The 72,089-nt window shown below is 36.5% G+C and overlaps 1 protein-coding gene across 3 annotated transcripts; it reads left to right on the top strand.

Moving 5' to 3' along the window:
- The first annotated feature begins 18,636 nt into the window (after positions 1-18,636).
- Positions 18,637-69,886, top strand: Eda2r (ectodysplasin A2 receptor). Of its 3 annotated transcripts, XM_051179164.1 has the most exons (7): positions 18,637-18,770; positions 24,379-24,519; positions 37,814-37,910; positions 59,595-59,773; positions 64,963-65,048; positions 66,562-66,726; positions 69,513-69,886. In XM_051179164.1, the coding sequence occupies exons 3-7, from the start codon at positions 37,824-37,826 to the stop codon at positions 69,884-69,886; spliced, it is 891 nt and encodes a 296-aa protein (XP_051035121.1). In that variant the 5' UTR covers positions 18,637-18,770; positions 24,379-24,519; positions 37,814-37,823. The 3 variants fall into 3 exon arrangements, with proteins under 3 accessions (XP_051035121.1, XP_051035123.1, XP_051035122.1); XM_051179166.1 differs by lacking the exon at positions 24,379-24,519 and having other exon boundaries at positions 18,645-18,770; XM_051179165.1 differs by lacking the exons at positions 18,637-18,770; positions 24,379-24,519 and adding an exon at positions 30,923-31,000.
- Positions 69,887-72,089: the final 2,203 nt, after the last annotated feature.

Raw genomic sequence — 72,089 nt, 5'->3', positions numbered from 1 at the left:
TCGGCCAGCTGAGACTTGGAAATGGCCAGAGAAATAAACAAGAAACCAATGCCAAATACATGTGATTCCAAAGCCACATGCTCTATACATTGTATCCTGTCATTGTGGAAAAAAAAATATCAACAGGACAGGATTCACTAGTTGTTAACCCCCTTCTATAGATGAAAAAAACGATGCTCTTTCACAGTGTATAAACTAGATTAGTAGCAGTGAATTAGCAAAATAATTAAGGCAATATGTAAAAACTCTTAGTACCACATTTTGCCCTAATCACAAACTGTAATATTAGTTCTCTCCCCCACTTCAGTGAATGAATTTAGCAGTAAGTTTAATCATTTTCAGCATATATTTAACTGGTTCTTAAGATGTTTAGTATCATGCTCAGTTTCAAAATGACCCAAGCCTGGATCTCTGTTTAGAAAACTATATTCAGAAGAATCGTGTCCAGCTTGAGGCATGTATTCCTGTGGCTCATCGGCTAAAAATGGTTTAAAGATGTTTAATAGGCTGTAAGAAGGAAGAAATGAATACGAAAGAAAAGTAAAACTAGAGTATATAGCCCATAAGCCAAAAATGTTCCCTGATCCTTTAAATAAACGTTTACCAAATTCTGCAGTGGTAAAACTGTGGTAAAATCATGAGGATTAATTAAGCTGTGATAGTTGTTTCTCTTTCAGATTTGTCTTTCTTATCCCGTTTTCTCTATTAGTAGGTTCTCTTCAAACTGGATGAATGCATAATCCATGAATGGCTAAACATAATATGTTTTTTTTTCTGACAATGGTGATTGCTCTAGTTCAGACAAAGACAATATGAGTCTCTGATATATGTAAATTCTAGAGCACAAATTAGTACTTTTCACTGAAGTAACTAAACCAAGGTTTGTGGCAGCCATGTTCCCTGATGTGGACTGTCTGAAATAAGAAGACAAGAATTCAGAAACCAAGATGAGAGATAAAACAAAAGAGAATTGTGGCATTTTATTATCCCTTGTTTTGATGTTGAAGTGTTTGTTCTTGTGGTTTTTACTTTAATTTCGTGACTCACCTTAAGATTTCTTCCAATGATATCTCAGTACTTTCTTCTTAAAGAAGCCAGTTAATATTTTAGCTTATTTCTATTTTGTCCAATCTAGAATGTTGGTTTTATAGCACAACAAACAAAACAACAACAAAATCCTTCTCCAATAGAGCACTGGTTAGAAATTCATTATAATCAGTATCATACAAACATCCTACTTCCTAATTGTATGAACTTTAGGAACATAAAGTATGCTATTATGCTGTTTCAACATCTTAAAATTAGGATAATAGCCATATAATGAACTTTTCTGAAAAGTAGGCAGGTAAGCTAAATGTAAAAAATAGTCACAATAAAGGTGGTAATATGTGCTCCCAAATATCTGAGTTCTTTTCTCCAATGGCAAGGTCTAACAGACCAGCTGATTTCCAGACAAGGAAAATGTCCATGACTCATAGGCCAGCTGCTTCTTGGTGACTCTTGACTGTAATAAACCTGTCAGATCTCTACCCTATAAATCAAATATTGAACTCAGCAGCTAGTATGACAGGTGTAGTTTAGTAGCGTAGGCTGAAGAAATCACTGAAATTTCTGATACATCTTGAGTCAAGACAATTTCCTCTTTCCACGCGTTATCTAGATTCATAAATTTTATGCTTTGCAGCCCTCTGGATTTTCCAGTCATCGAAATAAGCTGATTCATTTTAAAGCAAGTCCTATAATTATGATGAAAATGTGTTCTGGCTTCTCTGAGTGTGGAAATAAACAAGAATTAGCACATCCTTTCAGGAAGAGTACCTTTATTACTTTTAAGAAACAGATTGAGGACTGAAGATATGTCTCAGTTGGAGAAGTTCTCACCATGCAGTCATGGAGACCTGGCTTAGGATGCTGAGCTCTTATTTAAATAGTTTAGTATAATGGTGTGTGTTTGTGATCAAAACACTGCATGGATTCCGAGGAATTCCTGGTCAGCTTGTCTTTCAGAACCAGTGAGCTTCAAGTTCAGAGGGAGAACCTATCTCAAATAATCACAGGATATGATTTATGACCTACAACACACACACACACACACACACATACACACACACACACACACACACACACACACTTTCTCTCTCTCACACACACACAAACACACACACAACAATGAACACAACATATACATACAGAGATAAATTTCTTAGTTTTAAGGGAAAATTTCTACAGGCAGAGTAAAAAGTGAGCTTTAGGTTTCACACTTGCACCAAGATATGTCATATAGAGTAGAAAATAAGAAACCCTTCTAATTATACACATCAGAATGGGATTTTGGGTGGTATACAGCATTGTAGGCTCATTTTATAACCATACTTAATGGAGCCTTGTCTTAGAGCAGCAAATGCTGGCAAACATCATGAAGCTTTGGGGTACTTAGCTAGAAGTGGAAGCTTAATTTGTAAGATGATTTGGATGTCCTATCAGTAGGGAAGCCCCAGATAACTCATAGATATGCCTCCTAAACTCAAACAGTGTCAGTATCAAGCTACCACTGTCCTAAGAACTTCAGACAGTAACATGGAGGACAAGTATAAGTAAGCAGGATTTTGACCATATTGTCTGTTCTCTTCTTCTCCTAAGACCAATTTACTTGGGTCATGGAAAATGAAGTGGAAAACATGTATCTCTGTAACTTTATACCAACACACAAACACAAAATACAAATTTAAAGTTCTGGAAAGGGAGGCTGAAAGGAATATTTTATTCAATTTTTTTTAATTTTTACTCTTCAAGGTACAAATATTGACTATGGGTCAACTTTTAATAAATAGTTATGGAATCTGATGAAAACAGTTTGTAAGAATCCATCACTCCACAAAAAAAAAAAAAAAAAAAACAGAGGAAGAAGAAAGAAAGAAAAAGGAAACAATATTTATCATAGCACAAAAGCTATCAGTGGAATTAAAAATCTTTCATACTGGGTTACACTCTTGTGCATATCAGTTGCATAGGAATCATAACATGTCCACTTTCTTAAAATTCTCCATGTGATTCTTATCTTACCTCAGTATAAATTAAAACTTCACTAAGGAAAGGAAAAGACCAGGCTCATCTCTCGATTTTGTATCCAAAATGTCATAATCACACTGACTGTTCTTAGCTCATTGAATGCACCTGAATTATTCCCATGTTTGTGAATTTATTTCATTTATCTATAGCTTACTCCCCTAGATCTTATTAAAATACTAGCTTATATGCCATCACCTTTTTATTGGTTTCAATAAGAAAGAACTCCACAGGCTTTGAATGTTTTGAGTAGCATTAGGAGATGCAGTCTTTTGAAGTAGGTGTGGCCTTGTTGGAAGTTTTTCACTGGGATTAGGGATTATAGTTTCAAGTGCTCAAACCAGGCCCACCCAGTGTTACTCTCTTCCCCTGCATGATGATCCATATGTGGTACTCTCAGTTACCTCTCCATCACCATGTCTACCTGCATGCCACCACAAATTGTACTGTGATGGTAATGCACTAAATCTCTGAATGTAAGCAAGGACAGTTAATGTTTACTTTTTTAAGAGTTGTAGAAGTAATGACATCTCTTCACAACAATAGAACATTGACTAAAACAACCATCTTTTCTATTTGAAATTGTCCTCTCAAGACTAGGGTTGTTATTCATTACTACAATATTTGCCTATAAGAATCATTTGGAGTTTTTAAAGAGACTGGACAGATTTTTCTAACATGAATTGGCCCTCTCTTTCCATTCATGTATGGGATCACATTTATAATATTTATTTGCCCACCAGTTTTCCTTCACTAACACATTAGCACTGAGAGAATAAGTATTTTGGATTTTCCTTTTAAAATACTAAATATATTGTATAAGATGACTGATTTCATAACTACATTTTGATTCAAGTATATTATTTAGCTTATCCATATCTACTTTTCACTACCCTAGCCTGTTCTCCCCATTCTCATCACACTAAATATAATTTTCTCCTTAAGATTCTCCTGTCTGCTTTTATCATACAGAGAGAGAGAGAGAGAGAGAGAGAGAGAGAGAGAGAGAGAGAGAGAGAGAGAGAGAGAGAGGGAGGGAGGGAAGGAGGGAGGAAGGGAGGAAACAATAAACACTTCTAGTGAAGGTGAAAATCTGTAAAATTTGGGGGTATGCTCATTTTGCCAATTGTGCAATTTTATAGGATACAAGAACTGCAGCAATGTATTTGGATTCTCATACATTTCAAAGTTTACCTATGAGAGACTTTGGTCTCAGGGAGAGGGATCATTTAATAGTGCAATCCTTGATGGAGTTAAAGAAGTAGAATATTCCAAGATCTCAAGCCATAACAGGAATGCCATTTTTTGTTAGTTCCAAGAAAAATAGTTAAACCAGTTAGATCTGTAATGCGTGTTGCTTTTGGAAACACATTAAATGTTTCCAGGAGTCTTGGGGCCTAGTCTATACTAGAAGACAAAAAACACAAAGGTTATTCTCATTTCTCAAGATTTAATGGTGCTTTTTCTGTTATATTTTGGGATGTTTGTTCCTTTTTTCTTCCTTTTCACTCTGTTTGTGAATGGAAATATCTATTCTGTGTCTGCCCCAATATTTTATTTCGGGGAAATATAACACTTGCTTTTACAGGCTCTCAGGTGTAGAGAAATTTGTTTCTGGAAAAAATCATGCCGCACATCTCATTCAGATTTTGTTTAAGGAAATTCTTGATTTAGACTATTATTTATTGAAAGAAAATTTAAGTCATTGGGGAATAATACAATAGAATTAATGTGGTTTGTATGTGAGGGTATGAAGGTGTTTTTCAAGCTTCTAACAGAGGAAACAATCAATGGTGTTTCTCAGTTTTGGTGCCTATGAACTACAATGATCTTCAGAATAAAATGCCACTAATGTTACAATATTGCATAGTAATAGTCAACAGCTGTTTAATTGAACTTAAGTCCTGCTCAACATGATGGCAATCATGTTTTATACTGTTAACCTAGTGAACTATACATATGGTTAATGGTGTTGTGGAATGGGATGGGGGAGTCACTGGGGAGGCATGGGAGGATGGAGAGGAGAAGGAACTGGGAATTATGTGTAAAATAAGATTGTTTCTAATTTAAATATAATAAAAAAGATTTAAAAAATAAAATGGGGATGAAGTCTAATACGGGTATGGGTAAAGGGGAATTGTAATACATTGTTGATAAAAATAGAAAGCAGGTTGAATATTTCCCAGAATATATATGTAGAAATACTCTATGATCAAGCTATATTATTCCTGAGTTTATAAAGTTCCAAAAGCCTTTATGTCCTATCATAGATAAACTTGGACATCCATCTTAATTGAGGCTCAATTAACAATAACAATCAAATGCAGTGAGTTAAAATGCCCACCAACTGTTCAATGGATGAGAAAAATGTGATACAAATGCATAATTATCTACCACACTACTGTACAGGAAAGGTGAAATTATGAAAATTTCAGGTTAATGAATGGAACTCGTAAAAAAAATAAATATATGGACTGAGGTCACCCAAACCCAGAAAGATAAATGCTGTAAGTTTTTTCTCACATTTGCATTCTATTTTCAAAAGAATTGTTTTGTATGTTTAACCTGGAATATATGTAGAAGCGAGAATACTAGAAACAATTTATTTGGCAGATGGATGTTGTAAAGAAATGATATATGAAAAGAAAGGGAAAATGAAAGTAGAGAAGGGGCTTACTGAGGATAGAAATGTTCAAGCATGGAGAGGACAGAAAATGGGAAATGAAGTATTGAACAAAAACTTATAATTTTTTAAAAGCTGTATTGAAACATGTAATCTCCGAACCCAGGGAAAATAGTTAAATTAAAGAGGGTAAAGGAACAGTGGTGAGAGGAAATAAAGGAGAAAATACTCAGAGTAAAATGTTTAAGTGGTTCTGCTTCAAAGATGTGCCACACTTTGTTGACTCCCTGTAGGAATCCTTACCTTCTCTGAGGTGTGGATTGATAGTGAGATGGAGGTAAGGTGGGGGGATCAGGAGGAGGGGAGGATGTAGGAACTGGGATTGGTATTTAAAATGAAAAAAAAAGATTGTTTTAAAATAAAGATAAATAAAAAAGTTTTAAGTGGGTATAGGATTGCAGAAAGGAAAAGGTAGAGGGAACGTGTGGTGGTTTGAAAGAAAAAGGTGCCCAAATGGAGTGGCAATATTAGAAGGTGTGGCCTTGGTGGAGTAGGTGTGGCCCTGGTGAAGAAAGTGTGGCACTGTGGAGGTAGACTTTGATGTCTCATATATGCTCAAGCCATGCCCAGTAAGACTGTTACCAGAGAGTTAAAATGTAAAAATTCTCAGCACTTATCTAGCACCATGTCAGCCTGCATGCCATCATAGTCACAGCCTCCATGCTCCCCTCAGAACTCCCATCTCAATTAAATGTTTTCCTCATAAGAGTTGACATAGTCATGGTGTCATTTCACAGAAATAGAAATCCTAATTAGGACCACGATTAGTCAAATCTAATGATACATGAAGATGTCTTGACTAAATCTACCAGTTTATAAGACAATTAAGAGAGAGAAAGTGTGTGTGTGTGTGTGTGTGTGTGTGTGTGTGTGTGTGTGTGTGTGTGTGTGTGTTTTATTGGTTTGAATGATGAACTCTCCAATATCCTCATATATTTAAATACTTGTTTGGGAAGGATTCTTAGGTATAGCCTTGCTGAAGGATATTTATCACTTGGGGTTTCAAAAGCCCAGGCCATCCAGAGTAAGCTTTCTCTCTGCTTCTCGATTGTGTCTCAATATATAAGTTCTCAGTTACTGTTCCAAAGTCATGCCTCCCTGCCTGCTTCCTACAATGTTAATCACCTTGATGGGTGTGAGCTTTAACCTTCTGAAACTTTCTAAATTGCCTTGGTCATAGTGTCTTATTACAGCAACAGAAAGTAATTAAGATGTATGTAACAGAAAGAATTATCCTCCAAGGGTGAACAATGCTAGAATATATGGTTTAGCTAATGAAAGTCTCAGTACCAGCCATGTGATATCTCCATGTCAGTTATTCTTCAGGGACACCCTTGAAGCACCACAAACAACACAAGTTATTGCCATTGTTCTTGATTCTCCATAAAAATCAAATAGTGAGACCCTATTTGTGAAGACACTACTCATTTTGGATGTAGGACCTGAAGAAATAATCTTTCAACTGACTAGGAAACTCCCTACTGGCTACCTTACATGAAGTGACAATGTGTTATCTATCCTTCTGGTGGTGGTGGGGGGATTCCCTGGCTTCTCCATGGTACAATACTGACCTGTTGGCAAGATGGACCCATTAGTGTACAAATTTTAAGATTATTATGGGGGTAACTAACTACTTCCTGATTGGATATCGGGCCTGATCCAAGAAGAAACTTTTGTGTTTTGGTACTGTAAATATGATCAAAACCCCATGACTGGGAACACTAATGGCTCTAGAGGAAAGAACTATATAGTTGTTTTGCTAAGTATCATATGTTGTTGAATTGCATTCTGAATACCTGCCTTTGCACATTAGATTAGTGCTGGCCTCAACTACAGGGAAAGAAACTTCTTTGTGAGGTAAGTAATTTTAAAATTACCAAATACAAATAAATGAGTGTTCTGTTTACAACCATCCAAAGCTGAGGAAACTATACAGAAGACCAAGTAGAGGGTGTAATAGAGGGAATTTGGAAGAGAGTTATGGAATACTAACTTCTGGACATGACCTGTCTGTAGCAAACATCAACTCAGAGCTGCTATGATTACTTGCACAAGATCAATCCACTAAAAACCTCATTATGGATGAGGAATGTCTACTTACACACTCCTATCTAAAGAACTATAAGAAGTTAATGGCTGCTGAGGGAGGATGGCTCCTTTGTGGATGTGGCACACTAGTGGATTGTTCATGTATCACTTCATGTAGATGTATGATTATCTTCTCTAATTTAAAAATAAGCATTCAACAGTCATTTATTCCCAGCATTTTGACCAGTTATAATCCTCCACAGTAACCATTGCTCAGTATATAAAATAGATTTATGAGACAAGCCAACAGAAGCAATAATACATAGACATAAATTCAAATATTAAGAAGACAATTTGACAGGTACACCATGCTCACCAATAAAACAATAGCAAATATTTCCCCCAATGAGACCTATGACCATTCTAGCCAAAGGATATTCTTATCTTGACTTAAAATATTAGACACAGATCTCTTCATGCTGTAATTCTTTGCAAAACCTAATGCTCACTTCAATCTCTTTCCTCTACATACAGGATATCTTTTCCCACAACATACTGCCTGCACTTGGTGGAGGGGTATAGCATGAATAACAAAACCCAGAGGCAGATATAGAGGTTCAAGCTGAAAGATTAAAGAGGCAAAACAACCATCCACTAGCCCTTACCTCTACCTCAGACTGAAAGGGCTGTCCTATCCTCAGCATGGTTGGAGAATAAATCTCTGAGACTAAATACTGAATGCCCCACTCTTATCTTATATTTATCCCTGAAGCTGGGATTAAAGTCATAGGAAGCCAAAAGCTGAGATCTCCTTAGTGTGAGCTGTTTGTCTTTTAGACTGATTTACTCTAATGTAACCCTGGCAGGCCTTGAACTCACAAAGATGCATATGCCTTTGTCTCCCGAGTTATGGAATTAAAGGTGTGTGCCACCACTGCCCATTTTCTATAACTAACTAGTGTGGCTGTTGGAATTAAAGGTGTGTATCACCATTGCCTGGCTTTATGGCTATGGCTATGGCTAGCTTTGCATTTTGGTTTTGATCACCAGTAACTTTGTTAAATCATAAACAATATATCAACATAGAAGTGTATTATAGATAATGTAAATCTTCCTTTCCCACAATTCCCAATGAGTTTTACTTTTGTGGTGTGCCATAATCCTTAACATGGACACCTTATTTTTGTGAAGGTATATTTATATATGAGTATTTATTTTAATTGATATTTCTACAAGGGAAAAGTATTGAAATGTCTTATTTATTATGGTCCTGATAGTGTCCCCACATAATATGCACATTCTTTACTGTTTTATGACTTTTAAAATATTTATCTTTACTTAATGATTATATGTTAGTACCTACATGTACACATATGCACCATTTACATGCATAATACCAGAGAAGGCCAGAAGAGGATAAGGTATACATTGGAACTAGAGTTACATGTGGTTGTGAGTTGCCCAATGTAGGTATTGGGAAATATTTGAAAGTCCTCTTAACCACTGGACCATCAATACAGTCCACTATGTTTTTCATTTTTAAAGTGGAGCTAATATTTGTAGTGTTATAAAAGACTGCATCTGCTTTGTTGTTGCTGTTATTGCAGTAATAAAACAATTTGACCAAAAGCAATTTATAGAAGGAAAAGTTATTTGACTCAAGGTTCCATTGGGTTAGCGTTCATAATGATGGTGAAGACATGGTGGCCAAAGAAGGAAGCTCAGAAGTCATATCTCAACAGCATAGAAGAAGCAAACAGCTAACAAGAATTTGATGAAGCTACAAAACCACAAAGCCCTCCCTCAAGGACTTATATTTTCCAACAAAATGGTCCCACTACTAACTGATAATCAAGTAGTAAAACATATTAGCTTATTGGGGGAGGGCATTATTCTTTTAAACTACAGCAAAGAGTTATTAGATAACTTTTATAAATTGCCTAGAACTGGTACCTATATATAGTAAAAATCTCATGGATACCAATTCTGTCCTTTTCAATTAGTAAATTAGCATAATTAAGGCATCTTTCCCATCATATTAAAGCTGAATGACAGAAAAGGGCTATTTGGCCCCAAGGTAATTTAAAATAAAATTATTAATAAGCTTATATGCAGCACATATGCTTCTGGGCTTAGACCTGTTAGTATAGTATAAAGAAAAAACTTGGATTTGGCTACTTGCCTCAGTCAAAATTGTTTTATTTCAGTTAGTGTTTGAGTAATGAAAGACCAAATAAAACCAGGAAGTATTGGCAAGGAAGTAGATTAATAAGTGACGTTTTCAGTGAGAATGTGGAGAGCACAGCCAGTGGGCTATGAGGAACTTGGCAGTTAGTATGTCCACACAAGATTTATTGTTTGGATATGCCAAGTTTATTCATACCAACATTCCTTACAATACCATGCTATAACACAGGCTACCATAATATTATACAAACAGATATCTCACTAACCAGGGAACAGTTGGTCAGGTAGATAACTGATGCAGCATACCATTGAGGAATCCTTCCCTGTTAGAATGCTTATTTCAGGCCTGACCCACTTTGCTGTGAAGCCCTTCACCTGTGGCTGGCCCAGAGAATAACACTGTTGGAAATCCCAAAAGGTCCTTGAGAGCTTAGGCCACTACTTGCACTGACATGTAGGCAAGTGTGAACTCAGTAACAGTAAAAGTAACTCAACAGTTACTAAAGCCAGAGCCACACAGGGCTCATTCTCAAAGTGGATGGATATCAGTACAGAGGCTTGAGATATCATTTCAGGGCAGTATAACACTGGAATTGCCTCCAAATTTCCAAATCTTTCTATTATTCCAATTGTGTTAGTGTTGTGCTATAGAAATTTCACATTTCAGATCACTTTCACTATTGTATAAATGCCACCTTGGGGTTGTATAATTAACACATCAAAGCCTGTGTTTGGCTTGACTTATATGGAGATACCCTGTGGTTGGCTTCTGTCTTGCAAGCTCTACATTATTCCATGTCACACCATATAGTTTCAAGTTATGCAAATTTTTCATTTACATTCCTAATAGAAGGTCAAAAAAACTAGTTGGTATGGTGTGCTTTAGTTTTTCTGGGTGTTAGAAAAAAATTTCTTAACGTGGGTATGTTATAAGCAACATATATTTCTCATAAATCTATAGATTTGGAGTACAAGATTATGTTGGCAGATTCACTGGTCCATGTCTACTTTCTCTATTGCTATCCTCTTGTGTTTTCACATGATGAAAGGGGGAGGGATGTCTATGATCAATATTTTTTTTTCATAAGATTACTAATCTTTTTCATGAAGTCTCCACCCTCAAGACCTAATCACTAAAGGACCACCTACAAATACCCTATTATTAGAGTTTAGGTTTTAACATATGAGTTTGGAGAAGCTACAAACTTTTAGACCATAGCAAGGTGGAAATGATTAGTAACTATAATAACTGTTATTACCAGGATCAAATTTTTATAATTTCAGTTGCTGGCTCCTGTGTTTAGAACTCAGATAAGGAGTCTACAAATGCTCCTTTTTAGTCTTCTCAAAAATTCTTGTTTTGTTCCCTTTTTTATGGATATGGACATTGGAGTTCAAAATGGCTTCAGCTACTTTTCAAAATGATTCAATATATAAGCCAGTGAATGATTAATAACCTTAAATCAGGAGGGAAACTCAATCTATTGATGAGCTACACTCATACTTGTTTAAGAAGGATATGTTTGGAATCAGGTTCTGGCTTTCATTCTGGCATGAATTTATGCTACTTGCATCCTTGGGTATTTCAGTCTATTTCTCTGATTTTGAGTTCCCTACTATATAAAATAATGAAAAGACTACATACTTCAAAGGGCTGCCTATGAGGTAGATGAATTCATGTATATAAAATATTTTGAGAAGACTCACCTTAACAAACATTCAAAGACAATACAAGAGAAATATCTGTTACATGATCTGAAAGGGAATATTTTGAGAAAGAGAAGGACACCAGGAGAAGGAAAATTTATTCCAAAAAAGAATGTTTCTAATATAAAAATGACCAAAATTGGAAAAAGCTGTGAACAAAAAAGAAAATGAGCAAAAATGTTCCCTAGTATTTGGCAATAAAGTTGTCCCTTGTGGTTCTACAAACAACACATGGGGTAAGGAGACTTATTGCTGTTGAAAAAATGATTACATGGAAACAGTAAGTATGGAGTACTTTGATCAGAATTTTTAAAATTATTTCATTAATATATATTAATTATATATGGTGATAGGTTTCATTGCTGTATTTTCATAAATGTACACTATATACTTTGATCAGACATCCATTCCTTATTACCACTACCACCAATGCTTTCCATCTTCCCAGGAAAGTCCCCTCTATTTTCATGGTGTGTGTGTTTGTGTGTGTGTGTGTGTGTGTGTGTGTGTGTGTGTAATTCAATGGCTTTCATTGAAGTTGTTTATTTACAGGAGCATAGGTGAGTGGTTGTTGACAGGACTATGAACACTGCCCCCACATCAGTGCCAGTGGCTACTCTGTTGATGGAAATGTATAAATCCTCAGGTGAAGTGCTGGGCAGAATCCTCTCCTTACTTCAGGACAAAGGTTCATTCTTGTGCAGATTTCATGCAAATAACAATGGATGTTGTGAGTTCAAGAGTGCAGTAGCAATGTTATGCTCACTTCTGACATTCTTTTTACCCATTGATTTAGATGATCCATTCATGGCTGAAAATTCAACAATCACTTGTTCTCTAGACTTTAACTAGTTTAGTCTCTTTAGATGCATTTTTCCATTGCAAATTGAAGCTTCTTTGAATGCTAACAATAGCACTACTCTATTGGCCTAAACATAGTTATTCAGAAATGATTTGATTAGCTATTAGTGCTATTGTCAATCTAGAGGCCTATACACAGTTATTCAGAAGTGATTTGATTGGCACATTATGCCTATTTATCAAAACAACAACAATAAAACTGTATCTTACCCACTAGGGACCTCTCAAGTCATGGGCTTTTTTATAGACACTAGCCCAGTATTTAATCAGAGCCTTAACAAAGAAAGGAGAAGAGATAAACTTGTCCATTAATCAGGAAACAGTATAGATTTAAGTTCAAGTTAATTTTGTAATGGGAGGGTGATTCAAAAGTGTTTGTGGGTAGAGGAGGGTGAACACAACAGAGAAGACATATAATATTTATATGAGTGAATATGTGGATGATTGATGAAGCATGTTCACAAGGGACAAGAAGAAGAGGCTCATTTCTCTTCTCCTTTCAGAGGGAAGGGCAGGACAGGTCCAGAAAGTGTGACTGTTATGGACTTAAGTAAAGGAAGCAGAAGTATTAAATACCCCAAACCTTCAGATGTTCATGACATCTGTCATGTTCAGTCCATTGTTAAGATTGAAAAGTCAGTACTGAGTAAGAGATTTAGGGAAACATTTGAAGTATAGACTAGTTCTCCAGAAAAGGTAGAATGGTTCATTCTGGGAAGGAAACAATGAGTTGTGTTTAATTTGGTAGTGAATAATTCAAGGTTCACTTAGTTTTGAGAGTCCTGGCTTACTTGTGGTGTAAGACCCTCAGAATGAGGAGTCTTCCAGGTTCGGTCAATACCCCAAGAACTCATGTCCAGTCCAGTTGCTGCAAAACGCAAGAGGCTTTAATGAACAGGAAACGTTTGCGCAAACGTGCTCCTCCAGCATGCAGGCTAAGGAGAAGCCCCCTCCCCTGGGCCCAGGTGTTTTTAAAGGCAAACCCACAAGCTTAGGGAGGGGGTGGGACCCTCTGTCTATTGAGTACATGACCCTTGTAGGCCTGGATGGTCTGCTATTGGGGTCAGCAGACCTTAGGGCCTCAGGGTGTGCTAATTAATCTTGTCTGGGCAAACCAGAGTTACAGCTATCTCTTTGTTTCCTAAGGACCCTATTTACCACCTGTTGACTCACAGGAAAGGAGGGGCAGTGTGAATTCTTCTTATCTCAGGGCCTTGTGAGAGGAAGCTAGCAAATTCCAAGGAACAGATATTGGTTTCCAGGTTAGTCCATCAGTGGCAGTATGGAAAATTATCTATCAATTCTATGACTCAATTTTCTCAATTAGACAATGTTTTGTACAGAACATTTAACATAGGACCTGACAGACAGAATTGAGGAAGTGATAATGACATTTTAGTTGTCACTATTTGTTATGTATTTCCAAAGTTTGCTTTTGTGCAGTTGAGGAGGTATTGAAAAAGAAGTATGGTGGTTAACATGAGGCCCAGAAGTCTCAAGGATAAATTTAAGCATAATTTGATTTTTTTATCCCACCCAGTCATGGGCTAATTAATTTATTAAAAACATACCAATAGATATAATCTAATTGGCCAAAATATGTGCTCTGGATACTTTTTTTGCACCAGGACTTTAGTAAAATGACCTAGTAGGTACTTTATTATTTTTTCTCTTATTTTTCATATTGATCCCAATTCTCTCTCCCTCCCTCCCTTTCTCCCTCTCTCCATCCCTTCCATGCCCCACCACCAACCTCCCATTCCTCCCCCCTCTCTATTGCACAGGGAGGGTGAAGCCTTCCAGGAGGGATCATCAAAATCTGTCAAGTCATTTGGAGTAGAGTCTAGGACCTCTCTCCTTCTAAAAAGAAGAATAAAAAGAATCCAGGAGAAAGCATAGAGGAAGGAATAAAAAGCAAGAACCATAATTTCAATGTAAGTCAAGGCAAAAGTCAGGGATAAAAGATGATTCAATAATTCTAGATGTTCTAAGAAACTCAAATAAGAAAGTAGAAAGAGTCTCAGTTTGACAATAAGTAAGTCGTGAGTGGCCTTAATGAAAGCAGGGTGCAGTGAGTTCAGAAATGAAGAGGTAGAGCAAGTTATAGTGGTTTATATCTTTTAAGCCTGCTTTAGAGATGCTGTGGTTAAAGGGTCATGCATTCCTGTTTTGCTCAGGCTATATAATAAGAAACTGTCTCAAAAAAACCAAAACTATAAACAAAAAGAATTGAAGAAGTAAAATGATCATTTAAAACCAATTAGTATGGTAAATCCTTTTCAGATTTGGCTTAGATTATAAAGGGGAAGGCAGTGAAGCATGTGAAGAGAAATGACTACAACGATCCATGAACGTAATATGCAGCAGACAGTAGGAATGGATGTTGATAGATCATTCTAAGACAGAAAGAAGTTCTTCAATAAGAGAAAAAGATAAGGTTAAGGAAGGATAGGTCACTGCTCGTTTATATTCTTCCGAAAGTGAAGTATTCATTTAACCATTTTAGAGTAGTATTTGTGTCTTAACTAATAGCACTGAACTTGAAATAGTTATTTTTGGCAAATGAAAAGAAACATTATTCAGGATGGAAGAAAAAACTAACTATGCTAGAACTCAGCTAAAGTTTGAAAAATTACATGGATATAAGTAACTTTCGTATAACCCAGCTTTCTAATCCAGAAGACCCAAGCCATTTCATGAGACACCTATGACCAAAGTTCTTTTTGAAAATTGTACGTACTGATTACTGACCTAAGAAAGTGATTGTGTAATTAAGGATTCTGCTAGTCATACTAGAATCCAAAAGGTCATTTTACTGTCGCCATCCTGTGATTCATCAACTTTTGCTTTCATTTGCACTTTTCAGTCTTTATGTATGAAGAGCTTTAGTATAACCGGAGAGATATTCTTTTCCATTAGAATAAGGCATTGTGTCTGTATTTTACCCTTGAATGAGATGCTATCCTGTCTTCTTTAAGAACTCACTAAGCCCGGTATTCCTAAATGGATCTGAAGAACAGCTGAAGGTTAGCATTACAGAGCCTCAAATATCTCCTCTCTCTCCTTCTCTCTCTCTCTCTCTCTCTCTCTCTCTCTCTCTCTCTCTCTCTCTCTCTCTCTCTCTGACCCAAGAGGAACCTCTCTGCAAGCATAGATATGCTTAGGGAAGGGTGAATTTGTCTATCTTCCAGTAAGGTATGTAAGACAGTTTCTATCAATTACACATAATCAGAGAAATGCCTCAACTAGGATTTTACCATTTGGTCTCATGAAATAATTTCTGCCCCTAACAATAAGAGGCTTAGGGCAGTCCCAAGAAATGAAGTGTGCCAACTCAGTTTTCATTGCCCATGGTACAGAAATAGATTCCATATAGAGGAAGTACTTGAGAGCCTTACTCTAGCTCAGTGCCAGGTTATACCTCAGATACTTGGAACTAGTGCTGACTCCATTGGAGTCCAAAATGCAGAGAAAATACCTCATACCCAGGTATTCTTGAAAATTCTTTCTGAAAACATTTGAATGGAGAGCTAGAGGAAGTGATGGATGAAGTCATAATGATGGCTGGGAATAGGGTCATGATCATAGCTGGGGAAGAAATTTCTCAGCTATGAAACCACACAATCAAAGACCAGTCTTTAACATGTCAATCATTAGGAGAAATAAAGCAAGGCTACTGAAATGGTTGAGCATAGAGATGAAGGAGATTCTTGGGAAATTAGATAAAATACATATGACAAGCTGGTGGCAGTCAGAGTAGATTATGAACTATTAAAAACTATTACTAGTACATTTGGTTTTTACTATGAATAAGACAATCCATAAAGTGCTTTGAAAATACTTGGATTTATTAATATTTTAAAGGGTCACTCTGTTTGCTAAGCAGAAAATTGCCTGGATTGGGGAACACATGGTTACCAGTACAGTTGAAATAAAAGTGCTGAGTTTCAGAATTTAAAATTTATTTTAGAGACAAAATTATATATGATGTTTTTTTAAAAAGTAGAGGCAGAGATTATTCCAATATGTTTGGTCTCACAGGTTGTTGTGAGGACAAATACATTGATCTAATCAGTTAAAATATATGAAAAAATTCTTGTCAAGTGTTCTCAGTGAAGACCAACAATTATTCTACTGTTGCACAAGTTATGGGAAAAGACAGAGTTGCTTAGAGACATTTTCCAAATAATTCAGCAATAGCTGAAGGTTTTCTGCAACTTTTCTCTCAGGTTTCTTCCAGACATGGTCATAGAGTACTAGGATTCACTGCAGCTGTAAAATATAAACAGCAAACCCTACTTCAAAGGACTATTGTTAGTGACAACACAATTTACACGATTACAGCTTGCTTAGTTTAAATCTGAAGGTCTTGCAAGGGTCTATTTATCCATGGTTTGTACAACAGCACATTGTACTTCTAGAAATTGCTAGAGCGTTTAAGATGTGAGGTCTAGTGAAAGATATTTTGGTAACCAGGGGTATGTGTGTGAAGGAGATGGTGAGACCCAGACCATTTGATAAGTTTCTCTTTTTGAATCCTGATCATCATTGAAATGACTTTGTGTTACTGGCATAAGCTAAATTGCCACCGACCAGAAAACAACAGGGGCAAACAACTGTGGAAAGAAACTTCCCAAACTGTGAGCCCAAACCAGCTTGTCTGCTTCAAAAGTTAATTAATAAAGAATGCTGGTAAATGAAGTGCTGAGCAGCTAATGTTGCTTCTTTCCATGAGCTAGATCTTTGCTGTCTAATGTGTTGTCTGTGACTCAGAAGTAACTGCATCAAATGGAGATCCTGTTAGAAAGTCAGGCTCAGCCTCACACCAGTGACACTAACTCAGAATCTGTGTTATCAGAAACTGCATGTGTACTCAAGCATGTAAGAAGAACTGGTTTAGAATTTCAAGGCCGTCAAGGCTAAGAATCTGTCCAAGTTTCAAATGCCAAAAGTGAGACTGAGAAAGATTATGCGATTTTTAGTCAGGGCCTTAATTGCCAAACCAGCATTCTTTTAATTACAATGGTGTCTCCAAACTCAGCTAGCTCAGACACTGTCATTTGAAAAAGATGAAGAAAATCAAAGGGCCTCTCTTTGAGAAAATGTTGCCCTCTCTGGAAGAAAAGGCAGATTATTGCTTTATTGGTCCCTCCTCTGTACTTGTGACAAAATTAGCTATGTTGGGTAATAATTTTCATTTTAATCTCAAAGATCATGCCAGATGGCCCCAAAATGTATTTATTTATACCCAGTTTACACTTGTGTCAACTAAATTCTAGACATTATTTTAATCCAATTCTGTTCTTTTCCTCCAAAGGATCTTCAGCCTCTGAGATTTGATTCTGAATTCCTGTTTATGACCTATTTATGACCTCTTCCCATGTCAGGTGAGGTGTCTCAGTTTGGTCAAAGCACATTCTGTCCTCTATACCTTGGCTTCCACTTCTTCCTGTCTCTAATGCATCTCTTTCAGTGTCTTGTGAAATCACCAGAAGACTTTTGGAAAGTACCATTTTTGGAAGAGCCCTTAGAGTTATTATGTATATGGTGTATGTGTGTGTGTATACCATATATCTATATATATCTATGTGCAGTGAGAGACCACGAGACCCATCACAGGTAACAGGATGGTTTAAAGTCAGAGTGAAGTGTAGAATTCACTTTTTCTTCATTTTTAGTGGTCTTTCCCCAGCTTCATGTTTCCTGTTTTTTTAAAAAAAAAATCTTAATTTTCTGAAAGGTACTAATATAAAACTGCAAAATCAGAGCTGAGAAGTGGCTTTTCCTTGTGCTTGAGAATCCTACATTTCCCAACATTTTGATTTTCTCTGGAACTCCAAGCCTGCTAAGTCACACACCGAACTTTCAAAAACTGAGCTGCATGCTCCCTCCTCCCTTCCTTCCCACAGATTCAGCTAGATTCAACTCTAGGCCCTTCCCCCTCTTGCCCTAGCTTCAGTTCCTGGAGCTTTAATAACTCTTGCCATACTTGTGGCTTGGCCATTGTTTACCCACCAGACTCACAGTGTCCTTTCAGGGGCGGGGTTTATTTGCATAACCACTCCCAAACACATTAAATAGCCCAATAGAGGTCCAGTATGCCTCAAAGAGGAGAGGAGGGAGATAGGGATACTATGAAAGAAATAGAGGATGGATTTGATCTGTTGTTTCCACACGTGAAAGTGAAATGAGTCCAGCAGAACACTGGTTGCAACGGATTTCGCCTATTCTGAAAGCGGTATGCAGGCTGGGGACTGAGGGGCGGCTACTGGGCAGGGTGTCTCTTCTGTACTCTAATGTGTTTGTTCTGGGAATTCAGTTGTATCCATTGATCTATAAAGGGTAAGTGTAGGAACACTCCTTCACGTGGTAAATCAGTTGGAACCTGAGGCACATAGGGACGGAAATAGAGGACCATATCAGATACCCTTGTAAGGTGCTACAAAGTCAGCATGACTTGGGGAACAGTATTCTGTGGCTATCAGTCATTTCATCTTTGTGCCCTGACAGTACTCTCTGAGATGTCAGAAACTTAGGCTGTTATCCCTGAAGCCTTGACTAGTCAGTTCCTGCCTGTGCAGGTTCAAACTGGAGCCAGATGGCCGCTGGGAATATGCCCGGACTTGTCCAACAAGCGTGTGCATCTGGGATTCAGAGATAAGGAAAGGAGAGGAGAAGGGAATGGATTGGACATTCAGAGCATCCTGCAGAGAGCTGAACTACTAGCCCACCCACGTGGTGCTCGGGCAAGTCCGGGCCTGTGTAAAGAGAAATTTGGCACTGTGTATGGGGGCTTTCAGTCCAGCCTTGTCACCAGTGACTGAGTTTCATTTGATCACTTGCTGCTGGAAGCTGAGCCCAGGACAGTGATATTTTGATCCGGCCTCACCCCAAACACTGGCCAAGGCCCAGACAGCTGCAAGAACTGGCTGGGTGCAGGGAGAAGAGACCTGCCAGAGACTAGGCTGGGAAAACAGGCTGTAGGATCTCATTTTGACAGCTTTTGGCAGCATTGGCCAATGTCCTGTAGGGAAATGGGAGGTAGTAAATTGTAGAACTCTCTGTCTAGGTAACTCTCCTGTCCCTTACATCTTGCCAATGTAAGATGCAAACTGAATATTTACCCTCTATCACCAAGTTTCAAGTACTAAGCTGTCTATGATATAGAGGCTAAATCCCCTAGGTCTTAACATTCTGAGTGTAGGAACACCAATAATACTGCACAAGATGAACTTTTTTAAAGTTCAATCAAAATTCTCTGAAGTTGTCAGTAAGTATCATATCTCACTAGAGCCAGAGAAAAACAGAGTTGTTTTTTGTTTGTTTGTTTGGTTGGTTTGGTTTGTTTTTTGCTGTTGTTTTGGTTTTCCTTTTCTTTTCTCTTCTCTCTCTCTATACATATATATATATATGTGTGTGTGTGTGTGTGTGTGTGTGTGTGTGTGTGTGTGTGTGTGTGTGTGTGTGTGTAGCTTTTCAGTGCTTTGTTTTAAGCAAGACTTGTCCCTGGTATCCTTAGGACCTGATAGGATACTATGTAGATAAGACTGGATTGAAGGAAACTCTTTAATTACAGACAAGGCTCTTTAATTCCTGATCCCTCCTGTTTCCAGTCCTAAATGCTGTAAGCACAGGTATGTGTTCATTATGCCTAGCTGACTGTTTTTCAACCCTAACACCTTTGGGTGCTAGAGAGCAAAAGTATTTGTATAAAGATTTCATTCCACCATATAGTAACTGTGTGACCTTGGTCAAAATGTACATTTCTCCCTCTTTACGGTTCTTTTTACTACAGTACCAACATCATAGAGTAATTGTGGGGATGAACTGAATTATTCCATGTAAAATACTTGTTTATCGCTGTTCAAAATAAGCACTCAATAAATATGAAACATTATTATTTAAGAGAGATTATGTAGGACAGATAGGATTTCAACAGGTGGAAAAGGGAGAGAAGGCATTTTAACTACAGAGAACATGAACAACTGCTTGATGGCAAGGAACTCAGAACATGCAAAAAGAACAATTGTTAAATTGCATGCTTTAGTACAATTAGGAAAAAGTTTAAGTTAGATTTGTAGGAAACTACTCAAGACTTAGGATACTTGAGTTTCTGTTTATTTTGCGGATCATTGTACAGCCACTGTCAGTTTTTGAATTGAAGAAAAAGTCAGATCTATACTTTGCGAAGAATAATTAGGTAAATTAGGTGAACGAATCAGCTGGGCAGAAATGAGGAAACACAAAAGTGAACAAATGAAAAGCAGACAAAGCTCTAAACCTGATATGCTGGCTAAGACAACAGAAAGAAGGCGATGTATTTCTCAGGTCACACAAACGTTGCCTCATCAGATATTTGAAGTTTATTAATTATATGGGATTAGAAAAGGAAAGCATGAAGTTTATATGTTAGGACTAGGTTGTACTTTGAAAGAGTGCACATTTTCATCCTACTTCTCTATATACTGCAATTTGTAATCTGTTGTTTGAAATCTTAAATGCATAGTATTCTCAATATTTCCATTCTGCATCAGCACTAACTGCTTTTATACAAGAAAGAGATTTTTTTCCACCCACCTATAGAACTATGACTAAGCCCAGTGAGAAATTAAAACTTCCCTGAGTTTCTGTTTTCTTGAAAAATGGGAAATAGTTCCTACTTGTTGGAAGGATTAAAAAGTGGTAATCTTGTAAAAGACCTAGCCCAATGCTGATGACTAGTAGGCTTTTATGAGTCATATGTTTCTTTTACAACACTTGACTTCACCTTTAAACATCTGTCTCATCTCTCACAACACTTGTAAAGGAAAAAGTCTTCACTGTTCTCTGAAAGAACCCATTATCTTTCTGGGGGAGAATTCTTGGTTGTTGAAAGTTTTTTATTCTGTTCAGCTGCATTTCTTATGCCTCTGACTTGTACTCAGATGTTCTAGTGGTGCATTTTGGAGCTACTTACAGACACCTCTTTCTTTTGAAAGTTCAGAGAGCTGAAGATTGGGGAACAAATTTCCCTCCATCTTCTGTTCCCTGGCAAATCTGCTGGGTTTCTTCCATATATCATGTGACATGCTATTAGTTAAAATATGACTCTGAGGTTTTGAATTATACAAAATGGAGTGGTAACACCTCTAAAATGATGACAATAACTGCAAAAGAAGCATGATGGGAGAATGTGGCAAACTTCTTTATAATGTATTATTCCTTTCAGTTCTTTAATTTCATCATTTATTCACTAGAGAATGCTCAGAGAACCTGCTGGAGAACATTTGGATTTTGTCTATGTGAGCCATATCTGCAATCCACAGTTTTGTTTTGTTTCTAATTCCCTTTTCCCTTCATTTTCTTCAGGGGATTTTTCTATAAGATGATGGCTAGATGGGTTAATTCTCGAACTAGAGCAGAAGATAAGAAAATAAGCATTCAATTGCCTTGTACCAGTTACTTTGTCTTTGAAATTTTTCAGTAAGAAAAACCAGGGAGGAAAAAGTCCCTAGACCTAAAAGAAAAGCAAATGATACCTCAGTCCAGAAACCTAAGGCAGGCCACGGTGACTTCCTTTAGTTAGGTGTCTTCTTGATGTGTTCCACCTGAATGCCTTCTGCAGGGAGTAAAGCCTGAGTCATTATTCAGAGCTGAAGCTTTTGAAGCAGAAGTTATTTTTTCTCTGCTTCCTTTAGGAGATTATCCCTACCCTTATATTCTCCCATAAGTTGCTTACTGGGAAGAGTACTGGCTAGGTTTATCATCAATTTATATACTAGAAGGACCATTATTATTAGCTACATATGAGAGATGTGAGGATGGTCCTAGTCTGTCTGAGATTAGCACTAACTATATATTTTTCCAGCATTTATCTGGACATGCTCTCTTACACATAACTAGCCTTCTTTATTCTGGTTCAGTTTTCTCTTCTGTGATTACGTTCCAAAAGAATGCCTAATGTAGAAACAATTACCAGTTGGAATTTTAGTTAATAACCATCCTTTTTTAGAGGATTTACAGATATTCTGTATGAATTCCTTACAAAGTAGCAATAAAATTCTGAAAAGTAAAGCAGTTTTCATGTGATATATGATGGAATCAAACAGTAAGATATCACTGTTACCAGGAAGCTGCTTGTCACTATTTTTTCCTTTTTTGAGAGAAAGAGACATTACAGAGTCAACATTATACTATGAATCAAAAAGAAGCAAGATCTATGGTAATATAGTCAGTCAGTAGTCTTGAAAGTGCACTGCCTTTTTTTGTACAGCAGAAATAGACAAGCACTGGACGCTGAGCAGAGACTTATAGTCTTAACAAACTATGTACATTTCAGGAAAGTTGCTTTGTTCTTTTTTCAGTGTAACTCTGATTTTCCTACTTGGATCGTAAGGGGTGAGGTTACCTTGATACATTCTTGTGGGATTTTATGCCAATATAGTCCCAATTAGTTTTATCTTACATTGTAAGCTGTTGTCAAAATGAAAAAAAAAAAAAAACATAATGAAAGTGCATTGTCTTGTGAGGATGTAGCTGCCTGTTATTAAAGGGTTTCAAATAGAGGTGGATGGTATTTTCCTCTGAGAATTAAAAAGATGAGCCTAATATGAAATTTTGTGTGAGATTTTCAAAATCTGAAATTATTTCTGAAAATTATTTTGAGAAAGCCATAATTATATATAGGACAATAGGTTTATTTTTTTTTAACCAGATATTATTATAAGACCAACCTTTTCAAGTCTAATACTTTCTTCCTCTTCTTGAGCACTTTCTCGCATATATTTTTCTTTAATTTTTTTTATTTAGTATACAATATGTTCAGTTTCATTGTGACATTTTTATAAGTGTTTGTCACGCTTACTTATGTTCACCTTTTAAATGGGGATTGGAACAACTTTGGCAACCATTCTCTACCAATGGGGCTCAGTCTCTGAGCTTATTTTCCTAGTCTTATTGTGTGGTTTTACTTTGGGTTGTATTACATGTGCCTACTGTGTTATCAAACTGTTTCCCTGTTATATTTCATTCCCTGGCCTTTGGAGGAATAAATATCATATTTGATTATTGTTGTGTAAAAAAAAAGTCCAGATTCAAAATGGTATAGTTTTTCTAGATTGCTTTGTAATCTGAACAGAGTAGAAATAATATGATGCAAGACCAAAAAGTAGTAAGGGAAATCAGAAATTAGAACACTCTTTCTGAGTCATACAGTTTCCAGCCACGCACACAAAGAACTCATATCATGATTTCAATTTCTTTTTGGGACATTCTGCCAAATTTCTTTGGGAAGCAAATGAATCTCCACTTCAAGTATGATCTTAGTAGGTAACTAATTATTGTTCATAGCATAATGTCATACTGTCTTAGGGTGGCCAATACACAAACCAGTGATTCCCTTTGGCTTGGGTAACAGTAAAGCAGATCATACTTAAATATTGGCTCAACATTGACTTGACCTGTGGCTTGTCTCCAATGTCCCTTTTTCACTGCTCTGGGTGGGGTAGTAACAATAGTCCTAGCAGCTCTTCTCATGTGAAACACAGTCTGGAGTTTCCAGAGCACTTTCATGTACATGGTCTCATTCTTTCCCTTGAACATAGTCCAAGGTAGTTTCTGTGCCTTTGTTTCTACTTGGAATGACTGCTTCAGCAGAAATCAAAAGGATATGTTCCCCTTAAAATCAGACTAGAATTGATTGATTTTAAAAATTTTATTAATATATGTATACCATAAATGGGTTTGGCCATTTCTTCTGCTCAATTTACAGTCTTTTTGAGAAGTTTGTGTCTTTTTGTGCAGTAGCTATGTGTACAGGCACACATTCTGAAATTTAACTCATATGATTATTGTTTGTCTTTACATAGGTACAAGTGGCCCAGCTTCCTTACTATTAATTCTACCTCTACTGTGACAACTGCCTTGAAAAAGAACTATATACTCTCTCCTACCTCAGATGGGATATATCCTTTTTCTTTGTGCACTGGAATAAAAGACAAAGGAAGCAGGTCAGTCAGTCTTTTATTGTATACAGTTCATTTCCCCCCTCCCCCACCAAAGTTGTTACCATGAATAGATGAAATTATTAAGCCACTAGGAAAACAGAAAAAGAAGCAAATTAAAAACTATAATAAACACCTATGTGTTCTTAACTATTTCTATCCCAGGCATATATTGTAGCATATTTAACCAGAAAAGATAATTTACTTTTTAAGTATGGATTCTAAGGCTCAAATCCAGTTCATGAGGCATTCATGACTAGCACGTTTCCTTACCCACTAAGCTATTTTGCTGGTTACCAATTTACTTTTACACAAATCAAAATAATGCATCTTAACCCCTTTGTCTACCCCTGTACCAAAATCTGACACCAATGCTCATTTCTTAATTATTAACACTTTATCAGGCATTACTGATAACAGAATATAGTTTTCCCCTGGGTTCCCCTTGAGTGTTGGTGCCTGCTATTCCATTTATAACTTTAAATGTGTGTGTCACTTAACATTTTGTTTCTGGTATCCTTCTTTAGCCATCTAAGTCTATCCTACTATTTGCCTAGTATAATGATTTTTAACTACCAGATATTTTGATTTAATTAATCTTGGGTGTAGGCATTTCCAAAAACTTCCCAGTAACCTTTTTAAATGATTATTTAAGAAAAATGAAGTTATTTTTAAGAAAGAAATTTTCTGTTCATTGAAAATATGAGAAAAGGAAAAAGTAATCAATGGAGGTTATGCACTTACTATTTTAGTAAAACACTGCCTTCTAAAGCATGATGCACTTATGAACTGTACGTTATCTTTGAGTCTTGGCTTTCTTTCTTAATTTTTTTTTATTTTTAAATGAATTTATTCATCTATTTATCTTACATCCAAGCCATTCACCATTCTTCCCTCCAAGCCCCTCTTCCACTTCTCCTTCCCCATGGCCAATCCCCTCCTCCATCTCAGCCCAGGAAAGGGCAGGTCTCCCATGAGTATAAACAAAACATGGCATATCACATAGCAGTAGGAGTAAGCACCTCCCCATGTATTAAGGCTGGGCAAGATGACCCAGAATGAGTAATGAGGACCTAGAAGTCAGGAAAAGGGTTAGAGACAGCTCCTGCTTCCCCTGTTAGGAGTCCCACAAGAGGAACAAACTACACAAATGTAAAATATATGCAAAGCTTTTTTTTCTTACTAAGTAATGAACTTAAGGTAATATTTTCTCTCTGAGACTCATTCATTTTGTTTAGATAAAATCTATCTTAGCTCACACCTAAGGTTACTGTGAAGGTCAATAGAACTAACTGACATTACAAACTATAAGGTTGTTACTGTTATTCTGTAGAATTTCTTTTTTACCATTTGCTCAAATAATAAATACTTATTTAATGACTACTGTATGACAGACACTGTTTTAAGTGATTTGGATGGGGTAGTAAATACAATAGGTACAATAATGTCATAGTTTTTCCTCTACTTGGAGGAAAAATAGGATATATAAATAAGAAAAACATAATATATAAGAAGGCCATACTTACTATGGAGAATAATAAAACAAGTGGGGTAAGGGAATTAGGGGGATTCCAATTTTAAAATAGTGGCCAGAAAACCCTATGAAGCAGGTGATATAATAAGATAACACTGAGGAAGCTGAGAGATACAGTTAAATGTATACATTCAGGTGAAGATGCCTGCCTTGAGAAGGTATGAAGGCCTTCACTGAAAATATCCCTGCTTAATCTGAAGACGAGCAACGAGACCACTGTGGCTACAGTGAGTACAGTAAGGGGAAGAATAGTAGATGACGTTCATGTAGCCAGATTGTATAAGGCCATTAAAAGGACTTCAGATTTCTAGAGAATAAAAGCAAAAGCCATTGAAAGTTAACAATAATGTAATCTAATATGTTTAAAGGATCCATTGTCCTATATTCTGCCCCTTTATCTCTCATTTTTCTACCAAAAAAAAAAAAAAAAAAAAAAAAGAAAGAAAGAAAGAAAGAAAGAAAAAATGTGGGCGGGTTGCCGGTCTGTAGAAAGACAGAAATTCTCTTTTATTGATTATGTTTTACATTTAAGCAATACAGAAGTCAAAGTTAAGGAACCCTTAAACCCACACTGTTATTTAGAGTAGTTGTACTTGAGTAGCAATAGATAAATCGTATAAGTTCCAGAAGCTCAGATCATATTTTGACTAATTATATCAGAAACTCAAAAGTGGTATTCAGGTACAAATATATATTGGAGCTTCCAGAATATAACTAAGAATGAGTACCACTGGTCTAAAGTATTTAACCTAATCACCCTTCTCATGATGATAGTATAGCTTGAGCCAGCACTAAGTATCACTATGTTACTTTTGGCAGAGTTGTACCTTGAACCATTTACTATAAGTAAAATAAATAACAAAATCACAACTAGTGGGCTAGGAAGAAGTTAAGATTCCTGATAATATGGAAATAGGAAACTGACAAGAGAAAACTGAGCTAAAAATGTATCTGGGCCAGACCCGAAAAGAGAAAATTGAGACGCAGTGTCCAATCATTTACAACATCTGAACCGCTGGCCAAACATCTGGAATAGATGAGGGCACTATCCAGATTAGAAATTTGATTTTCAAGGAAGGAATTATTCTCAAGGCCAAGCTGAGCAACTGCTTTGATTTTTGATAAACCTGTGCACATGGGTGGTGATTGGGCTTGCATGAGAGGAATGGGCCAGCTGCTATCTTCATCACCCTTTTTTAATCTCAGGACTTCTGTACTGCCCCAGCAAAGCAAGTAGCCTGAAGTCCCAAGTTCTTAATTTAGACTTGTCATCCTCCAAGTTCTACCCATCCTAGATAGAGACCGTGCTTCATGCCACAGGCATTTCTGCAAGTTGAGAAGACCAATAGCCACAAATGGAGGTCAGAGGCAGCTGCACACCCAGCAGTGTGAGGTAACTTACACCCAACAGAAACTTAGCCAGCATCATTTATTCATGGCACAGTGAGCTAATGTTGAAATTATTATTAATGCTAACCTCATTGCTTTTCTCTTTCCTGTCAGCCTGCATTAATACTCTTCTAGGTTATTTTCTAAAGAATCAGGAAAATGGGAACACACTCACAGATTATGCAGATGACAGAGACAAGACAAATAAAGAAACACTAGTCATGTTTTTTTGTCACTCCAGTCTTACTGGATAAATATATGTATGTACACATAGTTGATAACAAAATATAATAATGTAATATTAAATGCATATATGTGTGCATACATATCAATTATGAAATTTGGGTAGAAAGTTGAGTACAATAAATCATTTGGGTCAAGAGGATAGTTTGAGTAATTAAATTTGAAGGTCATGTTTTTTCAAACAACTGAAACATAATTTACATAACAAAAATTTACCATTTCCAAGTTTATAAGTATACATATTAATATCTTTAATTCCTGTTCATTTTTGTTACACAATGCATAGTCACTGCTTCTCCTACAAGGACACAGCAAGTATTGTATCTACTTTTGTCTCTTTGGATTGTCTGTTTCTGACATCTTGAAAATTAAGTCACATTATTGCCCTTTGATATCTAGCTACTTCCCTTAAACATAACATTTTAAACGCTGATTACACATTATAGCACATATTATATGCTTTATTCCTTTTTCTAAATGAATAATGTTTTATTTTACAGGCATATAAAGTTCTGTTTATCAACTTTGCTTACAACTTGAGGTACTTTGGTTTATATTAATACTCTTATTATGAATATGCTACTTGCAACATTTATGCACCAGGTTATGTGTGAACATGTGTTTTCACATCTTGGCATATATATGTAGTAATCTATATTATGTAATAATTGCTATATCATATGATGACTCTATGTTTCACATTTTGAAGAACTGGTAAATCATTTTCTACAAATGACGTCCTACTTTAGACTAAAATCAGTCTATGAAAACCTAGTTGTTTACATCATTCATGACAGTTGTTTATCCATATTTAAGAAAAATGTGTAGCCACTCTACAAGGTAGGATTGAATATTTAATTATGATTTTAATTTGCATTACCTCTAAGCACACACATTCATGAGCTTATTTTGCATTGTAATTTTTTTTTGAATTTTGAGTTGTAAGGATTCTAATTATATTCTAGGTACAAATAGTTTATTAATTATATGGTTTGCAAACTTTAGTTGGTTGGTGGTGATGCCCTTAATCGCAGCATTTGGAAGGCAGAGACAGGCAGATCTCTGTGAGTTTGAGGCCAGCCTGATCTACAGAGTGAATACAAGGACAGCCAGGGCTATTAAAATGAGTAACTCTATGTCAGAAAAAAAAAAGTGTGAACTTTATTTTTTATTTTATTAAACTTTGTTTATTTATTCTTTGTGTCTTTCACATCATGCATCTCCATACCATTCATTTCCAATTCCTTTGTATCTGCCCTTTGACCTTCCTTCCTAAATAAAAATTAAGATATAAAAGGAAAAAGAAAAAGAGAAAAATCTTGTAATGGAAGCTGCATTGTGACACAGTGAGTCATACAGTAAACCCTTTTATCCATACATCTTTAGGTACAAGTGTCCATTGCAAAGGTCCGAGACTTGTGGTTTCTGCTACACTGTGGATGCTAGTCCCTCACTGAGACTCCTCTTGGGCATCCTGCTATTGCTCTGTGTAATAGAAATCCTGTAGCTTTGGGTCTGCAGAACCATCCTCTTGACATGCCCTTGAATATCATAGATGGGGTGGATGTTTAGGTGGGTCAACTCAAAGCCCTGAAACTAGGCCTGGGTAGTCGCAGGGTTGGTCAGCCCTCCAGCTTTTCCCTGTCTTCACTACCTGAGTGAGCTCTCCAGCATTTCCCTGGCTAGTTCATCTCTTGCAGTGATGAGCAAAGGTCAGGGTTGGTTCTCCTGCTTTTATGGCTCTCCCATACCTGCAATTTCAGGGCCAGCAATACTGTGTTGTCCTGGGGAAGTGTAGGAACCACTTTCCTGAGTTTTGCACCTGTTCAGGGACAGGGACTGTTCTCCTACTCTTGTGACCTCAGTGCCAGATGTCCCACCTGCCACAGGAGGTGAGGGCATACATGCCATTTCCACACCATCATATGGTGGTTAAGGGGTATGGCTAGAGCTAGTTCACCCACCTCCCCATCAACAGGGGTCAGCCCTACTGTGCTGCCCAGGTGAAGTGCAAGGTGCACTTTCCTGAGTGATGTAGCTGGTAAGGGGGAGGGTCAGCTCTTTTGTCTGTGGCATGTGGTAAGGTGTTTTGGGTAAGGATGGGAGTCTCTCCCCTGCCCACACAGCTGTATGACAGACTAGTAGTGGGGGAAGCTTTTCCATGCTCACAATTTTGGGAGTGGCTCACCCACACCTCCACAAACAGAGTTTCCTCTATTATGCTGCCCAGGCAAGGGGCAGGGCCTGCTCTCCCCAGTTCTGTAGTTGGTGGGGACCAGGGGCAGTTCTCCCAACTCCCTCAGACATTAAGAGGTAAGGGGAGAACATCTCTCCCCTATCCATGCTGCCATATGGCAAATGAGGGGTGGGGCCAGATATCCCATGCTCACATTTTTGGGACCAGTTCACCTGTGACTCCAATGACAGGATCAGCTCAACATTGCTGCCCAGATGAGGTGCAGGGCCCACTTTACTGAGTGTTGCAGCTGATAAAGGGAAGAGTCAGCTCCCTCACCTCACCATCTGGTGGAGGCAAGGGCAAGCAGGGAGGGCATCTTTCCTTCACCCTCACCACAAAACCGCAGATGAAAGAGGCAGTACTAGCTATGCCCCACTTATGTCCTCAGGGCTGGCTTAATCACAATCCCTGTCTACAGGGTCAACTCTACTGTGCTGCCCAGGTGAGGTGGAGAGCTTCCACTCCAAAGTGCTATAGCTGGGGAGTTGGGTTGGGTCAGATCCCCCATTTGCAGCAGGTTTTGAAGAAAGGAAGGCATGTTTCCAGCACCCATGCCACCACATGGCAGATGAGAGGGGCATGAACTGCTCTCCCATTTTCATGCCCTGAGGACCAGCTTGCTCATGCCCTCTGTGAACTGGGCCAGCTCTATTGTGCTGGCCAAGTGAAGTGTATTCTCTCCTATCTCCCTTTCCCCACTGAACACATTTTATCCATGAATATAACCTGTCCCAAGAGTTTGGAATTCTATGGTTATATAGAATTTCAGATCTCATCTTCTATGGCAAGGAATTCCATTCAATCTAGTGGTAAGGTTAAAAAAAATTCTGGAAATGTTGGTAGTCATGAATCATGCCAGAGAGAATCTCATGTGATACATATGGTATATTCATTGTAGTCTAATACTCTTAATGTTATTTTCCAGAAAATGATTAAATAAAACATGTTGTTCATAAAACATGTTGTTCAAAGTCCTTTTCCAATGTCATTTTCCAGTAAGTGATGCTTTTATTATTTGAACATACACATGGTGCTGAAGACTGTGGAATGTTCAGGTAGAGATCCTGGACATTATAGAGCAGGTAAACAAGAGTCATTAAAGGTTTTTAAAGTAAGGATTGGCAGAAGAGAAGAGCTTTTTAAAGCCCTTTATCTCTGTTCCATCTTCTCATCTGACTAAAGGGTAGAGGAGATGGCTCTGAAGACAAGAACATCAGAGACTATTTTTGAAGGTTCTGAGGTATACTTGATGAGGTCAACAGCTTCATTTGGGGTATACTACCTCAGCCTAATGCTCCTTCCTCCATTTAAACCTTTACATTCCAAAGAGATGAGCTAGTCTGAAGCAGTGAAGCAGGAAGGAGAAAATCACCCAAAGATCCTGGCTAAGTGTAATAAGACCATTGGTCTGTTTTCATTTGGCCTGAAGATGAAGGCAAATTAAAATCCACTAATGCTTCCTTCAGTGCTACCTAGATGGTTAGATCTCATGAACTGTCTACCATAGTCATTCATACCCATGAGGTCAATATCAGGTATATATTCACATTGTAATATCCAAGAACATCAGGGCATGTGCAGTGTTTTGTATGTGTAGGGATTCTCCTCTGTATTTTTATTTCATGACTGATAAGGTGAGAACATTTGGTATATGCTTCCCCATAGATCCCATACTGGCGTAAATAAACATTGTGTGGGACCTTTTAGTAAATCATGCTCCCTGGCTAGAAGAGAGATAGTTACTGAAGGGGTAGGATTCTGATGGGAGCAGTAGCCCACACTATTCTTAGACGGTAACATACTGAACTGTGATTCCTCTTTACTCATATTTTACCTGATTGACTCAGCCAAATAACAAAAACAAATAAGCAAAGAAAGAGCATTCAGTTTCTTCAGACTCATTAAACAATAGTGACGAATGCATGATGCCCTGTGGTTGTAAGAGATGTACATTCTTTTTCCAGAATACAAACATATCCAGAATTGACAGCAACTTCTCATTCTCTAGAGGGGTTTGATGGGCAGACCACCAGGATCTCAGCTTTTCAGCTTCTGGCTCTATGTTGTCCAGACTCAAACTCCACTTTGGGACTTCAGGGGTTCAGAATCACTTAAGATCAGAGGGGAGGTTCTTTCCTTGTCTCTTAATCATGTCTTGAGACAAAAAAGGTTTTGAAATTTAAGTACTAAGTTTAGGTGTAAAACTTGTCTTCTCATCTTGCACTTTGATTGCACATGGTGTTTTGCTAAAGCTTAAAAACATCATGATCTAAGGTAACAAAAATGTATATGCATATTGTTTGATTAAAACAATCTTTTTTTCTATTCATTATTATTTTTTACTTTACATAACGACCCCAATTCCCTCTTCCTCCCTCCCTTCCATGCCCCCCAGAAGATCCCTCCTGTCCCATTCCCCACCCACTCCACAGGGAGGGTGATGCCTTCCAGGAAGGATCATCAAAATCTGTCAAGTAGTTTAGAGTAGGATCTAGGCCCTTCCTCCTGTCTCTAGGCTAAGGGAGTATCTCTCCATGGGGAATGTGCTCCCAAAGTGCATTCATGCACTAGGGATACATCTTGGTTCCACTGTCAGAGGTCCCTTAGACTGTCCAGGCCTTCTAACGGAGACTCACATTTAGGGGATCTGAGTCAGTACAATGCTGGTTTCCCAGCTATCAGTCTTGGGATCCATGAGCTCCCCCTTGTTCAGATCAGCTGTCTCTGTGGGTTGCTGTAGCCAGTCTTGACCCTTCTTATCACTCCTCCCTCTGTGCAACTGGATTCTAGGAGTTTGGCTCAGTATTTAGCTCTGGGTGTCTGTTTCTGCTTTCATCAGCTACTAGATGAGGTCTCTATGATGGTGGATAAGTTAGTCATCAATCTCATTATCATGGAAGGGCATTCACTGTTGCTCAGATTATTAGTTGGGGTCACCCTTATAGATCTCTGAACATTTCTCTAGAGTCACTTTTCTCTTCCAATCTATAATGGCTCCCGCTATTAGGCTATCTCTTCTTTTTTTTTTTTTTTTTTTTTTTTTTTTTTTTTTTTTGCTGTCGTCTATTCATCTGCTAACTCAATTTTCCTGCTCCCACATGTTCTTATCTCCTCCCACTTTTCGTAACTCCTGCTTCACTCACTGCACTACCCCCACCAATATGCTCAAGAGATCTCATCCCTTTCTCCTTCTCTGAGGGACATTGTATGAATCACTTAGGTTCCTCCTTGTATCCTATTTTCTCTGGTGGTGTGAATTGTAGGCTGGTGATCTTTTGCTTTATGTCTAAAATCCATTTATGAGTTGAGTACGTACCATCATCATCCTTTTATGACTGGGTCACCACACTTGATGGTTTCTTCAAGTTCCATCAATTTGCCTGAGAATTTCAAAATTCCATTGTTTTTTTCCATTGTGTAAATGTGCCACATCTTCTTTATCCATTCTTCAGTTGAGGGGCATCTAGGTTGTTTCCAGGTACTTTCTAGTACAAATAATGTTGCTATGAACATAGTTGAACAGGTGTCTTTGCTGCATGGATGTGGATCATTTTGGTATATGCCTAAGAGTGAGATTGCTGGGTACTGTGATAGACTGATTCCCATTTCCCTGAGGAACCACCATACTGATCTCCAAATTGGCTGAACAAGTTTGCATTCCCACCAGCAGTGGATGAGTATTCCCCTTTCTCCACATCCTCTCCAGCATAAGTTGTCATTGATGTTTCTGATTTTAGCCATTTTGACAGGAGTAAGATGGTATCTCAAAGTTGTTTTGATTTTCTTTTTCCTGATAGCTAAGGATGCGGAGCACTTTCTTATGTGTCTTTCAGCTATTTTAGATTCCTCATTGAGAATTCCCTCTTCACTTCTGTACCCCATTTTTAATAGGGTTATTTGGTGTTTTGGTGACTAGTTTCTTGAGTTCTTGTATATTTTGGAGATCAACCCTCTGTCAGATGTAGGGTTGGTGAAGATCTTTCCCAGTCTGTGGGCTGCTGTTTGGTCTTGTCAACTGTATCCTTTGCCTTACAAAAGCTTCTCAGTTTCAGGTGGCCTCATTTATTAATTGTTGATTTTGATCACTGTGTCTGTGCTACTGGAGTTATGTTCAGGAAGTGGACTCCTACACCAGTTCTTTCAAGGTTACCTCCCACTTTCTCTTCTAAGAGGTTCAGTGTGGCTGGATTTATGTTGAGGTCTTTGATTCATTTGGACTTAAGCATCAAATAATCTTAAATTATGCATCTTAATGATTCTTATGAAAAAACTCATATAAACAAGAAACAAAAAGGTAATGTCTTATATTTGAATTTATATGATATTAAATGACAGTGAAAATATAATGACAGAAACTAGAATGGCAGTTGCCTACAGGAAAGGGTAATATTTACTGGAAAAAAGTTACAAGGGAACCTGAGTAGACAATGTAATGGTTCTACATCTTTACCTGGATATTACTTCCTGTCACAAACCACAGAATTTGTCTAGTGAATCTTGGCTTTGTTCAATGTTCATTTGTTATTTTAATTTTTTGTCTATATTTTTCTTCCCTTGTTGCTGGGCAGGGTGGAGGCAGAATTTTTTAGTGCGGCCTGTACTGGTACATTTGAATAATACATTGTGAACTTTGGCAGAAATAGCAAGAACCTCACCCAGCCTGTGTCATGCTCCAGGATAGGAGACAAGAGATGCCTGATATTCCCTTTTATCTTCCATGTTTCCACTAATGTAATTATATAAAAAGAACACAGTCCTATGTCAGAGATATGCTACAGTATTAAGATGTGAAAATGAGAGTGATTATTCTGGAGGAAATGATCTGCTACGCGATAAAGTCCCTAATATCATCCCCAATTAATATTTTTCTTTATACTTCCACTTCAGAAGTAATGATCCAAGAAAAAATTCTAGACCTTGTCCACTGATTTCTTATATAGGAATATTCTGATGAAAAATATTCAGCAAATACTAATATAATGTTCAGTTTAACGAAGGTGACATAGATACTACACATATTGAAGTAAACCTATTCTTACACCTCATGTTATTGGTGGGAGAAGTTAACAAGAAGGGATGTATTCTGGAAACACCCATTTCTTTGGCATGACTTCCATATTCCTGATGAAGTTTGGCCATTGAATTTTTTTAAACGCTTTACCCTTTCCTTTCCTACAAATATCTGGAGTGACAAAGGCAAATTCCTCTGAGTTCTTCATACTTCTTAAATGTTTGTGGTAACCTCGGGGCAAATGAAAAGCGAAATTACTTAATACCATGAAGTAACACTCACACACAGCTCTATACTAGGTCCTTTAACATATGTAAGAACATTTATTTCTTTACAAAAAATGTGTGGAAGGTTTTTATTTTTAAAATATCAAATTTTATGGTTAAATGAATAGTGTTATGAAAAATAAAACCATTGTAAAGTGTAGTAAATGTCAGGGTTGTGATTCACATCAAAGTCTCCTTGACATGGGTTTACATTACACTACCTGGAAAGGCAATATTAGAGCGAGAAAAATTCTAAGTTTCCTAGACACACACATAATTAATCACAGACCAGGAAAGTAAGTGTGATCACAAACTAACAAGCATTGAGCTCTGTTGGATTACCATTTCTGAATAACTTCCTGTTGGGCATTAAGAGTTCTTTACTAGAAAATTCATAGGTCAGACTGACTTACTCAAAATTCCATCTTCTGTAATACTTTGTAGGAAGATAGAGTCAGTGTTAGGATATTTAAGAATAATTGTATTTGCAATGCATAATTATTGTTTCATATGTTTACCATAAATTAGCATGTATTATAGGACACTACTATGTATAGCAAACAACTTCATATAAGGCCTCACATTACTGATGGGTGATGACATTTATTACTTATTAGGAAGTTTTATCCATATAACCAGGATTCTTACAACAGTCTAGCATACGCATTGTTTTCTTTTTCTTTCTTTTTTTTTAATAAAAAGTATTTTCAAATGATGGAGGATGTTGTTCTGTATTCGATGAATATATATTTCTCTTATTTGTTGGTGAATAAATGCTGAATGGCCAGTAGACAGGCAGGAAGTATAGGTGGAGCTACTGCACTAGGAATGCTGGGAAGAGGAAGGCAGAGAGGAGCTACCAGGCAGATGACATGTAGCCACCACATCCTCATGAAAATACATAGTTTAATAGGAATGGGTTAATAATTAAGAGAGATCTAGCCAATAAGAAGCATGAAGCATTAACCAAAAAGTTTATATTAATATAAGCCTCTGTGTGTTTATCCTGGTCTAACTGGCAGTGGGACCAGGTGATAAACAGAAATTTCTGTCTATATTTAAATTCCCATTAAAATATAATTTAATTTGTGTTTGTGATAACTGTTCTGATTTAAAAAATGAGAGACAAAGTAACCCTATGCTTATTTACTGTGTCCTGGTATATCTATTTGGCAGGAAGTCTACCTAGACAGCAATCTCAAATCAGGGTTAAAGGGTGATACTAAGATTCAGGCAATTTAATGTATATTGGGTGGTTTTGGTTTTGGAAACCAAACTGAAAATAAGGTCTCCCATATCTCTAAGGCCAGCAGCAGCCATGAAAATTTTCAGTGCTTGTGTTAAGAAGTTATCACCTAAGAAGGTTTGCTTTTGGGACCTTTTCAGTGTTTTTCTGATTTTTTTGTTTGTTTTTTAAAGAAAACTATACAAGAGAAATAGATACTTTATGTTGGATTTGCTACCATAATGTTAAATTCCTTGTCATTGAGGGTAATGAGACTACTAATATTTTTTTTTCTTCAATGAGAAGTATATTGATAAGAGGATACTTGCCCTCTGAGACTGACAAACAACAGAAGAGAAAGTGTATTCACTTTGTGCCAAAAGTAGTCTTCCTAGGACACCTTCCACTGAATGAAGAACTGGGAAGGAAGAGTTATAAGAAAAGTTATGCTTCAACAAAAATGCCAGCCAGGAAATCTATTTCTATTGGTGACCTTTGTGGAGATGATTGGTGGTCACACTGTCCATATACATTGAGGACTCACCTGAAATATAGTCTTAAATGAGACTGAGAGTGTGACAAAAAAAAAAAAAAAAAAAAAAAAAAAAAAAAAACCCTGTCAGAGTTTTTCTTTTCTTTCTTTCTTGTTTTTTTTTTTTTTTTGTTTTGTTTTTTATTTATTTATTTTGAGAGACAGGCACATGTATATATTCTGTGATCACTGTTATAATAAATGAGTGTATGTTTAAGGCTGTCTCCATACTTACACTGTTTTACTTTTAAGTTCTTCAATACCTTCATGAAGATTTGAAGCAAATTAACACATTTAATCCTCTCAAAAAAGCTGTCTGGGTGCAATCAGACACTTTTTCAAATGAGAATCATGTTTCAATTTTTTCATTCACAAATAAAGATTATTTTTACATTGCTTAAGTCAGAAAATATTGGAAGTATTTACAAATAAAATAAGTGTAAAAGTGATTTTTAAATGCTGAAGAGCTTTTCACACATTTAATTGTACCCACTAGAAAGAATCCAACTGTTTTAATTATCTATCTGCCTGTCTTTATCTATCTGTCTATTGATTGTGAGCTCCTGGTATAAGCACTAGCTGAAAAATTTTTGTCCATGTGCTTTTCTTCCTTATACTTGTAAAATGGCATTAATAATAATTTGTGTCATTATTCTTTGATAATTGAATGTATTGTCACAGAGGAAGCATTTAGAAGAGTTCTGGGCACATGCTCAGTACTTTAAAACTTGTAGTTATTTTAAGTCGGTTTCCTTGGCCATTGTCACTAAAAGTCACAGTTAAGAAGACACAGAAGCCAGGTGTCAAGGAAACCACTTAATTTTTGCTTATCTCAGTAGGAATTGTTTTCTGTATCCACAGTGTTTTCATCATGGATTGTCAAGAAAATGAGTACCAGGACCAATGGGGACATTGTGTCACCTGCCAACAGTGTGGCCCTGGACAGGAGCTCTCCAAGGTAAACCCTTTGGAACAGTGCTTTTTGCTTTTTGTTTTTATATCTCAGGAACCTGGAATTAGTGTGTGTGTGTGTGTGTGTGTGTGTGTGTGTGTGTGTGTGTGTGTGTGTGTTTAAAGAAAAAAATCTTAGAAAGGCCAATATTAGTAATGCATCCAATCTCAGCTGTTGTTACCTCAGTAGATACAATGAGATAAAAAGTAGTATGTAATCATAGTCACTGTTCAAGAAAGAAGTTAGGCTAGAACACCCAGAGGCAAGGGAGAGTTTTAATGATATACTTGGGTATGTCATGAAAATATATGTAAATATAAATGTTCAGACTTTTGTATTAGCGAAATCTGTTAAACAAAGCAAAGTATGTTTAATTAGGTTTAGAAACAAAATATCAGGTTTTAGAATTTGGGAGAGAGAGGAACCAAGAAGGCTGCAACGGCCTCTGTTCTGAGAGATATGGGTTACTGAGAAAACTGTCTGAAAAAAGGGTTCAGGGATAGAAAACCAACAGGAGCCTTGAATGACCCAATTAAAGGTTAAAGGTTTGTATAAAAAGGAAAGCAAGGAAAAATGAGATCAAGGTAGATACTTCTTATTTTTCACTTACTTCAGATCCCTTGTTTCTCCTTCAATTGGAGATGGTATTACATTTTGCTACAAAGAGTAGAAGAAGTTAGTCAGCAAAGTTTGTGTGTGCTCATACTTTGTTTTACACATTTATTCATTCATTTATCAGTTACTTATCAAGAATTTGCAAAGTGTTCAGTTGATTATAGGTACCACAGTGAAACAAATCACACACAGAGAGAGGGAGGGAGTAAGGAAAAAGGAGAGGGAGAGAAATGGTCCAAGAACAAAATTATGTTGATATGATGCCCAGTGGATAGCTACTTCAATGCAGGGAGGAAGGGAAGAACTCCCCAAGTAACTGCTTTCTGGGAATCACATGTAGCTAATGCAGTCCCAAGCTGAGTACAACTTATCATTGTTTCATGAATAAGAAGATTAACACAAATGATTCATAAACAATGAAAGGGGAAGGAAGTGAGGGTCAGAAAGTTTGAAGATTTTAAGTATTTTATGAAAAATATTTATATTTTTTCCTTAGGGCACTAGAAATCTTCTGGGGGGTTTTAAGTAAGCAATATATTATACTGGGTAAAGGAAATAAAGAAAATATTTATCTCAATTCCTTCTTCAGTTTATAAATTAAAAATCATAGAGACTGAACTCTGGAACTATCAAAGGATGTAAGCATCATCTCTAGTTTTAACAAGAGGATGCCCACAGGGTTGAATGGGAATTCAAAGGCCAAGATAAGGCTACTAGAGGGTGGGTCATATTAGATATTAGGAAGATTCGCATACAACAAATTTCTTGTCTTGAAATAATATTTCTTAAGAATATCTCTTTTAAGATTCATATAAAGCCCCTCACAGAAGGGGGGAAGGGACAAGTCCCCCAGAGCACATGGGAAGTGGGTGGGGCAGTGAATGGAGAGAGAAGTAGGAGAAAGAGAAGGGGAGGAGAGGAAAGCACATGTGACTAGAAGACAGGAGAGAGAGAACAAACATAAAAGAGGGAGCCATTATTGGTTTGAAGAGAAAACTGAACCTAAAGAAAGGTCTAGAGACCTACAAGACTGCTGCCAACTAACAATTTGAGCAACAGTGGAAAGGCTACCATAAATGCCCTTCCCGGATAGAGAGATCAACAACTAACTTATCCACCATCATGGAGCCCTCATCTAGTACCTGTTGGAAACAGAAGCAACACCCATAACTAAACACTGAGTCTAACTAGAATCCAGATGCAGAGGGAGAGGAGAAGACCAGGCTGCAGAAACACATAGAGACAGCTGATCCAAACAAGAGGGAGCTAAGGGGCCCCCAGACTGATAGCTGATAATCCAGCATGGGACTGACTCAGACCCCCTGAATATGGGTCTCAGATAGAAGGACTAAGCAGTCTAAGTGACCTCAGACAGTGGAACCAGGATGTATTCCTGGTGCACAAAAGGATGTTGCAGACACATCCCCCCCTCCCATGGAGGGATACTACCTTAACCTAGAGACAGGAGAGAAGTCCTAGTCCCTACTTCAAATGACTTGACAGATTTACATGACCGACCTGGATGACATTGCCCTACATGTGGAATTGGGGTGGGGGGATGGGAGGGGAGGGTGGTCAGGGTGCATGTGAGGGGGGAGAGAGGGTAAGAAGGAGGGAGGGAGAGATAACTGGGATCCACATGTAAAATAAAAAAAAAGAATATCTCTTTTAAATATTATACCAGACTTTACAAAAAATGGTTTACAAATGTTCCTATCATGTACATGATTATTACCTTTAAATCCATCTATATTTACAAAGCTGCACTTCTTTAGGGGGAAGTGGGTTCTGTTAATCTGTCAAGTTCCTGTCATAAAACTCATAAAAGGAATATAATGATGAAAGGCCCTTTTGACTTAATGCCTCTCTGACTTCCATTTACTTCCACGCCACATATATGGCAACACTGTTCATGGAAAAACGTTAAATATAACGAATTTAAGTTTATTTGGTAGTCTGTACTTTGTAAAGAACTCTCAGTTATATTATGTTGTTTTGTTTTGCAACAATCCTATCAAGACACTTTTGTGAGCCTCATTTTACAGGCTTGACAACCACAGCTCAATGAGTATGTGCAACTTGTTCACTCAAAAGTATAGTGACAGTGACTACCTAAGAAATACATTTGGGATCAGATACAACTGGGTCCCATCTTTCTTTCAATTTAAGCAGGATACACTAAATTGAAAGCAACATTTCACCAAAAGAAGACATACAAATAAACAATGGGTAAGTGAAACCATGCTCAACGTCACTATTCAGGGAAAGGCCAGTCAAAGCAACAAGATACACCTGACCCTAACAACATTGGTAATAAAAATAATACTGAAGATTTTGTTTTTAATCCTTGTAAGGATGTAGAAAAAGAACTCTTGCACACTATGATAAGAATGTTGTAAAATAGTTTGGATTTTCCTCAAAAAAATGAGAATAGGCATTTTTTAGGGAAACTGGCAGATTAGAGATCGTATGATGCAACTCACTGAAAGAAAACAGGAGAGTACAGGGCAATCTTTATTCTTGCAAGAGACAGTAGCTCTAAATGGACTTATTAAGCCAAGTGAGATCTCTGTGGGGAAGCAGACAAGAGTGGCTGTGAACTGGTGCCTAACTGCACAAATTGGCTCTGGTGAGGTAATTGGAAACCACAGGGAAGCACTTTGCAGCACACACACTCAGCAGAGCTGCAGTAACAGTTAGCTGATAACCAAGGACTGGATATGCAATTGGAGATGAGGCTTTGGAACTAAAGCTTTAGTTCTCACAGCAGGGTTCCAGTTGAGGTTAAGTGGGAATTGCAGGAGGAAAGCTTACACCTCCTTCCCCATACACCAGTGTGGTGATACAGCCTGAAGAAAGGCCTGCCACAAAACTGAGAGTTGGGTGGGTCCAGGGGTTGAAATGTGATAGTGCAATTGACACACTCTTTATACTAAGTCTGTAGCTATAGTCCATGGGAACCCACAGCAAGAGATGGCAAACTGTCTTCTCCAGCACTATGTTGCCAAACCACACAGAGTACCAAAGAAGGATCTGAGAAATACTGTTCATCTCACTGAGGCTGTGCCAAATGCTGAATCCAAAGTGTTATTAACTAACCTCTATGGGCCAATACATAGATAAAATCAGGCTTTACAGCTTTCTACTTTAATAACAAACAAATTGACCCTCACCTACTAGTGCAATTTGCCTCATGAAACTTTTGAAGGGAAGAAAAATTCCAAACCCATTCTAGGACAAAAGAATTTTTATTGCACTTTTCTACTGTTAAAACTTTTCTTAATTTTTATTTTTTTCTATTCATCTTTTAATCTTAACTCATGAATAAATACTTTGTGAAGGTTTTGCCTTAGGCCACACATTGTTCAGTTTGTGTGATTGTTTTGTATTATTTTGAACCCATCGTACTATTATGTATTATATACATAATGTATTGTATTATATACAACCCATGTATTTTCACACTAATTCCCACTTGTTTTTATATTTTGTCTCCCCTGCCACAACTTTTTTCTTTTCAACTTTAACTCTCCAAAACCTTAAAATTGTTTAATACCATAGAAACTAACAATATCCCAATGCTCTGCTCACAGATATATTTTTTTTCTAATCTTAATTTTCTTCCAATTGGTCTAACACTAATTCTTATCATTACCCAGACGGCATCCCTTTTTCTTGTATTCTTATTAATTCTTTACCACATGCCATATTATCCATGAGTGTTAGTACTCCAATAATTATTGAAGTTAAAAGTATCACTGCTGTTAATTGGCTAGAAAGACATTTTCATAGGAATTCTATCCAGCAGTGTGGTTGATTCTACGGATAATATTCAAATGTTTGTTTGTATCAGGCATCATGAGTACATGACTGCAGATATAAATTCCAAACTATGCATATAAATTCTATTAATTGAATACTGAAAATATTCACTGCAATAAAAATATTGATTAAATCCAATCAAAAAATAAATAAAAACGGATGCATAATCTCAATGGAATAGAACAAGAAAGATGACAATCAAGGAAATATGACCTCCTTCCCATGGAAAATATGGTAGTACTTGTGCACAGTGATAGTGAATTAGTTAAAATGCCATAAAAATATATCAAATTTTAATAGGATGTTTAATAAAAGAGGAGAGAAGTAAAATCCTGAAAGAACTCAGGAAGAGTAAAAATAAAGAGTTGAGTGCAACAAGAAGGTCAATATAGCATATGAAACTGGAATTTCATGAAGAAACAGAAATGCAGGAAAAATAAAATTGAAATTTTCATAATAAGAACCTCGACAAGTAACATAAATTTGATAGCCTCAGTATATAATATAATGGATTGTATTGAAGAAAGAATAACAGAGACAGATAAAAAAAATACTAAAGAAAACAAAGATAAAATAATGAGAAAATATAAAACATTTGAGTTCTGTGGGACACGACTGAAAGACCAATTTTTTCTGTAGCACAAATCCTGTACTTAAGATTCAAGTAACACCATAGAAGAAATGCAGAAAATTTTTAAGAACTAGAGGTATATGAATAGGCACCACAAATAGCTATTTGTCCCTTATGACAGTGGTAAGTAAATGGTTTCTTTGGTAAGGGGGGGGGGGCAACCAGCTTTACAAGTTTCTGAGGAATGCTGGCTTTTGTCTAACCATCAGAATTTTCACCTGACAAGTATATTGAGAGTAGTTATAATGAAGATGTGACTCAGTTAATGAAGTATTTACTTCACACACATAAGGACCAGAGTTTAGACCCCTTGCACCTACGCAAATGAGCCAACAATCCACATTGGGGCAGCATGCCCCTGTAATCCTATGCTAAAGAGACATAGCTAAAATGATCATTGCAGTTTGTCTACCAGCTAGTCTGGCTGAATTTGTGAACTCCAGTCTGACTGAGAAGCTTTACCCAAAAAAAATATTTGAATAAGCTATTTGAAAGGTATCTGATTTGCATGTGCTCCTGCGTGCATGTGCACACACACAATCAGAGATGACAAATAAATAACTTATTGGTATACCCTTGGCTTTGGAAGAAAAGAAAAAGTAAAAGCCCAAATAAGCATATAGAAAGAAATAATCATTTTCAGGGAAGAAATTAGAAAATTGAAAGAACAACCACAATATTAAACAAAGCAGATAATTAATGAAACAGAGAGTTGGTTCTTTGACAAGATAAAATCAAATAAACCCTTAACAAAACTAGTCAAGATAAAAAGAGTGGAAACCAAAATTATCAAAATTACAAGTGAAATGGCAGGTTTTACAAAAGATAGCAATGGCATTCAGAAAAAATCTTTTAAGGCATCTTGTAATATCTTACAACAAATTAAGACATCTAAAAGAAGTGAATGAATCTCTAGACATATGACTTGTGAAAAAAAAAAAAACCAAGATAAGGTAAATAACTTAAACAAATCTAAACCAAGCAATGTGATTAGAGATATAATAATAATAATAATAATAATAATAATAATAATAATAATAATAATAATAATATTGTCTTACAACTAAAAGCTCTAGAATAGCTGGGCGGTGGTGGTACATAAATTTAATCCCAGCACTTGGCAAGCAGAGACAGGTGAAACTGTGTGTTCTAGGACAGCCTGGTCTATTGAACTAGTTCCAAAAGAGCCTCCAATTCTACAGAGAATTCCATTTTCAAAAATCAAACATAAAAACAAACAAACAAAAAGTCTAAATTCATTGCTCAATTCTGACAACCCTTCAAAGAAGAAACAATACTAATATTTCTCACATTACTTCTTAAAAATAAAGATAAAGAGCCTACCACATTCTTTCTATGAATCTAGTATTACCTGAGATTTAAACTAGGCAAAAAAAAAAAAAAAAAAAAAAAAAGACACTAAAATATAATTATATGTTAATTTTCATGATTGACACAGATATAGTATTTTTCAATAGCATATATGTCACAGTTGGCTTTCTATTATTATAATACAATGCCATAACCAATGAAAGTTACAAAAGAACATATGCAATTAAGCTTACTGTTTCAGAGGCTTAGAGTCCATGGTGGTGTGGCAAAGGCATGGTACCAGGAACAGTTGAGAGCTGACATCTCAAAACCCTGAGTGGGTCTACAGAATTCCAGGAGAGCTAGGACTGTTAAACCCTGTCTCAAAAATTCAAAACAGGGAACAACCTCCCAGGTGTGCGTAGTGCATGATTTTGTCCTATGCTCAGCCCATCCCCTGTCTTGGGTATATAAGCCCATTACTCTCTGTAATAAAGAGCAGCTTCTTCAAAAATATCCAAAACAGAAAAGAAAAAAGACCTAAAGATATATATGTATGTATTGTTTATATATATACATATATATAAAATCAAGAATTTTCTGAATAGAACTATAGTGACAGTGGTAGGTAAATGAAATTTTATGAAATTAAACGTTTCTACACTACAACGGAAACAATTGAGCAAAGAGACATCTTAGAAAATGGTAGAAAATGTTTGCTACTTATTCATGCGTTGTGTCGACTATAAATGTACTCAAAAAACTAAGCAGCAAGAAAACAAAACACACAATTGATAAACAAGCTAATGCAATGAGTGGATAATTCTCAGAAGATGATGCCTGGCAATGATCTGAGAATGAATGCTGATATAGTACAATGTTTATGTCTTGTGTACCAATTTAAAATGAACTTAATTAGAACAATTGTTTTAAAATTTTAAAAATATTTCTATGTTTAGAATGAAAAGCAATCAGTAACTAAAATGTATGAGTGACTTAATCACATGTATGGATGAACATATTGAAGCCTAGATATAGACAGCTTTGTGGTATGTTTTGCTGATCAACAATGTTATCAAGGACACAGGGTCTTTTCAGGTGCTTTAAATACTTTGATATTTTGTTCACATACTCATGGCTCCATAGTTGTTAAAACCCAAATCATCCTGTCTTCACACCACAAGTAATGAAGCAGAGAAAGGACAAAAGTTTCCCTTTTATTAAGGAAATAAATATTTCCTGAAAGTTTCCACATAGACTTTTATTTACATATTTTGAAACATAACTGGGTAATGCACATTTATACACCTGATAAGGTGACTGGAAAATATGTGTTTGGCAACAAGAATTATGTTGTGATGATTGAATAAACAAATTAAGAAATTATTTTTTATCCTGGTCATCATATTACCTAGAATGAAATTAGCTAATGATTATTTAAAAGTCTGTGGTGTTTGGATAAATAGCTAATAACATAAAAGACAACATTTCTGTTACGTTATCTTTATTTAATTTTATATTTCACCCATGAATTATAAATGTCATTGTAAACAAATTATTGCAGAAAATTAACAGTGCTTCCTCAGGATATTTTTGTAGAAGTATAATTTGTAAGCTTCATACAATTTTAATATTCTTGAAATATATGCATAGATACCACTTTTGAACTTTTTCTTATTAGTTTACATTACAATTGCATGTATTTGCAATAAAATACCCATTTCCCAGAAGTCAAAACCAAAAATTATAATACGTATTTCCATCATCTATTAATTTTATGTTTTTTCTATAATACTACATTACTAATTTGTAAAACTTTATGATTTTTTAATTTTATAAGTATTTGATAGAGAAATATACTAACCTGTGAACTCTTTCTTAGTGCAATGTTTACTGTTTGATTTCTACTCATGTAAGGTACTTGAGTAGACAGACATGGCCAAATGAAATAGTTTTTAATCCTTTGTAGAATAAATATAGTAAAATCAGAAATATTTTCAAACTTTGTTGTATTTCATTATCTTATATTTCATACATTTTGTCTTTATCATGCTAATTTGTTAGTATAGTAATAAATTCTTAAAATTAAAATATTCTATATTTGCAGGATAAACCATTCTTGATTGTAATTGTTAGTTAATTGTTCTCATATATTATATAAACAACTTTTATAAAGGAAATAACTATACCTACTCCATGATGAGGATCAAAATTTTGTGTCAGCATCATGAATGTATGATAAAATTAAGATAAGTGTTTCCTGGTTATAAAACTGATTAGCAGCAAAATCATTTGGGAACCTGCATCACTTAAAAAACAAAACTCCCTTTGCCTCCTAACTATGAAAGATGATTCTCAACAAGAGTTTTAAATGATAATTTGCATCTTTTTAATTCTTAGGAAATGATTCATTCATCAGTGAGAGAAATGGCTACTGGGGGCAATTTGATAGTATCTGATTTTATCTATAGTGCTTATTTCTGCCTTTTAATTGCTTTGCTTAGATGATTTAAATTTAAGATTTTTATTGATTGGCATTTTAGAGCTTGAGGCTACTATTTTGCTGTTGTTCTCTCCATTTTTATCCCTCCCCCCTTTTTTATTTTTTGGCTTTCCTGCTGGTGCCACTGGTGCCACAAAACTTTTAGACTCCATCTTGATTTATTTTTTATTTGTGTCATTTTATTCTATTAATTTTTTGTTATTTTCTTAGCTGTTCTAAATACTAAAATTCACACATGATTTTTTTTTAGCATCTGCTGGTTTCAACACTTGTGTGCATTTTAGTATTTATTCAGGGTTCTATTGTTGTGAAGTGATACCATGACCACAGAAACTCTTGTGAAGCACTTACTTGAGGCTTGCTTACAGTTTCAGATGTTTAGTCCATTAATAGCATGACAGGAAGCATGGCAGAAGGGAGGCTGATATGGTGCTGCAAAAGGATCATGGGACATCCTCCTCTAGATATGCAAGCAACAGGAAGAGGGAGAGAGATTCTGGAACTGGCTTAGGATTTTGAAACCACAAAGATCACTTCCTCACTGACACACTTCTTTCATCTTCTCCAACAAGACAACACCTCCTATTCTTTTTCAAATAGTTCCATTCCCTGATGACTTAACATTCAAATGTATGAGTCTATACAGACCATTCTTATTCATACCACCATACCAAACATATAAATATAATGATATGGATATCAGACATGATATTTTGTTATAATCAGACAGAACTTATACAAGTCATGAAAAGAGTTTTACTTTTTGACAGATTCTTTTTTTAGTTTTTTTCATATTAACATATGATTACATCATTCTCTTCTTTCCCTTTCCTTCTTATAACCATTACTTTATATTCCTCCTTAGTACTGTGTGCACTTCTCTGGGGAAAACAAATTCTCCTACTCGGGCATTCTTTAGTTCCTTGTAGCTCTGTATGTAAGGCTGAGGCCTTGTGGCTTTCTCCATGCATTTTAGCACATCTATGTTGTTCTTATTCAGCTCATGTTTAGACATTCACATTGCTATGGGTGTATTTCTGACATTACTAGTAGTTAATCTCACAGCAAACTTCCTCATCCATATTATTCCATGAGCTTTAGGTACAGAACTGGTCCTGTAGATGTATTCATTTAGGTTGAGCACTACAGCTATGCATTTTGATTGTGGTTTTCTGTAATGCTCTCATTTTGCAAATATAAGTTTCCTTGAAAAGGGGTAAGGACTACACTTAACTATGGGTATAAAAACAAATATTTAGAATGCGATTAGGGATATTGGTGGTTTAGTAAAGTGGCAGTTGTAGGTTCTCCTCCAAGATCTCTGGCTTCACTAGCAGTTGGTAGTTGAAATGGTTTTCTGCACCAGGTAAGATTTCCCTCTTTTTGAGCAAGGCTTAAGTGAAATTAGAAAGTGTAGTGGGATATTCACTTTGTTCCCTTCTGTGGCACTGACCACACCCATTGGGGAACTAAGTCGGAGGAGGGCAGGACAGCGCTCTCTTGCAAGCCACATGGGAACAGGAGGACTTCTGGAGGAATTCTTGGAAGCAGGAAACTGTTGGTGTTCACCTGTCTATGTTGTGAGTTATTTCTCCCTGAATGAACATCTGTTCAGCCTAATTGTTTATCGTGACCCTTATTAAACCTTCACTGTTGTGCTTCATTGGCATCATAGCTGAGTAATATTCCTAGTTATGTCCTTCTTTTGGAAGCTTGTATGACCCGATGACCCCTTTTCATCATGGAGGATACACTGAAGTTAGTTCCATCACCGAGGTCTCCGAGTCCCAAGCCTGAAGTGCATAGTATCTTTAGCAACAGGGATTTACCTTCCAGTTTTCAGAACAATCAATGTCAATATTAATAGGCTGCTTGTTTCAGGAGTATCTTGGCCAACCCTGGCCAAAATTCAAAAGAGGGCTTCTTATATCTGGTGTTGTGGTTTTCATTGAGCTGTCTTTGGCTTTTGGAGGGAGCATTGTCAACTCAGATAAGAAAATTTCATTTAAAATATGTATGTGTATTTATATATAGAGTTGTGTATAATAGGCTTTTAGAGGTAAATAGTTAACAGTGTGGTTCCTTGTGCCTTTTTCAGACATGCTTACTGTTATTTTGTCCTCCTCCCCATTTCTTCTGCATTTATCTCCCTTCCATAATTAACCCTTTCTTTCTCATTTCCCTATCAGATCAATTTCCCTATCAGATCAATTGTGTCCTACTGTTCCCCTCAGTTCATATCTCAAGCCTATATTTGAATGGGTTATTTGTGGGTTATATTTTCTCTCTTTATTTTTTCTATTTCTTTGCTTAATTTGGATGTTAATCTCATGTCAGATGTATAGCTGGAAAAGATTCTCTTTCATTCTGTGGGAATGTTCTTCATGTGATCATTTCTTTAGCTGTATAGAAGCTTTTTAGATTCATGAGAGTCCACTTTATAATTCTATAAGGTCATTTGTTCACCTCAATTTCTGGGCAACTGGAATTCTATTTAGAAAGTCCATCCCTGTACTCATTTCATGTAGAGTGCGTCAAACATTTTTTCTCTAGATACTTGAGATTTGACATTTAAATCTTTATCCATTTGGAGTTAGAATTTTGAAAGGTGACAGGTAAATGTCTGATATCTTCTTTTTCATGTGGACATTATGTTTCCCACCACCATTTTTGAAGGTGCTATCTTCTCTTCAGTGTATGCTTCTTGCATCTTTGTAGACTAGTATATGGATGTCATTATGTATACTCATATGTGGATCTTCAGGGTATTTTCCATTGGTGATTCTATTTTTTACCATTACCGAATTGTTTTCGCTACTTGACTATGTAACATACCTTGAAATCTGAAATAGATTTTGCTATGTGGAGTCTTTTGTGGTTCTATGTGAATTTTAAAATAATTTTCTTATATTTCTGTAAAAAATAAGATGTAAATTTTGATTATGATAGCATTGAAACTCTAAAAGCTTTTCATAGAATAATCCCTTATACAATATTAATTCTACTAATCAGTGAACATGATTTAAGTTTCCATTTTCTAATCTCTGTATATCTTTATTCAGAGGTATAAAGTGTACATTGTAATGGTCCTTCGCCTCATTAGTTAGATTTATTCCTAGGCATTTTACTTTCTTTGATGCTACTGTAAAGGAAAGTGTGTCTACGATCCTTTTCTTTGTGTTTTTGTTATTGGTATTGGTGGTGGTAATGAAAAGAAACGCTCTTGATCTTTATCCTTTCATATCACTCACATTCTTTACAGTTTTTACAAGCTTTCAAATAGAGTATTTGGAATCTCAAACACATAATATCATGTAATCTGCAAATAGAAATCTTTTTTTTTAAATTTCCTTTTTTCCCCAAATAGTATCTCTTCAGTTTCTATTGTCTTCGTTTCATGGAAAGTAAATAAAGTATAGTATTGAAAATGATTGGGAGTAAAAGCTCAAGTTTTATAAGTGTATTTTTCTGATTCAAATATTCTTTCATCTTTCCTGCAGCTTTCCAAGTTACCACTTTCTATCATTCTCTTCTTATTGAAAACTTCCTGTAGCTACTATTTTATAGTATATCTACAAGTAAAACATTAGTTTTATTTTTTTTCTTGCCTGGAGATCTTTGTCTCCTCTTCTTTACTGAGTTGTAGTTTCACTGCATATTAGAATTTGCAGTTGACATTTATACAGTCTCAACACTTTAAAATATGGCTTAAGAAAACTTCAGATGAAAACTTACTATCATTTGAGTGATATTTTCAAAACTTTGATTTTTGCCTAGAGATTTCATTATGTAGAGGAGATAGAGAGATAGATATAGAGATATATGGATAGATAGATATTTGATAGATGATAGAGATATGCATGTATGTGTTTGTTTGAACTTATTCTATGTTAATTGTTAATGATCACCATATTTGGTGATTCTTTTCATAAATTTGTGAAAAATTCAGACTTTGTTTCTTTGAGTATTTTTTGACACATATCATTTTGTTTTTTTTTTTTTTTTTTTTTTCATGTGACTTTGAGAGTTTTATTGCTTGATCTGTTATTTTAGCCCTAAAGTTCTCTAGTCGTTGTCTTATTTTGTCTATTTTAGTCTAATTTCCCTGCTATTTGAACTGCTTTCATTCTACTGTTTTATCTTCAGGTTCAGTGATTTTTCTAATTTTCTAGTAATCAGTGCACCCAGTGAATTTTGTTCATTTATATAGTTATTTTTATAACTTCCACTTGGCTCTTAAAAATAATTTCTTTTAGGTGAACATTGTTACTTCCAGCTCTAATGCCAGCATTTAGAAGGCAAGAGCAAAATGAATTTAAGCTTGAAGCCATTTTGAGCACTATATGAAGAACCAAATTTGACAATAAAAAAGTCATTTATTTGCTGTGATATTTTAATTTTCTCTCATATTTAAATGTATTTTGTAATCACTTGTCAGAACAGTTTCTATGGGTACTTTAAAATCTTGTTAAACAGTTCCAGTAATTGATTCATCTAAATGGTAGTGTCTGTTTATTGTCTTGTTTTCATTAATCTGATTTTCTTGATTCTTGTTATCACAGGTGTTTATGGTGTCTGATATTTTTTTCAGGATATTCAGAGTCCTACTAAAATCTTCCATTTTATCAAGGAGTTACCTGTGTTAACATACAGATTCTGGTTTTCTTTGTGGATGTCAGTTTGAAAAACATATTTTGTATTTCCTTGGTGTATCACATGTACTGCTGTGTCTTGCATTACTCTGATAGACTACCTGATGACTGGAAAGATGTTTCCTGAGCATTTTTCTTTATTTATCTCATTTGATGTAAAGAAGTCTCTAAATTTGAGGTAATGGGTAATTCTAATACTGTAGTGGTTGTAGGATACAATCTTCCGGTATAAACTAAGACATCCAGCCTTATGAAGTATTCTTAGACTCACAAAGTAAGGTGGCTACTTGGACTGGTTAGTTGTGTCATTATCCCTGTTGCTCATGTCCAATAAAACACAGAGAAATCTCATGAGTTGGCCACCTGTTTTTGTACAAAAATTTTTCATTGTTGAAATAGGGATGATAATGCAACCTTAGAAATTTATATGGAAAATAAACAAGTACAAAAGTCTATGAAGGCAGAGATTTTACTCTGATAATTTTATTCATTTTGTCATTATACCCATGGAAGATTCATAATATGTAATAGTTGCCTAATAAGTATTATCTGAATTAACCAATAACATCAAGGAAAAATGCTGAAGAATATGTAAATTTATTATATGATTATCAGTGAATGTTGGCTAGCTTCCATCATTGTCTTCTCCAGTTAGAGGGTTAGTAGAGACTCTGATTGATCCCCTTGCCCTACTTGTTTTAGAATGCATCACAATACATAATGTTACTTGTTCACTGAGAACTTACTATTCACTAGGCATGATTATAACAACACATGCGTTCAATAGTTCACAGTTGAATTATGGGGCAGAATCCTAAATGCATATGTAATCTTCACCTTGTATTGATAATTTCTTCTCAAAGGAGCTAAAACATTTTTGTGTAACCAGCAGATCATGGTTATGCCTGTTTCCCTGCAGTTTTTTTTTTTTTTAACACAGAACATTGTCAAACTTTTGCAACTTGTTCACTTGAGTAAGTGAAAACTCATATGTGAGGATAGCTTTGTACTTAATTCACCTGGTTGAGAGTAAGGTTGAACATCTTTCATCTGAGCCATTTATGTTTAGTTTTATGTATTTAGTTTCTAGCCAATTGTTGTTTCAGTTCTATATGTCAGGGATATACAAATTTAGCCTGTGAAACATGATGTATTTATTTTTTCTGTTTGTTTTACACTTTTACTTTTAAATTATTGTGCTGTCCAAACCTTCTTTTAAATTTTATGCAATTGCATTCTTACCTATTTAGAGACATTGGAATTTTGAGTTATAATTAAGAAAGGTTTTTCCCATTCCCAGTCAAAAGAGAAAGTCAACTGACCCACTCCCCCTTGGAAAAGTATTTGTTCACCTTTAATCCTTACATATCTGATCCATTTGGAAATGTTTTGATAATAATATGACCAAATTATATTTTCTAATTTTCATATGGTTGCCAAAGAATTCAGTATTGTTTTTTGAAATTTCCCCCAAGGAATAAGAAAAACTGTATTAGTTTGTTGCTGCTTTCAATTGTGGTATATATAATAAGAGTTCTTTTGTTTAATTATTTTGCTTGTAGAATTAAGTACTATTAATCACATGTGCAATTTTGTATATATCTAATTCTTATACATCCTTAACCCATAAACAGAAATGCTGTACCATTATGCAATAATTGGAGAAAGATTTATGAATACTATGAAGCAGGAATTTTATAGCTGTTTAACCTGTGAGAGCTAGAATAATTTTTAGCCATAATGTATAGGTGTTTTTATTCCTTTTATTGAATATAAATTTTTTTCACATAATGTATCCTGATTATGATTTCCGTTCCCTCTACTACCCCCTTTTCCTCCCCACTTCCAATCCTATCCAGATACACCCCATTTATATCTCTTAGTAGAAAAGAAACACATTTCTATTCTAAGGAATAATAAGAAAATATAACATAGTAAGATAAAGCAAAATCGCACATATTAGGGTAGAAAAAAAAAAACAAAAACAAAAACAAAAAACAAAAAAAAAAAAAACAGAAGGAAACGTTCCCAAAAGAGGGCAAAAGAAACAGATGTAAAAGAGACTAATTCATTCTCAAATTCAGAAATTATGTAACAACACTCAAATGGAAGCCATGATATACATGTAAAGATCTGTAGGGTAAAGACAAACCAAAATTATATAAATAAAGTTGTAAAAAGATAAAGTTACAAAAAGTAAAAGCTGTGACATGATATTATGAGACAGGAAAAGTCCAAAGATCAATTTTTTGCCATTTACTTCTGGGCATGCATCTTACCCTTAAGACTTTAAGTGTGTTTTGTTTCAGCTAAAAGTGCACATGGGTGGAGGAAAGCATCTTCAACAAATGGTGCTGTCACAACTGGATGATAGTGTATAGAAGACTGCAGATAGACCCATGTCTATCAGCATGCATAAAACTCAAGTCCAAATGGATTAAACACCTCAACATAAGTCCAGCCATACTAAATCTATCAGAAGAGAAAGTGGAAGGTACCCTTGAACAAATTGTTACAGGGGATCACTTCCTAAACATAACTCTAATAACACAGGCACTCCTACTCAAACTGAGAAGCTTCTGCAAGGCAAAGGACACAGTTGACAAGACCAAATGGCACCCCAAAGACTGAGAAAATATCTTCATCAAACCTACATCTGACAGAAGGCAGATCTCCACAATATACAAAGAACTCAAGAAACTGGTCACCAAAACACCAAATAACCCTATTAAAATATGGGATACACAACTGAAGAGAGAATTCTCAATAGAGGAAACAAAAAAGGCTGAAAGACACTTAAGGAAGTGCTCAACATCCTTAGCTATCAGGGAAATGCAAATCAAAACAACTCTGAGATGCCCCTGCCAGAATAGCTAAAATTAAAAACACCAGTGACAACTTATGCTGGAGAGGATGTGGAGAAAGGGGAACACTCCTCCACTGCTGATGGAAGGACACACTTGTACAGCCATTTTGGAGAACAATACGGGGGTTCCTCATGAAAGTGGGAATCACTCTACCACAGGCCCCAGCAATCCCCCTCTTAGTCATATACACAAATGATCCACATCCATGCAACAAAGACATCTATTCAACTATGTTTATAGCAGCATTATTTGTAATAGCAAAAACCTGGAAGCAACCTAGATGCCCCTCAACTGATGAATGGGCAAAGAAAGTATTGCAAATTTACACAACGAAATACTACTCTACGAAAAAAAAGACAATGGAATCTTGAAATTATCAGGCAAATGGATGGAACATGATGGACCCATCCTGAATGAGGTCATCCAGTCACAAAAAGAGGAACAGTGTATGTACTCACTCATATATGGATTTTAGACAGAGAGCAAAGGATCACCAGCCTATAACTCATGCCACCAGAGGAATTAGGATACAATGAGGAATCTAAAAGATTCATATAAGGTCCCTCACAGAAGGGGAAAGGAAAACGATCATCTGAGCATATTGTGAGTGGGTGCAGTGAGTGGAGAGGGGGCTAGGTGAAAGATGAGGGGAGGAGAGGAAAGCACGTGGGACTAGGAAGATTGAGTCAGGGGAAGAATGGATGAGAGAAAGGCAGAGAGAGGGGGGAAGAAGAAGAAGAAGAGAGAGAGAGGATAAAAGAGGGAGCCATTATAGGTTTCAAGAGGAAACTGGCCCTAGAGAAATGTCCAGAGACCTACAAGACTGACCCCATCTAACAATTTGAGCAACAGTGGAAAGGCTACCATAAATGCCCCTCCCTGATAATGAGATTTATGGCTAACTTATCTACCATCATACAGCCCTCATCGAGTAGCTGATGGAAACAGAAGCAGACACCCACAACTAAACACTGAGCAGAACTGGAATTCAAATGCAGAGAGGGAGGACAAGACCAGGCTACAGAATCCCAGAGAGACAGCTGACCTGACCAAGGAGGAGCTAATTGCCACCCAGACTGATAGCTTGGAATCCAGCATTGGACCGACTCAGGCTCCCTGAACATGGGATTAGTTAGAAGACCTGGGCAGTCTAAGGGACTTCTGAAAGTGAAACTAGGATATATCTCTGGTGCACAAAAGGACTTTGGGAGCACATTCCCCATGGAGGGATACTCCCTTAACATAGAGGCAGGATGGAGGATCTAGTCTCTACTCCAAATGACTTGACAGATTTAAATGACCCCTCCAGGAAGGCATCACCCTACATGTGGAGTAGGGGGTGGGATGGGAGTATGGTTGGCAGGCAAGGGGGGGCTGAAAGAGAGGAAGGGAGAGAAGGAGAGGAAACTGGCATTGATATGTAAAATAAAAATGAATAAATAAATAAAATACTTTCAGTGTGGCTGGATTTATGTTGAGGTCTTTGATCCATCTGAACTTGAATTTTGTGCATGATGATAGACATGAGTCTATCTGCAGACTTCTACACACCATCTTCCAGTTTTACCAGCACCATTTTTTTGAAGATGCTTTCCTTCTCCCATTGTATACTTTTACCTGGTTTGTCAAAAATCAGGTGTTCATAGGTGTGTGGCTTAATATCAGGATTTTCTTTGATTCCATTGGTCCGTCTCTCTATTTCTGTGCCAATACCAAGCTGATTACAGGACTATAGTAGAGCTTGAAGTCGGGGATGGTGATGCCTCCTGAAGTTTCTCAGAGATGTTTTGGTTATCCTGGGTCATTTGTTTTTCCATATAAGGTTGATTATTATCCTTTCAAGGTCAGTGAAGAATTGTGCTGGGATTTTAATGGGGATTGCATTGAGTCTGTAGATTGCTTTTGGCAAGATTGCCATTTTTTACTATATGTATCCTACCTATTCAAGAACATGGGAGATCTTTCTATTTTCTGGTAACTTCTTTAATTTCTTTCCTTAAAGACACAAAGTTCTTGCTATATAGGTCTTTCACCTGTTTGGTAAGTATTACCCCAAGATACTTTATGTTGTTTGTGGCTATTGTAAAGGATGATGTTTCTCTGATTCCCTTCTCCACCGTTTGTCCTCTGTATATAGTAGGTCTACTGACTGTTTTTGAGTTTATCTTGCATCCTGCTAGTTTGCTGAAGGTGTTTATCAGCTGTAGGAGTTCCCTGGTAGAGTTCATTGGCTCGCTTGTGTAAACTATCATATCGTCTGCAAATAGTGATAGATTGACTTCTTCCTTACCAATTTGTATCCCCTTGATCTCATTTTGTCATCTTATTGCTTTAGCTAGAACTTCAAGTACAACATTGTAGACATATATATATATATATAGGGAAGGCAGCCTTGTCTTGTTCCTGATTTTAGAGGAATCATGTTAAGCTTCTCTCCCCTCAGTTTGGTGTTGGCTGTTGGTTTACTGTATATTGCTTTTATTATGTTTAGGTATATTACTTATATAAGTTCTATATCATTGAGTATAACTTAAGTCAAATCAATTATTGATTGGTTTCTCCCACAAATTTTGTGCCACCATTCTCCTTGCTTATACTTGGTGTTTATGCTTCTCCTTTCCCAGTGTGCATAGTACCTTCTGGTACTAAGAACTCTAGTCCTTGTAGGTGAAGCCTGTAGATAGGCACCTTCGTGAATTCATGTTTAGTGAGTATTGTATGTTTTGTTTTCAAAACATGGCTCTTGGAGTATGTTTGTGAAGAGCAATCTATATTCTTGGCAACAGCTGGGTTGTTTGGGGTTCCCCATGGGATCATGTTGGCCAACAACTCAATTATGTATAACCTGATACTTATTCTGGAAACTTCTGTTTTTTTTTTTTTTTTTTTTTTTTTTTTTTTTTTTTTTTTTTTGGTAAGAACTATCCAGTTGGGGCTCTGTCTCCCTCACTATTTGATGAATTCATTTAGATTGCCTTCATATATGTATGTACATTAAGAAGCCTCTACCATATCCAGTTTCCATACCACCTTTCAAATGACCCTTAATTTTAGTCATTTTACCCATATTCCCTCCCTTATTCCCCCTTTCCCTACCCCACGCTGCTTGTTCTTTTTGTTTCAGTACCCGCCCACATACAAAACTATCTATTCTAGTTCCATTTTCTAGTGAGATCTATCCATCCTTTCTTTGGATTGTAGCTTAATTATAATTGACTTAAAATTCAATATACACATAGAATGCATACTGTATTTGTCCATCTGGGCCTGGATTACCTTACTTGGAATTGTTTTTTCTCATCGTATCCATTTACCTACTGATTCCTTTTTTATATATGTATATTACTTCCTCCCACCACTTTTTATTTAAATTTCAAACAAAGTTGTTTTATGTGTCAATATCATTTCCTTCACCCTCTCATTCTCCCCTGACCCCCACACCAACCACCACCCCATCCCATTTCTGCTGCCAGGGAGGGTGAGACCTTCCATGGGGAGTCTTCAAAATCTGTCATATCATTTGGAGCAGGGCCTAGGCCCTCCCCGATATATCTAGGCTGAGAGAGTATACCCCTATGTGGGATAAGCTCCCCTACTTATTTATTTTATAACAGGCAAATAATATTCCTACTTAAAAAGTTCCATTTTTTTATCCATTCATTTGTAAAAGGACATCTATGTTGTTTCTAATTTCTGGCTATTATTAATAGAACAGTAGTGAACATTGTTAACCAAGTGTCTCTCTATTATGATGAAGCATCTTTTGGGTACATGCCTAAATATCTAGATCTTGAGGTAGATTGATTTATATCTCTTTATGGAATCACCACACATATTTCCGTAGTAGGAGAGCTAGAATAATCTTTACAGAACAAGTATTCCAATCTCTTTTCTTATGAACAGAGAGAATAGGTAGTATAGTATCATTGCATTGATACTTTACCTGAAGCAAAAGGATAGATGCCTTATCCAGTGTACAAAAACATTTATAGTGTACTAGAATAAAAACTAATTTTTCATCATTACCCAACATGCGTTGATGTGTGTTGTACCTGTGAAAGTTTTAATTAAAAAGATAGGTACTATCTTTTATTTCAGATACTTGCTAGGAACTACCTTCTCACATACTGTAAAATTGTGGGGTTTTGTACTCTTTATACTTAATAATTATCAGTTGATGTATATGTCTTGTGCCATATGATAAAATTAAAGTGAGTTATCTCTTGAGGACAAAATGTTCTCCTTTACCTAATGTTCCTATCATAATAGCACAAAAATTAAACATTTCATGTATGCACTGTTTTGGCTAATACAGGTCATTGAATCTCCAATAGGCAGAGTGTAAGAAATAATCTGTTTTTTTTTTTTTTTATTTTACATATAGATCCCAGTTCCTCTCCCTCCCTCCATCTTACCCTCTCTTCCCCATCACATGTGCCCTGATCACCCTCCCCTCCCACCCACCCATCCCCACTCCACATGTAGGGTTATGCCATCTAAGTGGGTCATGTAAATCTGACAAGACATTTGAAGTAGGGACTAGGACTTCTCTCCTGTCTCTAGGTTAATGGAGTATCCCTCCATGGGGCATGTGTCAGCAAGGTCCTTTTGTGCACCAGGAATACATCTCATTATCAGGGAAGAGCAGTTATGGTAACCTTTCCACAGTTATTCAAATTGTTACTTGGAGTCAGTTTTGTTGGTCTTTATATATATCTTTAGGTTCTGTTTTCTCTTCAATCCAAAAATGACTCCCTCTTTTATTCTCTCTCTCTCTCTCTGTCTGTCTATCTCTCTCTCTCTCTCCTGTCTTCTATTCCTATGCTGACTTAATCTTCTTAGTAGCAAATGCTTTCCTTTACTCCCCTTCAATTTCGCCTAGTTCCCTCTCCATTCACTGCCCTCTACTTCCTATGTGCTCTGTGGAACTTGTCGCTTCCCTCTTCTGTGAGGAATCTTATATGAGTCTCTTAGAATACACCTTGTATCCTAGTTCCTCTGGCAGTGTGAATTATGGGCTGGTGATCCTTTGCTCTAGGTCTAAAATCCCTATATGCACAAGTAGTTTTATATGAATAAAACTTTGTGAGTTTTTTTGTAGTGTAATCTATTTATTTTGATTGATACACTTGGCTTTACTTCATTTTATGTCCATTTCAGTTTTCCATGTTGGTTACAACCTGTTAAATTGATTCAATGATCCAATAACATAGAACTTGTAGTCTGAAAACTATTTTTCCTTGACTCATAGCATCTCTCTAAGCTCTTATGAAAATTCCTATATTTCAGGATTGTGGTTATGGAGAAGGTGGTGATGCATATTGTACAGCCTGCCCTCCCCGAAAATATAAAAGCACCTGGGGACATCACAGGTGTCAGACTTGCATTACATGTGCTGTCATCAATCGGGTCCAGAAGGCCAACTGCACAAATACCTCTAATGCTATCTGTGGAGACTGTATGCCCAGGTAAGCCTACTCAATTGTATCAGTCCTTCTGGGATTTCTTAAAAATATTTGATGTCCCTTATCATCCTACCTCTTAGACTTTACTAAAAGTATTCTGACTACCCATGTCACACTCCATTTAAGATATATGAATGGGAAAGCCATATCTTTCTGGCTATATATGTATGTATGTATGTATGTATGTATGCATGCATGTCTGTATGTGTATGTATCTGGCAATTATTTTTTTTAGATAGAATTCTGTTGGCCTATTACTAGCATTTCTTATGGGCTAGATGTCTTAAATATTAACCCATTTCTATTAATCTAAGTATTTCCACATTGTGTTATCTTACCGGAGAGAGGGGCCACTATTCTGCTCTCTCTGTCCTACATCTTGACTCTCCTCCCTACTACTTCCCATATCCTCCTTGTCTCCTAGTTCCACCTATCTTGCTTTCCTATTGTCCAACAATGCTTTATTCATTAACCAATATGAGAAACATATTTACAGAATGACATCTCCCATCATCTCATCTTTTCTGTCTAAAATAAAAAGAATGGTTTTATCCTTAACATAGCAAAATATAACACAAAACAGTTATCAAATAAGAACCACAGTTAACAATATTTAGTTCAGCAATTATTAGCAATATTTAAACAAATCATTCCATTATCTATCCTATTTTTGTGAGTCTAAAGTCTTATATATAACTTATCTTTAATCATAACTAAGGAAAACTATAAACATAACTATCTGTCTTCAACTCCATCAAAACCACAGAAGGATAACATATAAGCTCTAGAAATGACAGAGACAACTCATTGCCTGGCCAATCACCCGAAGTTCTTCTGTAATCTTCCATCTTCAGCCCATAGGCCATAGTGTGTCTGGCAGACAATTCAGCAAAGCAGGAAACTTTAAACTGTCCACCTGTATTGGCAGTTTATCAGTCACTTTACTCTGTGTCCTGCAGACTGTCTGCCAGACTCTTCCATGAAGCAGGAACTCTGTAGCAATGTCCATCTTGAATCAGCTGTCACTTTTCTGTGGGTCCTGCATGTCCAGTTTATACAGCATAACATCAAACAGTCCAGACAAGAGCAGTATCTTGTCCAAATGGCTAGTCTTGTCATATTTGAAGTAAACTTTATAATGTGTTTCTCCAATGTCCATCTTCCTTTCTGACACAGGTGGTGTTGCCAGGAGCAGTTGTGCCTCACTGTTAAGAAAAACCCTAAACCATTTTAAATGCCATATTCTGTAGGTCTTTGAAAGGTTTGAAGAATGCCTATCCATCTCAAATACATCTTGAAAACCTAACTAACTTAACTCTAAGTTTTAACTATCATAGGTAACTATCTATAATCTATGTTAAATTATACATTATATTTTAAATGAGCTATATAAACATAATAACTAAATAAGAGGAAAAATATACATATCACAAAATTGACCTTAAATTTGTATCAATAAGTGAAAATCCATTCCAAAACAAAGTGTTCATATCTATACCATAATTCCCTTTTTACCTTTAAATATATTGGTTGTGACCATTAACCATTTAAACCAAGCGTATTTAAATGAAAGCAAATATTTATAGACAATATTTGGGAATTTGGGCATCATTTTTTTCCAAACTACTTCCTGCTGGTAAAGGGTGCTGTCACGGGGGATCCTAAGAAGACACAGATATCTTGGCTGTAGTCTGCAAGGCTGCAATGTCCTAACTGCTCTCTCTGTCCTACATCTTGAATGTTGGATCACCATGAACTCTGTTTCAGGGGGTCTGGCTTGATCAAACCACATTAGTCTGGAAGGAATCCACAGCTTTTCATTTTCTGTGAAAACAAAAATAGAAATCCTTTTCCCAGTAACCTGTCCTTGAACTTAAATTTTGGAGTCAAAGCATTTTTAAAATATATAAACTGAATTAATCCAGCAGCATTTCTTTTATCAGTTGTTATTTCCTCAGCAGTCAAGCAATTTAAAGACAACAGAATAGGGTGTACTATCCACAGTTTTTCTGTGCTTTTTACATGGCTTTTTTTATTACTCTGTTTTTTTTTTTTTTTTTTTTTTTTTTTACTTTTTATTGTTTCATTTTTTTGAGACAGGGTTTCTCTGTGTAACTTTTATCTGTTCTGGAATTCACTCTGCTTAGCAGGTTTACTTTGCAATGACAGAGATCTGCTTGCCTCTTGTCTCCCGAGTGCTGGGATTAAGGGCGTGTGCCACCACACCCAGCTCCTCACTGTCTTTTTAAAACCATTTTAATCCTTTTCTCTCCCAAGCCTACATATATTTTAGAATACACTCTAAACCTTTATTGCTTTTTCTTTATATGAATCTGTCTTTACTGAAAATCTTTATCTTTTTCTGGCCATGAGTCTTTATCTGGTAAATAACAACATTGCTAAAATTAAAGTCATAGCTGTGTTAGCCACTGTCTATCCAAGATGGAGGCAGGTATTTTTACTGCCAGAACTGAGAGCTGTGCTCACGGCCTTGGCCTACGCTGCCATTCAGCAGCATGTTGCTGGCTTGGAGATGTGGTCACTGCCATTGCCAGCTCTCGTACACACCAATGTATTGTTAGCAGAGTTTCTTAAAAGCCATGTGGTTTTTTGCCGCTTATGCTGAGTCAGGAAATCTCCCTTAAAGGAGCTGAGCAAATCTTTGCTTGTCTCACTCAAAACAGAGTCCAACCCAGGAAAATGCCATAAGTAAGGAGTATGGTTTTGCCTGCCGGCCTGGACCCACTGAGGCACTAGCCCCAAATAACACACAGAGATTCTATATTAGATATAATTCTGTTGGCCAGTTTACTAGTTTCTTATCGGCTAGCTCTGTCTTAAATATTAACCTATTTCTATTAATCTAAGTACTTCCATGTGGTCTTATCTTACCAGAGAGAGAGGCTGCCAGCGTTCTGCTATCTCCGTCTTCCATGTTGACTCCTTCTTACTACTTCCTCGAATCCTCCTTGTCTCCTAGTCCCGCCTATCTTGCTTTCCTATTGGCCTACAGTGCTTTATTCATTAACCACTATGAGAAACATAGAATGACATCTCCCATCAAATTTCTCTAGGGCTGGATTTATAGATACGTATTGTAAAATCTGGCTTTGTCATTGAATATCTTTTTTTCTCAGTTTATAGTGATTGAGACTTTTGCTGGGTATAGCAATCTGGGCTGGCATCCCTGGCCTTGAGAGATTCCATGGAGAAGTCAGATGTCATTTTGATACACCTGCCTTTATATGCTACCTGGCCTTCTTCCTCTGCTGACCTTAATATTCTTTCTTAATTCTGTACATTAGGTGTTTTGATTATTATGTGTCAAGGGGCCTTTTTTCTTTGGTCCAGTCTATTTGTTGTTCGGTATGCATCTTGTAATTTCATAGGCATGTCCTTCTTCAGATTGGGAAAGTTTCTTCAATGATTTTGTTGAATATGTTTTCTGCACCTTTGAGCTGGGCTTCTTCACCTTCTTCTATGCCTATTATTTTTAGGTTTGGCCTTTTCATGGTGCCCCACATTTCCTGGATGTTTTAAGTTAAGGATTTGCCGGATTTAAGATTTTCTTTGGTCGATGAATCTGTTTCCTCTAGTTTTGCCCGAGATTCTGTCTTTCATCTCTGTAAGGAGTAAGTTTTTGCTGGTCTTGTCCTGCCACTGCGCCAACCCCAATGAATACACTGAAACTCTGTATTTGATATAATGCTTTTGGCCAGGTACTAGTTTCTTATCAGCTAGCTATGTCTTAATTATTAACCCATTTCTATATATTTCCACGTGGTCTTACTGGAGAACGGGGCCGGCAGTTCTGTTCTCTTCTCCCTTTTCTCCATCTTGACTCCTCCTTACTCCTTCCTCTTTCCTCCTTGTCTCCTAGTCCCTCCTATCTTTCTTTCCTATTGGCCAACAGTGCTTTATTCATTAACCAGTATGAGAAACATATACAGAATGACATTTCCCATCATATTGTATTCTATTGGTTATGTTTGCATCTGTAGTTCCTGATCATTTGCCCAGTTTTTCTATTTCCAGCATTCCCTCATTTTGTGTTTTCTTTATCATCTCTATTTCAGTTTTCAAGGCTTGAACTGTTTGAATTGTTTCCTTCGCCTGTTTGATTGTTTTTTCTTGGCTTGCCTTACTTTCTTTAAGAGATTTATTCATTTCTTCCAATTTTTGTTTGTTTTTTCTTCCAGCTATTTCAGGGATTTTCTCATATAGTCTTTGAGAGCTTCTATTATTTTTATGAAGTTATTTTTTAAGTCGTTCTCTTATACCTTATCTGCTTTGGTGTTTTCAGTTCTAATTGGTGTAGAGTCCCTAGATTCTGGTGGTGTCCTGCTTGTCTTTCTATTTTTAGGTATTTTCTTTTATTGCCATCTTCTCATTGCATCTTCCAGTGGGTGCGGGTAGAGTCTCTCTGTCTCTGTGCTACTCTCCCAGTGGGCGTCGGTGGGTCAGTAGTTCGATGTGTGTAGCTCTGGGTGGTCCAAGCTCTCTAGGAGTTCTCTGCTCCTGTAGGGGCCCGGTGATGGGGTCAAATATCATTCAGGCAGGGACTTAGGGTGTCCCTGAGAGGATAGATGGGTCTAGTGTGTTCAGTGCAGATCCAGGAAGTTCTCCATAGGCAGAGGGGACATGTTCTTTGGCCCAGTGATAAACCAGAGCAGTGCAGCAGTGGGCTCACTAGGGCACAGGGTGAGGGGAGGGCAGGTTCTGGGTGGAGTGGTTTTGGGGTCAGAGTACTAGGAGTGTTCTCTTCAGCATAGGCCATGTGATGGGGATCAAAGATCAGGCTGGAGGGGACTCAGGGTGGTCCCACAGGGATTGTTGGGTCTCCAGCAGAGGTCTGGCTCCACTCAAAAGCTCTTTAATTGTGCTGATATTCTGCCTAAAATTTAAATTAAAATGTTGCTTTAGATAGATTGCACATAAATCATGAGGAAATTGGTATCATAATTGCTTTCCTGTTTCATGTCCTTAGCTACCCTTTTGGCTATATAATGTGATGAATTAGGAAAAAGTTGTACTGAATCACTCATGTCAGAAATTTCACACGTGTATGTATGCTTCTCATCAAAGAAACACGAAGGAAAGCCTGTTAGACATTCTTTATGATCTCAGGAAACAGTGTTACAAGTCAATTTTTTGTTTCATCACTCTGCCATTCTTTTCTTCTCTGATTACAGGTTCTACCAAAAGACACGCATCGGGGGACTGCAGGACCAAGAATGCATCCCATGTACAAAGCAAACTCCTTCTTCTGAGGTTCAGTGTGTGTATCTATTTTTTTTTCCTGTCTTCCCCAAACCTCTTTTTTTCAACAAAGTCAGTAGTCTTCTTTATTCTTGTAGAATGAAAATATTCTTTAGTACTCCTTCCATTGGAGTCCTGGTAAAGACAATCAGCTATGATTTAACTCCAACTTTTCAGCTTTCAAACTCGTTGAAACTCATTTCTCTTGTCTTAAAAATTAAATCTAATGAACATATTTTTATTCATGCTTGATGACTTGCTTGACTAGGTTTGATGGAATAATGAATGCTATTATGTATTTTTTAAAATATTAACATTTCTACATTTATTAATTGCTAGTAGAGTCAATATTGCTATTAGAGGCAATATACATGGTATATGGACTTCCTAATATCTTAGACCACATCAGAATCTGAAAAAAAAGTAGAATCTCGTAGTCTATGTCCATCTCATTTCACATTTACTTGTTTGTCTGAGTCACCATAATTTTTGTTTATCTTCTAAAAATTCTTTAAATTAATGGTTTGTCCCTACAAATTATAATAAATAGAACAAACATTGCAAAATACAGATAAGTATAAAAATATAAAGTCCTAAATTAGCTGAGATTTCTAGAAAATAAATCTTAAAATTTTGTATATTTCCTTCAGATTTTTAAAAGAAAAGACATAATAAACTTTCCTTTGTTATCCTTTCTGAGTCATCTTCATTCCTTCCCACTATAGAAACAACCACTTTCCTGAAATTTTAAGCAGCCTTTTATTAGGCTATCCTATGCTAATAAACAAATCCCATGTTTCCTTTCATAAGGAAAAGCCTTCTAATATCATGTGCCTGTGATTGCGAGACTAGGTAATACCTAGTTCCTTGTTATAAAAAGAAATAATCAAGATGTATCAGCTCTTAAATGAATCTAGAAGTGACGTACATTGTTTTCACTCAAAGTACATTGGCTGCAAGTATGTTGATATCTTCACTGTAAGGGTGTAAAAGAATACAGAGAGTGTGTGGTTATTTCATAGACATATTCCTCTGCTGATTACTGTTTAAATGCTAATATTATTTCATGTATATTCATATTATTAGACAATACGTACTAGTATTTTATTCTTTACAATATTTTCTGTAAAAGTCATCAAGCTATTCTTCACTTTTTTTCTGCACTGAGTTATTTAATTAATTAAAGGTCCCTTATGATGTATTAAGGGTAAATCAGGATTTACTGATCTAGTATTTACCTATGAGCACCTTAATTTAGTTTTATTTTTTATGTTATATTACTAAATATAGCATGAATGAAGCACAATAATAGCATATTTTGGTTAGTCATGCTAATTTATTCTGTGCCTGAAGCTTATGAGTTCTCCTTTTTTTTCATTATAATTTTACCTATTTTCTAATAAGAACCTAGCAGCCCTGATAGATATGACCTAAATGAAGAGATGTGGCCAAGGAACTTTGGGGCCCTTGTCTGTTAACTGCCCACATTAACTGACCACCACCCCCATTGTTCTGTTTTTGTTGTTCCACAGGTACCTTCCAGTTGAGCTTGGTGAAGGTAGATGCCCATACTGTTCCTGGTAAGGAAGCCACACTTGTTGCACTGGTAGGCAGTCTGCTGGTGGTATTTGCATTAACCTTCCTTGGACTCTTTTTCCTCTACTGCAAGCAGATTTTCAACAGACATTGTCAGTGTGGTAAGTGTGTCTGCTTAACATTTCACATGAATTAGAATTAAGATAAATTTTTTGGTAAAAGGAATTTTTCTGACGTTATAAGTTAATGGACCTTCTCTGCCACATTGGAAAAACCCAGGAATGATGCTCTGATATCATATGAAAACTATCTGGAATGGCATAAAAAACATGGGTTGTCAAAAGTGCTGGGATGTACCTGGTTTATTGGACTGATTTAAGTTTGAAAGTTTCCCTTAGTTGGAAATCACTTGGTAAAGAAATCTAGAGACCAAACACTATTTTTAAATCATAATGTAACTCAACCTATCTATCTATATTCTTTGGGTTTACTTAATTTTAATCTTCAAAATGATAGATGGGTTGGCTAAGTTGTTTAAACTGCTTTCTGTATTATGTATTAATAGATTCTGAAGAATCAGAATTGAAGAGAATTTGGCTATATCTGAAATATGACTAATAGAAGTTAATGAGTTATACAGTAAATGCTGTCAATATAGTATTTTCCCAAAATGGAATAACTAAAATCATAGTGTTTTGTCAGCATTATTATATTTTTCTGTCTTCCAAAATACTGCTGCTCCAGGAGATATGGCCCATGCCATAGGAGATGACTACATGAAAATCAAGATAGATGATCATGTTCAAAGTCTTGATAACACTTTGACTTTTATCAACTTCATCTATGAGCCAATAATAGTAAGACTGAAAGTTAGGTCATTAAGGAGTAAATATAAAAGAGTTGGAATTATCAGGACTAAATAAGACATTAGAATCCCAGACAAGAATACCAGTGTTCAATGCAGCTTCAGTGCAATTAGTGGAACCAAGAATTAAGCAGGGATAATGAAAAAAAAAAAAAAAAAAAAAACTAACTCAGACTAATAAATAGACCTGAATTAGTAAAAGAAAAGATAGAGTTTACTAGATGCAGAAAGTGTCAGGATTCCTTAACTTAATGGACACTGTGCCTGAAGCAACACTTTATATTGGCTTCTGTTTGAGTTGGAAAATTCTTTTAAAATAGAGCTTGTTTAGTCAGTTTGGCTCTAGAAACTACCAGTGACTTATTTGCATGTACTCAATGCTTAGCAAAGATGAATCTAGCATTTCATGAGATAGAGTGTTTCCCTCTTGATTCTCAATGTCCCTCTTCAACTCTACTTCAGTCTCCTTAAATTTACTCTGGTAGCTCTCAAGTTAAGATAATGGTGGATCACTGTATACCTGTTTCATTGGCCATTCAGTCTTTTGAAGGTGGTATGTAAAATAAAAATTCCTGCCCAGTCTTGGAACATGGGTTATGAAGTGTTTGGGTCCTGTGTCTCAGTAAGGTGGATGTGATGAAACACATCTAAGAACAGCCTTGGGAGAGAAAAATGAGTAACTCTTTTTCTAGCCTAAGGATGCAATGTAGTATCTTCCTGCAAGCATGAGGATGGATAGCTTCCTAATGATTTCCATATGAGAAAGGAGTTTATTACTACCCACGGACTGACACACATTCTAGTGCTTTGCAGTGAATGTTAATTTGGTGTGAATTAAACCCAATGCAGATGCAGGAAAAAGGCATGGGATTGTGACATACGGAAGGATCATATTCTAGGAATAAAAAATCAGTTATTCTTTTCCTTCTTTTTGTTACAACAGCAAAACTCTCCAAATTTTCAAATAATTCAGAAATTTGTGATTTTTTTATGAAATTTTCTTATGCATATGTAAATAATTTGAACAAACTGCAGAACCACAACCACAATGGGGATACAAACAAACATACACTAATATTGAGTCAGATTCATGCATGAATGATGGGTTACTTACCTTTATCATTGTTGTAACAATTGTTACAGATTTAATGGATTTTCTCAGTTTCCATAGCTCAGAAGATAAGCAGGATTTCCTGGATCTTAACAAGTCCTAAATCAAGAAATTAATAGGACTATGTTTCTGTATATTCTAAAGAATCTGCTCCTTTATGAATTTATAGAACTAAAGTCCTATTTTCTGGGTGGCTACCAGCTGAAGGTCATGTCCAGCTTCTAGAGCAGTGGTTCTCAACCTGTGAGTCGTGATCCCTTTAGGGCTCAATGGGTTGCCTAAGACCAGCAGAAAACACAGATATTTACAGTATGATTGATAACCAGCAAAATTATAGCTATAAAGTAGCAACATGAAGGAGTGTATTAAAGGACTGAAGCATTGAGAAGGTTGAGAAGGCTGCTCATATATACTTTTTTTTTTTTTTTGGCTCATGGCTCTTTTCTATTTCTAAAACTAGGAATGGTATATTGGGTTTTTACGCCATACCTCTATAGTGTGCTCTGTCATTTTTGCCTTCTGATATGTCTCAGGATGCATCTAGTAACCTAGAAAAATGAAAATAATTAAAATGTTCATCATTAATCATTGAATAAAAATCATGATTTTTAAGGGCGTTTGTGAACTCATCTGTATAATTCAAGATAATCTTTGTATTTTAACATCAATTTCCATAAATCTGATTGTGTGGCTCCTTTGCCATATAGGATACAAAGATTATGGAACAAAAGGGCACATTACAATATCTTTTCTACAAGGCATTTATCTCTTTCCTACTAGCATCTGGCCTACTAATGCAGTACACCAATGAAAGTATGTTTCTGAAATATGCTCTGGTCCTCCAGAAGGGAAGTAGAACTCTGGCTCCTAGAACACCTCACCCCTCTTTATTTTGTGCTCAGGAAGAGGTACCCTGTTGAGAAGAGAACTTGAATTTGGGTGACTCAATGGCTTTCTGCTTCGAGTTGCAGGAGGTTCGTTGCAATATGAGGCTGAGAAGGCAGTGGAGGAGGATTCTCTTTTCCCCATGCCAGCTGGCCAGGAGACCAGGTCTGAATTTCCAGTGAATGAGAGCATCTTTGAGATCAAGCCACTTAACTCCATCCTGGATGATGACTGCAGCTCCACTAGTGGCTTCCCCACCCAGGAGTCCTTTACCATGGCGTCCTGTGCCTCAGAGAGCCATTCTCAATGGGTCCATACCCCAATTGAATGTACAGAGCTGGACCTGCAAAAGTTTTCCAGCTCTGCCCCTTGTACTGGAGCTGAAACCTTGAGGGAGAATACAGCTGGAAGCTCCAGCAGGCTGCAGCTCCATGCACCTTTTGAAGCTCCCAGACTTTGACTCTACTAAGGTGAGCTAGAAAAGTGTGGTTAAAAGCCCAGAAAGTGTGGGCCACTCTCAACAAATTTCCAACACCAGTTCTATTGTATGGCAGGGCTTGGGCGGAGGACTGGCAGGAAATTAGGCTGATAGAAGTCGGAGAGGCAACAGTTGTAACACTAAGCTTTTGAGCTAATTTTACATCAGACCTGTAAGCCAATGATTGTCTACAGACTGGGCAGTCTGTCCTGATGCCAATTTCTTCATTTGGACCCCACTATTGACTAGTCATATTCCATTTTCTCCTTTAATGGGTATAAGCAGCACAGTATTGTACATACATGCAGGTCTATACTCGGATGAACCCCTGTTCTTGAAGAGCCTATGAGCTCATGGAAATCATTTTAACTCTTTCAGGCAGTCTTCTGCTCATAAATTGTTGTGAGGATTGAACGAAAACACATGTGAGTGTCCTTTAGAATGTATCCATGAGAGATGTTTACACTATGCTGACGTTTCCTTCCTTTCCCTGCATTTGACCACAAATTACAAATTTGTCCTATATTCATTACATTGTTTTCTGAACTTCATAACTTCATGTCTGTGTGGTAGGCAAATCAGAAATATGCTAATCTCATTTTTAACAGGCAGGAATTGAGCCACAGAGAAGAAAAATGATTTACTTAAAGTCATAGAGCAACCCAATCTCAAAACTAGGCTAGAGCCCAGAATTAGCAGTCCCATTATAGATGGATGATATCTCAATATCACACACACACACACACACACACACACACACACACACACACACATATATATATATATATATACATATATATGTTCTGTGCATTGTGTATGTGCATATGTATTTTTCTTTGAGAAAAATACACAAAATATATTTATGCTTCATGTACACCTTATACACATATCCTGAAGGTGCTATTTTTAGTATAATCTGTCATCACATGTGATTAAGTATGAAATGTTTCACTTATGGTGTCATGTCAAACAGTTATAAAGTTTTGAGCATTTGGGATTTTGAATCTTTGAATTTTGGATCAAAGATGCCCAATCTATTTCATCAAGTGCTTATATAGTTCCTATTCATATATGGCAGTGAATGAGAGCTCATAACTGCCCAATGTATAGTACAGCTATGACTGAAAAATTCAAATTCAGCATAATAAGCAAAATTGCACCTCATACTCACTTGTGAGTTCTGGTTCTATTCCTTTGGCAACACATCTGATTTCTCTGCCATGTGAGAGAACTAAAAACAATGTCTGTCTAGAGAGCATCATTTTTGGTTTTTCTCAAGTACATAGTATTTATAACTTAACCCAGTTTCAGCACAAGTCCTTTGGCTAATTTGGAATAGAATAGACTCGTCATCTGTATAGGCAGGTGATATATTTCTGCTATTGTGTCCTAAGTCACTGGTCTAACCATGAACTTTTACAGTAAAGGGAAAAGAGGGTGCTGATGAGACTGCATTACAGGATTCTAACTTACTCTGCTCTTTTTCTAGGTCTCTTTCACTCTTGGCAACCTTGCCAGCAGTTATTACTGGACTTTCCTGCTCTTCTTCTGTTCAACAACAATAACATGGACCTGGGATGTAGGCCCTACAATAACCAATACTCTAAAAGTGGGATATACAGAACTCCATCCTAACAGAGGGTTAAATCCCCACCATTTCTCAAGACTGTCCTTGAGCATTTTTTGTTTATTTATTTTAGCCTGGGAACCCAGAATCCACAGCCATGGAACTGCTGGGAATGCTTTTTTCTCTTTAATTAATTATAGAGGTGTGGGGTGTGGGGATAATGATGAGCAAAGTTGTGTTTTCCTTCCTGTATATTTTTCCTGACTATATTTTTGGCAGGTAGGCCTGAAGAAAGGGCTTTACAGAACTCTACTGACATCTACCTACTACTTCAGACAGAAAAATGAAATGTTTTCCCTTTTAGCTTTCTGCTTTGACTCTCTCTCCAACTACACATGCAGATACACGTGCGTGCGCGCGCGCGCACACACACACACACACACACACACACACATACACACACACACACAGAGAGAGAAAGAGAGGATATATAGATATAGAGATATCATGAGGAAGATGAGGGAGGCCTGAAGCCTTGATTCTACAACTCATGTCCTAGACCTCTATAGTTGTGATAGCTCTGAAGCCCACATGTTTGTTGGAGTCTCCATTCTCAAA

This window comes from Phodopus roborovskii, unplaced genomic scaffold, assembly GCF_943737965.1.
Source record: "Phodopus roborovskii unplaced genomic scaffold, PHOROB, whole genome shotgun sequence".
NCBI lineage: Eukaryota > Metazoa > Chordata > Mammalia > Rodentia > Cricetidae > Phodopus > Phodopus roborovskii.
The sequence above is the reverse complement of the archived record's forward strand: the minus strand, read 5'-3'. Positions and strand labels throughout refer to the sequence as shown.

What these genes read in the sequence shown, in the direction of transcription:
- Eda2r (XM_051179164.1), top strand. Translation starts at nt 37,824, where the DNA reads ATGGATTGTCAAGAAAATGAGTACCAGGACCAATGGGGACATTGTGTC. An exon ending in TGTGGAGACTGTATGCCCAG is followed by an intron (nt 59,774 to 64,962) that starts GTAAGCCTACTC and finishes CTCTGATTACAG; the next exon opens with GTTCTACCAAAAGACACGCA. An exon ending in CAACAGACATTGTCAGTGTG is followed by an intron (nt 66,727 to 69,512) that starts GTAAGTGTGTCT and finishes TTCGAGTTGCAG; the next exon opens with GAGGTTCGTTGCAATATGAG.